We start from the raw sequence: 72089 nt of genomic DNA, 5'->3' as shown, positions 1-72089 counted from the left end.
CCCCATGTCATAAACATAGTCGCGCCCAAGAAGTAAATTCTAATCTAAAGGTCCTGGCACTACCATCACGTTCAGATAAATTATTTTTCCTCCCAAAGTAATAGGTAACTAAGGGAGGATCCTTAATGGTTGACTGGTTCCTCTATTGAAACTCAACAGATGCTGGGTAATAGGCACAAGTGCCAGTGAACCAAAAGGATACTCATTGATGCACCTTCATTTATAATGGTGATAGATACAATCATAGTACAAACTTGTATTATGATCTAGAAAGGTACATAATAAGGAAGACAAAATCCAGCCAGTCGATTCCAATCAAAGGAAGTGACCATAATACATGGAGGGGGTACCATAAAAATGGGAGAATTAACCCCTTCAGTTACGAGAACGAGAGGATTTTCCTCCTATATTGACAGAACAGGAGGATTTCCCCCAAGCTTATTAGAATCTAAAGAAACAAAAGGAACTTGAGTGGTATCATATTCACTCTCTTCGGGAAAGGTACGATTTACTGAAGGTGAAATTGAGTCAGCTGTTACCTTAACCTGTTGATTTGGGTCGGGTATAGACTCACAAGATTCACTTTCAGAGAGAGTGGGTTTGATTGACGGTTGATTTTTGTCAATCAATTCATCAACTAGTGAAGGAATTAGGGAAAGTTTCCTGTAACCAGATGGAAGTCGTTGCAGTGAAGCAAGACAGTTATCCAACACTTTTTTGGCTTCATTTAGATAGGGACAAAGGTGAATTTTGTGATTCCCTTCACATAACCTACAGGGAAACTTAACTTTACCCTTATTTCCTTGAACTTTACAAGCACTAGTTGATGGTGTGTCACCAAAACGATCTTGAGAAGTTGATGACACAAGATGATGTCAATGCGAAGACCATTCTTCTAAGATCTCAGTAATATCAAGACAATTTCGAAGAAGATTGTCTGCTGCACAAAGTTTGCATGGATATCAAACTTTGTGAGGCTTAGCAGATGGTTTCTCATCAGCAGTTTCATTCAAAGCAATGGTCCAGCGGAGTCGCCAATTTGTTTTGGGAAGTTTTAGTGTCTACGGGTGAATGCTTAAACCCCTATACTAGTAGCTAAGTCTAGAACAACAGTGCAAAGCATTCTCTACCTCTTCTATAACCAATAGATTAAATAAGATAGTAAAGAAGCCTACTTGTAGCTTCCGCTTACTCCTTATCTCCCTTGACAAATTTAGTCACTCCTTTCCATACTTAATCCACTTGAAAAGTACCTGCACACAGAGAGAAGACACAAACTGATCAAAGCATATGATAATGATCTATTGATTAAACATAGAATGGAATCAAGTTCATAATACACATATGAAAGCATCAATGGACAATACAAACATATGGAAAAAGCTTTGAACACTTTATTAGTGAAAGGAAGAGTTACAACCGAATTTGCTTGATTCTGTATCACTCCTCCAGTTCAATCCCATCCTCTCCTCATAACAAGCAAGATATTTTGACATCATTAAAATACTTGAAACCAACTCAACTCTCATACTAACAACATCTCCCTATAATTCGATGATTTCTAGCCCTTGATCGCTTAGATGAGTGGTATTTTTATAGGTGAATGAAGGAAGTTATGCCATAAATGGTGATAATGAATGCCCTCCCAAACTTAGAATTTAGTTCCATGGAGGAAGTGATAAAGGGATTAATGTTCCTTAACTCCCTACCTCATCCAAATTCTAGCTCAAAGGAGTAGATAAACTTAGGAAGCTTCTAGATGCACCCAATGGATAAGAATATTCCCAAACACCAATGAAATTCACTCAAATTCGCCCAGCTTAGGCTAAAGAGGGCTCAAGTGCGTTGTATAGCACCAATACAGTGTACTAGACTGAACTGCAGTGCACCTTGATGGAGGCCTGCCTGTGCTGATCTTCTTAGAGGCAATTTTTGGATGATTTCAGTCATGGAATCTCTTGGGAAGGATGCATTCTGATGGATGACCTCATTTAGGGCATGTAACAACTGAATTATGGTTTGATGGGCACTAATAGTACTAATCTTTAAGTTGGGGTTGATGTGAACAAATGGATCTGTAACACAAAGCCTTAAATTGCCTGCTAATTTTCTTAAATATCTAATCCAGAAAAAGGTGTGCATTTTTAAGGTTTTCCTACCCTAGGGCCACAACTCTGCAAGCATGAATTAAGGGAATGGTAGCACCAAGACAATAGTGGTATTCCGCTTGTAACCTCAATGACTTTTTTGATGCAACTTCTTAAGCAACAGACTAATGCAGGATACAAATTCAATGCAATTGATAGTCAAATAATCAATATATTTGTCCTAATTAGAGGCTCAGACTCTATGATTAACTTAGCTAGTGATTATAAATAAAAGGAGCATAATTTAAGCATGGATCAGGGTACAACCCCTACATTATCTATCATAATCCTATTCTCCATGTTATCTTTTTCCTATAACCTCAACTATGTTATTGCCTTCCTCTGCAACTCCGTTGATTTTGATTCCAAATCTTCTACCAAACTTTTAAAAGTAATCCCCAAATTTTCAGTTTCAAGAGTACTTGATGTTGCAGCTATTTTTAATAATGGTGATATATGCTGCACACTCCTACTTTGCCCATGTTCTTCTAAATTTCTCGACTTCACAAATGTACATATCCACTTGGCCTGAAGTGCAGTCTCCTTTGCAGGGAAAACTGGAGGTGGGGATGAAATTGTTGCTAGCCTCTATAATTCTCCAGAAATATCATTGTTGTAGGAAGAAATATCATTCAAATCTAGAGAGAAGTCTAGGGAATTAACCTCATCAGCAAGATAAGAAGAAGACGAGCCCATGCTAACATCGCCACTACTAGTGGCAGAGGAAACATTTGATAGCATCATTGGAAAGGAACTTGAGTTCTCTAAGGCAAGAAAACCACTATTATTGTTCTTATATGTTTCCCCTTCTCCATAGAACCAGCCTTCTACTTGCAGATTATTGTCTATTGGGCCACTAAAAAACTTTGCTTTCCACTACTCTGGATTTACCTCCTCCCTCATCAAATCGGGAATAGAATTTTCTCATAGGTCTGGGCACAAGATCCAGTTAAGCAAAGACACCTATAATCTCTGGAACTTGTATTCATTCAAGTTTTCAGGTATGGATTCTCTTTTCCCTTTCTGTTGAAGTTGCTATATTATGAACTGCTTATTTTCATATTAAGATCAGTTTTCGTTTAAGTCCCAACAGAGACAAGAAGAAACCATGTAGATGCATTGAAATGGAGATTACAAATTCCAAGGGAAGAACTGGATGCCTTGGACCTTGATTCTCCATAATATTATAAGGTTAAAGGGTTGTAGCTACGTATTTTTTCCCTCTTAAGGAACCATTAATAAGCAGAGCTACCAAGGGAGGAATCACACTGGAAGCTCCTATTCTAACCTTGTTATCCTCTATGAGTGATAGACTCAAAAGGGTACAAGCTGCATTCTCTTTCACTGTTGATGTTCCTAACTTTAGTACATGTATGAGGGGTTTGATAGCTCCAGCTTCTATTATTTCAAACTTGTTGTTTTCATAAATAGACAAATTCAACAAAGTAGTGACTACATTTTCCTATGTTAGAGGATCCACAAAATGTAACAATGATACTAAAGTCTTTACAACCCCTACATTAGCTATCATAATCCTATTCTCCATGTTATTTTTTGCATATAACCTCAACTATGTTGTTGCCTCCCTCTGCAACTCTGTTGATCTTGATTCCAAATCTTCTACCAAACTTTTAAAAATAATCTCGAAATTTTCAGTTTCAAGAGTACCTGATGTTGTGAATATTTTTAATAATGGCGATACATGCCATGCGCTCCTACGTTGCCCATGTTCTTCTAAATGTCACAACTTCACAAATCTACCTATCCACTTGGCCTGAGATGCAAAAAACTGGAGGTGGGGATGAAATTGTTGCCAACCTCTGTAGTTCTCCAAAAATATCACTACTGTAGGAAGACAAATTACTGAAAGATAGAGAGAAGTCTAGGGAGTTAATGTCATCATCAAGATAATAAGAAGACGGGCTGAAGCTAACATCGCCACTACAAGTGGTAGAAGAAACATTTGATATCCTCATTGGAAAAAAACTTGAGTTCCCTAAGGCCAAAAAACCACTATTTTTGTTCTTATTTGTTTCCCCTTCTCCACTAAACCAACCTTCTTCTTGAAGATTCTTGTCTATTGGGCCACTAAAAGCTTTGCTTTCCACTCCTTTTTCTTTTCTTCCTCCCTCATCAAATCAGGAACAAAATGTTCTCATAGATCTAAGAACATGCCTCCTAAGGCAATCTAGATCACTCTGGATACCACTATTGTTCTTTCTCAAAACATTCGGACAACTATTTGACAAAGAATTGTTACAATCAAACTATGACTTATTGCACAGATAGTGCTTGGAATGGGGATCAACAGCCACAAATAATGGGTTTTATTAAGAACATTATTTCCAAAAGCCTTAAATTTCCTAGTAATTTTCTTAAATATCTAATCCAAAAAAAGTTGTTCATTTTTAAGTTTTTCCTACACTAGAGCCACAAATTTGCAAGCATGAAAGAAGGGCATGGGAGCACCAAGACAATAGTGGTATTCCACTTGTAATCCCGGTGGGGCAGAATAACATGCACAATGATTTTTTTGATGCAACTTCTTAAGCAACAGACGGATGTAGGATACATATTCAATCCAATGGATAGTCACATAATCAATATATTTATCATAATTAGAGGCCTAGACTCTATGATTGACTTAGCTGGTAATTGTAAATAAAAGGAGCACAATTTAAGCCTGGATCAGGGCCATTATAGTGGATCCAATATTGTCTCTGATACCAACCTTTTTTTTGTTTTTGATATTTAACTTTTATTTCGGATTTAAAAGAAAAGTCAGATATGGCGAGTGGAACCTATTCATTTAATGGAAATATATGAACTAAGAAATCCTTTATCCGAGAGGATAAATTGCCAGAGTCAACATTGATTATTACATATCAAGCTATTAAATCAAAGGGCGAAAGTGCATATCTGTTTACAACTCGTATCCATATGCTGGAAAAAGGAGGCTACAATAGGCAGAGAATGCTTTGCAGGCAACAAGCAGCATGTTACTGCACACATGATGTCATACCATGTCCTGGCCTTCTACCATTCCCTACCTGAAAATATTTCCTTGCCCAAACTTGTACCTGCAGTCTTTCCTCTTCGATGTTTGGCCTTCCCCTTCCGTATCAACACTGTTTAATAATAGTGGAGGTGTACCTCGAATTATATATTTTTTCTATTATTTTATGTAGTAATTTTTATTGTTTCCTTCCTCTTTTAAATGTTCTTTAACATGTTACTTATTTGTTGTTAAGCTATGTGGCATTTTGTACCTACCTCCTCCCTTATCAAATCGGGAATAGAAGGTTCTCATAGATTTGGGAACAGGACAAAGGCTATTTGAATCACTCTAGATACCACTATTTTTCTTTCTCAAAACATTCGGACAACTGTTGGACAAAGAATTGTTGCAATCAAATAGTGACTTATTATATGGATAGTTCTTGGAATGGGGATCAATGGCCACAAACAGTGGGTTTTATTGAGAACATTATTTCCCAAAGCCATAAATTGCCTGCTAATTTTCTTAAATACCCAATCCCAAAAACAATGTGCATTTTTAAGGTTTTCGTACCCTAGAGCCACAACTCTGCAAGCATGAAATAAGGGCATGGGAGCACCAAGACAATAGTGGTATTCCGCTTGTAACCTCGGTGGGGTAGAATAAGATGCCAATGATTTTTTTGATGCAACTTCTTAAGCAACAGATGGATGCAGGATAAAAATGCAATGCAATGGATAGTCAAATAATCGATATATTTGTCCTAATTAGAGGCTCACACTCTATGATTGACTTAGCTGGTGATTGTAAATAAAAGGAGCACGATTTAAGTGTGTATTACGGTACAACCCCTACATTAGCTATCATAATTCTATTCTCAATGTTATTTTTTGCATATAACCTCAACTGTGCTGCTGCCTTCCTCTGCAACTCTGTTGATGTTGATTCCAAATCTTCTACCAAACTTTTAAAAATAATCTCCAAATTTTCAGTCTCAAGAGTACCTGATATTGCAACTGTTTCTAATAATGGCAATACATGCCATGTGCTCCTACTATGCCCATTTTCTTCTAAATTTCTCGACTTCACAAATCTACCTATCCACTTGGCATGAGATGCAGTCTCCTTTGGAGGGAAAACTGGAGGTGGGGATGAAATTTTTGCCAGCCTCTGTAGTTCTCCAGAAATATCGCTACTGTAGGAAGAAAAATCATTGAAAGCTAGAGAGAAGTTGATGCAAGAGCATCCAACACTCCTAGTCAAAAGGAGGAATCCAAAGCGAAGAAGGAGGAGGTTGTGGATCATCGAGCTGAAAACTTTTTGTTTAGAACATAGCTTAAATGATGGAATGGATAAGTCTCTAGAAGACTTAATTAAATGTAATCTGCCATGTGTATATGTATAGCGAGTTTAAGGATTTATTGAGCAAATCAAGGAGAGGATTGATTAGATCCTTTCAGTGATCCGATCCAATATTCCTATAACGATGAACCTGCATGTTCTATAAATATATGTAATGAGATAGATAGAGTGATAGAGAGTGAATAGGTAGAAATTGTGTCAACAAAGTGTTGAAATGTAGTCAAGAGGAGAACCCGTGCTAAGGTTGAAATGCCTTAGATTTGTAGCTATGCTGTGTATAATAGAAAATGTGCATTTAGTGTTGAATTGTGCCTATGTGTTGTATTTCTTGAATAGTTTGAATGTTTTGTGTGCAGGTTTGGTCAACCATCGATCACTGTAGGATCAATGGTGACCCTATGATATCAATTAACTGCTATATATATGAATGTCACGTGTGAATTTGTGTATGGTAGAGAACTATGTTTGAACACAGAAATCCATTGACCCTTAGCTGAATTACAGTTACACTAAGAAATAGTAAAAACATAGTCTGATTCAGAAATCTGGACCTGAAAGTTTATAGATGGGACTCTGAACCTTATCAGGTCCGAAAGGACTGTTTGGATCGATGTTTTGAAGTGGTATGGGGTCCGACCATAGAGGGGAGTGAACAACGATAAGGCAATGGATCCTATACCATCGGATCAAGAGTCCAGACCGATAGTGTAGATGTGATCAGCGATCACATGTCAGAGAGGTCAAAGAGCAGGGAGGAGAAATGGCCAATACGTTGAGGAGAGAAATGGCGATATCGCTGATAAACTAATCGGTGACTGGGTATCAAGATCGAAGCAGTGTTGTGGAGCAATTAATGGTGTGAACCCATTGACAGTTATAGTTGCGGCTTATAAATATTTGAGGTTTGGTTGTTAGGATCGGAGCAGAGTTTCCCTTTGTCAATCCCTTGACTGTGTTTTTTCCGATATATGTATTGTATCATGGCTTTAATGATTAAATACATTATTTAAAGCTTCTGATGGTGTAACAGACCTGACAATGGAATGGTCCATGATTTTAAAGGCTTAAAGCCTAAAGAAATGCTTCTGATAGGCTTTGTGGGCCATAACCCACAGGCCTCAAGATCGATATTTTTTTAAGGGAGAGGGATTTTGGTTAACCCAAGATCCTCTTCCCATCATTTGGTATCAGAGCAAGGGAAAGAGTTTGCTTGCAAGAAGGAAGAAGGAGTGTGGCTTCAAATGGCTATAATGCGACTATTACATGGAAATACACCATCGGTGAAATTTTATTCCAAAGGAAGCATTGATACACAAATACACTATCGTCGGAGTCTTTATTCCATAAGATTGGAATAACTATCGGTGGTTCCAAGGAATAAGACATAATACAACGGCCCTTCCGATGCGATAGCACGTGGGGCTATTGCAAATTCGCAATCAGTGATTCCATAGTCCCTCACCAAGCACTTCCATTGGAGACTTGCGATCCGACAAGCCCACAGACCCGACAGGTTATTAAATCCTTCCTATTATGGTTTCGGATCTGAAACTCCACTTCAGACTTCGACGGTTCGAAAGGCTAGTCCCTTCCTACTCCAACACTACGATGCAATATGGGTGCGGACCCGATATAGGTATCAGCCAATCTTTAATAGGATTTCAAGTCCGAAACTCAATTCCGGCCAAGTTTTCATAGTTTTACAGTGTAAACCTGAGTTTCTGCCTGTGGAACTCAACGATGCTTATAAGGAAAACAAGACATGCTGATATGCAGGAAAACATTCAAAATTGATATGAAAGGGGAATTGGCCTTACCCCAAAATCTCATTTCATCATTTGGTATCAGAGCAAGGGAAAGAGTTTTCCTGCGAGAAGGAAGAAGGAGTGCAAGCAGAAGGAGAGGATGTAGAGTTGTTGAAGCTGGAGAGTTATGGTCTTACTATCATTCAGAGAATGACAATGGAAGGTGAGAAGACTTGCAACAACATAGAGCAAGGAGTGCTCAATTGGTTCCAGAGGAGAGAACCTGAAGGATGCCAAAAGACTGAGTGAAGAGAACTTGGTGAGGTATCATGTAGTGGAAGGAGACTGTTACTACAGAGGTTTGTTGCTGCTCACAAAAATCATAAAAGCAGTTCCACTAAAGAAGTGCAATGGGAAGAATTGATGAGGACAAGGGGAAGCATATGACTAGGAGGTCATAAATTTTTGCGGCTCGGGAGTCTGATGCAGGAGCATCTAGCACTCCTAGTCAAAACGAGGAACCCAAAGCGAAGAAGGAGGAGGACATGGACCATCGAGCTAAACAAGGGGACTTTCTATTTAAAATAGAGCTTAAATGATGGAATGGATAAGTATCTATAAGACTTAATTAAATGTAATCTACCATGTGTATACATATAATGAGTTTAAGGGTCTTTTGAGCAAATCAAGGAGAGGATTGATTGGATCCTTTCAGTGATCCGATCCAATATTCTTGTAATGATGAACCTGCTTGTTCTATAAATATATGTAATGAGAGAGATAGAGAGTGAATAGGTAGAAATTGTGTCAACAGAGTGTTGAAATGTAGTCGAGAGGAGAACCTGTGCTAAGGCTGAAATGCCTTAGATTTGTAGCTATGCTGTGTATAATAGAAAATGTGCATTTAGTGTTGAATGGTGTCTGTGTGTTGTATTTCTTGAATAGTCTGAATGTTCTGTGTGCAGGTTTGGTCAACCATCGATCACTGTAGGATCGATGGTGACCCTATGATATCAATTAACTATTATATATATGAATGTTGCGTGTGAATTGGTGTATGGCAGAGAACTATGTTTTAACACAGAAATCCATCGATCCTTAGCTGAATTCCAGTTACACTAAGAAATAGTAAAAACATAGTTTGATTTAGAAATCTGGACCTGAAAGTTTATAGACGGGACTTTGAACCTTATCGGGCCTGTAAGGGCTGATTGGATTGATGTTTTGAAGTGGTATAGGGTCCAACCATAGAGGGGAGTGAACAGCGATAAGGCGATGGATCCTGGACCATCAGATCAAGAGTCCAGATCAACGGTGCAGATGAGATTGACAATCGCATGTTGGAGAGGTCAAAGAGCAGGGAGGAGTGATGGCTGAGACACCGATGAGCGATATGGCGATATCACTGATAAACCGATCGATGATCGGGTATCAGGATTAGAGCAGTGTTGTGGAACAATTAATGGTGTGGACCCGCTGACAATTATAGTTGTGGCTTATAAAGATTTGAGGTCCAACTGTTAGGATTGGAGCAGGGTTTCCCTTTGTAAATCCCTTGACCATGTTTTTTATGATATATATATTGTATCAGGGCTTTAAGGCTTATATGTATAATTTAAAGCTTCCGATGGTGTAAAAGACCTGATAGTGGAATGGTCCATGATTTTAAAGGCTTGGAGCCTAAAGAAACGCTTTCGATAGGTTTTGTGGGCGATAACCCACAGGCCTCAAGATCGATTTTTTTTATGGGAAAGAGATTTTGGTTAACCCTAAGATCCTCTTCCAATTAGAAGTCTAGGGAATTAACCTCATCGGTAAGATAATAAGAAGACGGGCCTAAGCTAACATCACCACTAGTAGTGTTAGAGGAAACATTTGATAGCCTCATTCGAAAAGAACTTAAGTTCTCTAAGGCCAAAAGACCACTATGGTTGTTCTTATACGTTTCCCCTTCTCCACTAAATCAGGCTTTTGCTTGCAGATTCTTGTTTATTGGGCCACTAAAGAACTCTTCTTTCCACTACTCTAGCTTTACCTCCTCCCTCATCAAATCGGGTATAGAAGGTTCTCATAGATCTGGGAACAGTCCTCCCAAGGCTATTTCAATCACTCTGGCTACCACTATTGTTGCTTCTCAACACATTCGGACAATTGTTGGACAGAGAATTCTTGCAATCAAACTTTGAATTCTTATATAGATAGTGCCTGGAATGGGGATCAACGGTCATAGATAGTGGGTTTTATTGAGAACATTATTTCCCAAAGCCTTAAATTGCCCGGTAATTTTCTGAAATATAAAATACAAAAAAAAGTGTGCATTTTTAAGGTTTTCCTACCCTAGAGCCACAACTCTACAAGCATGAAAGAAGGGCATGGGAGCACCAAGACAATAGTGGTATTACTCTTGTAACCTCGGTGGGGTAGAATAACATGCGCAATGGTTTTTTTGATGCAACTTCTTAAGCAACAGGCGGATGCAGGATACAAATTCAATGCAATGGATAGTCAAATAATCAATATACTTATCCTAATTAGAGGCTCAAACTCTGTTATGAAACCAACTCACAAAAATATAGAAAAGATAGATCAACACCTTATAATTTAGCCTCTTCAAGGGGGAAACCTCCTTTATATTAAACAAATGAACAATTCTTGGATGATTCAAATGACAAAACCTCCTTTCTATATGTAGGAGTCTAAGGGGTCACAATATAACCAAGCCAACCTAACAAAAATAATATAAAGCCACAAAAATAACAATAGAGGGATTCTATGGGGGAAAATAATAACAATATGGGGATAATAGGGGCACAACAATAATAATAAGGGATACAACGACAATAGTAATGGGGGAATCACTAGTATTATAGGGACCTAACATACCGCTCTCCTTCAAAAAAGTGTTGTCCTCAATGCTTGAGTAGTTGTAGATGCTTCTATATAAAATTCTCATCCTCCCATGTCAAATCTTCAATACATAAGTTCTTCCACTTGATGAGATACTTCGAAATTGATCGATTTCGTAGCTAGCAAGTTCTTGTCTCTGTGACTACTTTTGGTTCCAATATAATTTTTCCTTCCTCATCAAGTTCTGGCAATATTGTTTGAACTAGGAGATTGTCGCCTATAACCTTCTTTAAACATGAAACATGTCAGGTGCACTTGAGAAGCTGCATGAAGCTCCAATTTGTATGCCATAGTACCAATATTTTGCAACACCTTGTACAAACCATAATACTTTGGTGATAATTTATTATCCTTCTTAGCTTACTTGAGGGACATTTGTTTATATGGTTGTAGCCATAGGAATACCCAATCACCTACATCAAAACTTCTTTCGTTGCAATGTTGATCTGCCTGTTGTTTCATTCTATTCTGCGTCAACACAAGGTTATCCTTTAATAGTTGAAGAACTTGTTGTTGATGCTCGATGTGATGTTCCACTGCTTGAACCTTAGAATTTTCTCTTAAATATGATGTGGTGGATGGTGGTTGATATCCATAAATGCCATAAATGGGGTCATTTTTGTTGCAGTATGGAAGGAAGTGTTATACTACCATTTAGCCAAAGGCAACCATTTGACCCATTTTTTATGTTTATCAAATACAAAGAAACGAAGATATCCTTCCAAACATTTGTTTACTATCTCAATTTGCCCACCAGATTGAGGATGATAAGATGAGCTATGAGCTAACTGAGTACTAAGACAATAAAATAATTCTGTCCAAGAATTTCCAGTGAAAATGGGATCTCTGTCACTTACAATAATCTTTGGGTTTCCATGTAGCTTTTTAATTGTTTCCATAAATGTAGTAGAAATTGTACTGGCTTTAAATGGATGTGATAATGCACAAAAGTGTGCATACTTGGTAAGTCTGTCAACTACCACCACCATGACACTCTTTCCTTCAGACTTGGTTAAACTTGTGATAAAATCCATTGAAACCTCCTCCCAACATTGGCTTGGAATGGATAAAGGTTGTAATAGACTTGGAGTCTTAATTGTTTCAAATTTATTTTGTTGGCAAACCAGACATTCTACCACAAACTTTTGAATATCTAATTTAAGGCCATCTGAAAAGAATTCCTTCTTAACCCTATGGTAAGTTTTTAAAAATCCTGAGTGCCCTCCTAAGGGAGAAGTGTGCAATTCCATAAGAATCTTTTGATTGAGTTGGGAATTCTTATGGAGGTATAAATGAACTTTATACCATAACGAATCACTTTTCCAGCTAAATGTATCAGATGTACTAGAATCTTGTTGTAACTTTCGAATAAGTGCCCACACGTCTTTGCCATTCTTCCATTCCTCCTTTGCTTCATTTATATAATTTGTTTGGATAATAGAAATGGCGTCTGCCGCAACATTTTGCTTTGCCTTTTTGTAAATTATTTCAGAGTCATAACCCAACGTCTTTGTGACCCATTTTTTTTGCTCTTAAGAGGATAATCTTTGTTCTAAAATGTATTTAAGGCTATCATGATCTGTTCTTACCTTGAAGTGTCTTCCCATTAGGTAGGGTCGCCATTTCTTAAGTGCATTTAGTATTGCCAACATTTCCTTCACATAAATAGCTTTTTGTAAATACTTTCCCTTGATTGGATGACTTTCAAAAGAAATCAGCCTTTCATCTTGCATTAAATCAACACCAATTCCATTTCCTAAAGCATCACATTCCACAATAAAGGTTTTTGTGAAGTCCGGTGTAGCTAAGACCGGTGCTTGGCACATTGCCTCTTTAAGATGTTCGAAGGCCTTCGTTGCTTTTGGAGTCCATGAAAATGTATCTTTCTTCAATAATGTTGTTAGAGGTGTTGCTATTCTCCCATAATTCTTAACAAACTTGTGATAATACCCTGTCAACCAAAGAAAACTTCGTAGATGCTTTATGGATGTGGGGATTTTCCATTCCTTAATGGCTTTAATTTTGATAGGGTCTACCTTAACACCTTCATGAGATACAATATGACCCAAATATTCCACCTCTTGGACTCTAAAGAAACATTTGGAGCTTTTTGCATATAATTGTTTCTCCTTGAATAGTTGTAGCACCCTGTCAACATGCTCAACATGATCCTTCCAAGACGTTGTAGATTAGTATATCATAAAAAAATACTAACACAAATTTTCTAAGGAAGGGTTTGAAAATGGAATTACTCAAACCTTGAAATGTAGAAGGTGCATTAGTAAGTTCAAAAGGCATGACCGAAAATTCATAATGACCCTCATGAGTTCTAAATGTTATTTTCAAAATGTCTTCAGTCTTCATTCTAATTTGATGATATCCTGAATGAAGATCCAACTTGGTGAAGTAAATTGATCTGTGCAATTCATCCAATAATTTATCAATGACAGGAATGGGAAATTTATCTTTAATAGTGAGCTTGTTGAGCTCCCTATAATATGGACACATGCACCATGATCCATCCTTCTTGTGCACCAATACTACTGGAGCAGAGAAAGAACTTTGACTAGGTTGAATTATACTAGCCTCTAGCATTTCTGGTACCATATGTTCAATTTTACTCTTTTGGGCATAGGGATATCTGTACGGCCTGATGTTTGGAGGAACACTTCCTGGAATGAAATGAATAGCATGATCGTGATCACGAATAGGTGGGAGACCTTTGGGAGTCTCAAATACCTTGGAATGATTGTCTAAGAAGTTTTGGAGATATGGAAAAATAGATGATTTCAATGTGGAAACATCTAGTGAACATAATTGTACAATTACTCCTCGTTGTTTGTTTTTTAGAAGATTTTTCATACCATTAGAGCTGATTATCTTTCCCAGTTTCCCTGCATTACCCCTTAATTCAGCTTCTTCTCCTTCTGCAAAAAATTTCATGAAAAGTTCTTGAAAATTAAAAGCTATTGTACCCAAGGATTGTAGCCATTGGACTCCTAGTACAACATCAGCACCTCCCATTGGAATGAAAACCATTGGGCTATTCAATACATATTCTCCCATGGATAGGTTGATATTATGGCACTTTCCAGAGCAATTTATGGTTCCTCCACTTGCAACCATCACTTGACACTCTGGTGCTGGATATAGGAAGCAATTCAATTCTTTTGCTATCTTACAATGAATAAAATTTGGGGTACTTCTTGAATCAATCAACACTATTACGTTTTTCTTCTTGATATATCCTTCTATCTTGATAGTTTGAGGAGTGGTAATTCCAACCATTACATTTCAAGATATGGTTGGATTCATTTCTTCTTTATGTAGGGTTTGTTCCTGGAGTATATCCTCTTCTTTTGACATTTCTTGTTCCTTTTCTTCCTCCTCTTCACAATTTCTTCTCAACACACTTATGACCTTTACTGTATTTTCTATGACAATTGTAACAAAGCCCTTTTGCCCTTTCTTTTTCCAATTGTTGTGGTGTCAACCTTATAGGTTGTGGAAGGCTAGGGGAAGCAACACTTCGATCTTTATAGTTGTGAGTGGTAGGCTTCCTCCTTGCCATAATTTTGCTTTCCGTTTCTCTTGCTAACTTGAATGCCTTCTCCAATGAATTAGGTTCCCAAAGGAGAACCTCATTTTGGATATTATCCTTTAGAGTCCCTATGAACACATCAATCCTACGCTCCTCTATAATATCTTTCACCCTTATGTTCAATTTTTAGAAGTCTTCAATGTGCTCCATCATTGAACCCTTTTGTTTCAGACTTATCAATTGGCTAAAAAAGGTGTTGCTTTTTATATCCTCATAATGTGCTATCATTTCTTCTGTAAAAATTGCCCAAGTGACAATTTGTTTATGAGAGCAAAGCCATCGATACCATACAAACTGATTTGGTTCCAAATATAAAGTTGCATACGTACCTTTTGTGTGTTTTGCACATTATGGAAATCGAAAAATTGCTCCATTTGTAGTATCCATATTATAGGATCCTTGCCATTAAACTTCCTCATATCGATTTTTGGAATATGGTGGGTCTTCAATCAAACATTAGAGTCTATGAAATCATTATTAACATTTCTTTTGTTCTCATCATGAGTTTCCTTTACTACCCTTTCACCATTAGTGACCATTTCTTCTAGCAACTTATTAAAATTTATCTTCAATTCTTCCATCTTATCGTCCATGCCATTCATCTTAGCTTCCATGCCATCCATCTTAGCTTCCACGTCATTCATATAAACTTGCATTCCCTTCATATTATCTTCCACACCATTCATCTTAGCTTCATTTACCTTTAGTAGAGTGAAATTTGTTGTACTTGGTCTTGTAATTTTGATATATCATGTTGCATTTCTTCCTCTTCTCTGCAAGTCCTGCTAGAGCTTTCAGGTTGCTTGCTAGGTGTTTCCATTTTCTTTCTTCAAGGCATTAATTAATGCTAATAATTCTTCATTATTTCCTTTGAATTCCTTCAGACTAATTTTTCAAACCAAGCTTATGCAAAAATTTAAAAAAATCTACACACCTTTTTTTCACTTTGTAGGAGCTTGATATTGCATCTGATGTATCTCTGTAATTTTTGATCTTCCAGTTTTGAAATTGTGACCTGTAGTAGCCCTCTTCATCCTCTTTCCAATGCCACTAGTCTGATTGAATTTAGATTCTCCAAGAAAGAGTTATGCACAATTTCCCAAGATTACCTGATTATATAGCTTTTCAGAAGAGAGAAATTGTATGAAGTGCCACATGTCACTGTTTTGACCTTAGTATCTGAAAAATATACACAGAAAACTACAATCCGTCCTCTTTCTATAACTTCTTACGAAATTTCAATCTAATGATCAAAACAAAAGTTATGATGATTTTCCCCAGGTGACATGTTTGGAATGTAATTCGGGAGGTTGTAAAAAGGCCAACTTCCTCATATCATATCTCCACAAAGATAGCGGGAAAAGCTCTGAAATTCGGACCCGAGATTTAGAACGATTTCAACAGAAATGGATTTTTTTTTTAGCATCTGAAATGTCGCATAACAAAATTTATAGCACAAATGCCACGATGACCTTTTTGGAGCAACGAAACCCTAGAATCCAAAGCTCTGATACCAAATGTTATGAAACCAACTCACAAAAAGATAGAAAAGATAGATCAATGCCTTAGAATTCAACCTCTTCGAGGGGGAAACCTCCTTTACATTACACAAATGATAATTTTTTGGATGATTCAAATGACGAAACCTCCTTTCTATATATAGGAGTCGAAGGGGTCACAATATAACCAAGCTGACCTAACAATAATAATATAAAGCCACAAAAATAACAATAGACAGATTCTATGGGGCACAATAATAACAATATGGGGACAATAGGGGCACAACAACAATAATAAGGGATACAAGGACAATAGTAATGGGGGAATCACTAGTATTATAGGGACCTAACAGACTCTATGATTGATTTAGCTGGTGATTGTAAATAAAAGGAGCACAATTTAAGCCTGGATCAGGGCCATTGTAGTGGATCCAATATTGTCTCTGATACTAAAGTTTTCTGTTTTGGTTTTTGAGATTTGTCTTTTATTTCAAATTTGAGAGAAAAGTTAAATATGGCGAGTGGAACCTATTCATTTAATGGAAATATATGAACTAAGCAATCCTTTATCTGCGAGGATACATTGCGCGACTCAACATTGATTATTACATATCAGGTTATCAAATCAGAGGGTGAAAGTGCATATCTATTTACAACTCGTATATGCTGGAGAAAGGAGGCTACAACAGGGAGAGGATACTTTCCAGGCAACAGATAGTGTGTTACTGCACACATGATTTCATACCATGTCCTGGCCTTCTACCATTCCCTACCTGAATATATTTCCTTGCCCAAGCTTGTACCTGCAGTCTTTCCTCTTCCATATTTAGCATTCCCCTTCTGTATTAACACTATTTAATAATAGTGGAGGCATACCTGAATTATCTATTTTTTGTATTATATTATATAATAATTTTTATTGTTTCCTTCCCCTTTTAAATGTTCTTTAGCATGTCTCTTATTCACTGTTAAGCTATGTGATATTCTGTACCTCGTGTGGACATTACTAATTTTACAGGAAATACTTCATCGGTACATTGTGTACTTACCCTACCAATCTATGCCTCCATATTTCATTTGTCTACTAGATAATGGAGATGTTTGATTTTACGCGTAAATCAAATTGTGTCTAGGACGTGCAAGCATAGTAGTTATAAATTGTTGAATAGAAAAGTAAAGCAATCTCTTCCGACTTCTTTGCCGAGCAGTTTTAAATATTACTTATTTTTATGGATCTTTTGAAGGTTAATTATGTTTAAATCAAACCTAGCTAATGTTTGATCCTCCCCTTAGAAATTTTGATTTTTTTTATTCATATGTTCACTTCTCAATCCACACGATTTGATTGGTCAAGCATTTACAAGAATCCAACCTTAGCTCACATCGCTGGACAATTTTAAATGAAATCTATATTTTGAAAGGTCAGTATACATAAAATATGCCCAATTTTTCTTGCATGGTCTGCATTTTTGTACTTTAGTGCTACTGTTTCTGTTTTTCTGAACATGATCACCATGAAAATAGAAAAAGTGCTACTCGACTGGCTTGTTCTTAGTGCGAGTTATGTTCATGTTGTCAATTCTTTGCTTTCATGTCCATACAGATTACTGTTTTCAATGTATATAACATACATAGCTAAATTTTGGTCATTTCTTCCAAATTTTGTTCTTATTGAGTTGATTATTGTCTATATGCTTATGGTTTTTGGGATTCCACACACCAAGAGGACTATTTATTAAACTTGGTGATAAAGAGGGTGTACCATGCATATTTGGTGTTTTCTGGGTCTACGAGTCGGATTTTTATTTAAACAATTCAAAAGTTACCATTAAAAACAAAACACACTTCTCTTTCAAATTAATATCTATTTAAACAATTCAAGGTTTACAATTAAAAAATGTATCATTTCTCATGAGAATTTTGCATTTACTATCATGAGAAGCAACTATGGATAGCAACCATAATGCAATAATTCCTCCCAAGACAGAAGCATAATCAAGCTCTGAGAATGGTTTCCCTCCCTCTTCTTTTGCATTCCATTACATAAGGTGTTCTTTACTACTACATTCACTGCTTTCATCAAATTTGACAAACGTAGAACCACTAATGTCTATACCTTGCTTTACCAAATCAACAAGAGAGTGAATAAGATCAACAAAGAATCCTGATGCATTAAGATTCAGGACTAGATATCAAACATGAACAACGCAACCTTTCTAAAAGGAAGCACGCACCCTTTCAAGATGAAATATTCTAGAAGTTATTAGTGATCTAACTGTAATGGAAAATAAAAAGTATTACTAAATTAAATTGAATATTAGGAGATCCCTTGATAACAGGATTCATGAATAGCCATCAAAAATTTTAAATGCATTCCGTAATACATGATAGTTAAAACATACCATTAGTGGTTTCTGGTTCCAAGATTCTTGCCCTTCCGTGAAAAGTATACGGAATATAATGCAATGATAATTAATACAAAACAACAAAGACACATTTGGTAGAGTACCTAGACAACAAATAAAATTAATTTTCAAAAAGTTGAACCTAAATAAAATGGAAGGAACTTACATTTCGTGAATTGTCTCCCTCGCTACCTTCACTTTAACCTTCACTAGCTCTGCCTCCACTGCAATCAACAATTACTTGGATAAATAATAGGCAACCATAGTAAAGGATATCAATAGGACTCCAACTCAAAGTCCAAAATCCATTTTCACTTTAACATAAGTTAAGCTAAGATTCATTCCAGGGAATTAACTTGGTGATTCCTTTGTCTCGAAGTTCAAAATAAATTACTTTCATTGTAACATTTCAAAAAAACATTTGGATGGTCTCAAAGTTTGAAATAAACTTCTTTCATTATAACATTTAAAAAAAAAGCATTTGCTCGGCATCATTCAATGCCATACATATGATATTCAAGGATTTTATATTCTGGTTTTTCTTTTCACAGATAATGCTCTTGATTCATGCCAATGCAGACTCCATAATATAGGTAAACATTGTAGACTCCATATACTTTGATTGGTACACACAATTTTGCAGAAGCTATATATTATTTGTGGTTAGTGCCAATCATAGGCAGTGACCGAATTCTGAAAATGATTGGAATTATGGCATTCCATTAATTTTATTATGTGTAATATGAATCATAAAACCATATTGGTATTATGGCATTCCATTATTTTTCTTATTTGTAATATGAATCGTAAAAACATGTATGAAATCATCTGTACTTGTTCAAATGGTAAGTGGAGTATTAAGCTTCGTTCAGGTTTTCTCCATTAAATTTCAGATGGAAGTTGTGAAACACATTCGTGTTGGAAGGGAGAGTCAGCCAGTTGTAATTTCATTTATCGTTGATTTATAATGAAATGAACTTGTTAGTAAATTAAACAGAGTTTTGAATGTGATTTAAGATTTGGAAACTTTGGATGGTCATCTATAAAGGATATGGACATTGTTACAGATGATTTAGAATTTCAATCAAGTTGCCAGCCCTTTTGGGCTCTTGTCTATTTTTCTACATAATCTTTTAACATTCTTCATTTTCTTTACTAATTCATCCTTATTTGCATTCTCATTTTCACTAAACCATTCACCTTCCTCCTTGAGAACAGCTTGGATGTTTTAAACAATCTTTCTTCTCCATCACTCCCCTTCGTTTTTCCTTATTCAATCTTCTGCTAATGTTGTAGATGTGTTGATCCATTGCATTCCTCAATCCCATTGTTTCCTTGTAGACTTCAATGAAGATCTGCACCAGATAATCAATTCCTAATTTATATGGGCAAAGAATGTTGATAGAATTCAAGTTGTTGTAAACTCATAATACTGGAGGCAGAATTCATGTTGTGGGTGGGTTGTGGGGCATCCCTATGTTAATTATATATTTTCAAAATATCGATAAGTATATATTTCCAAAATATCCTGAAATTTGATTGTCTCAAGAGATCAATTCCAAGAAATTAATTGTTTGTAATGGTTCCCATCGAAATATTAAAAAAAACATTTACACAGAGTGAAACATGTAAAAACAATTTTTTTTTTATTCATATGACAACTTTAATTTTGAGGGTGTTCCTAAGGATTCATAATGCTCTTAATTGTTTCTTGTTCGAGCTTTTAATACAAGTTTTGTGGCACTTATTAAAGTCCGCTTTGGAGTTGTGTTTATGTTGGCGGTTTTTCCCGGTTATCAAATTCCGAGAGCGTTTGTCTATTCACTGTACCTTTTTCATTATTGCTCCATCCACCTGGCACCTGGAGCATGTACCCTGCCTGCGTTTTCTATAACCACTACTATAGATTTTAATTATGCTTACATTATGTTAGCACTGGCTTCAGCCTCCAGCTGGCTCTGCTGATGTGTGAAGTTAATTTGCTTTGGTACCTACCTCTGCTCTGCTTGTACGTGGCATGAGCAGCCCGCTATTACAGCTTCCCTCCTGGATTTCTTTGCCACTTCAATAGTGGAGATTGGACTCCTCAAATCAACGATCAATGTTGTTTTAGGTAAGGTAATATTGCTTGAGAGTTTCTTGCAGCATTCGAACCCTCTCGAGTTTATTCTAAGGATTGTTTTCAGCTCCTACAGGTCTCTGGTGACTCTGCTCCTCCATGGCTCACGGTTTCCCCCAACAGGTTAGTTCCCTAGCTGGGTCAATGGCTCTGCCTACCGATAGAGGTCATGGTAAGCCCACGCTCCATTTTGCTTTGTTATTTTGTTGTACAGTAATAACAAATGTCATTGCTATTCTTGTTCCTACATGATTAATGAATATCTCTTCTGCCACAGGTGCTATGCCATGGCAACGTGACCAGCAACGGGATGGGAAACCTGTCCAGGCTCCATCGCCCGAGGCGCCTTCCAGGTAAGAGCAACCTTCTACAATAGAATTAAGGGTAGAAAGGATGAGTTTGGAGAAATGGCCGAGCTAGGTTTCCTTCTTGGCAAGCTTTTGCCTAAGTTCTGTTCTAAATATAGAGATTTACTAGTTGAAATAATTCCTGTATGAGGCCACAAGCCAACTCTTTGGTTTTCTAGGATGTAATTATTTTGTTCAGAGCAGTTCTGGCAGTAGAACCCTAGCTGGGTCGCACTGGTTATCATATCCTCTATATATGTATTTTTGTTATAGAACCGAGAGTTGAACCCTTCTGTGGGTTGTTCGCGGGGGGGTACTTGTTTAATGTTGCAATTCCATGACTGTTAATTACTCCTCCATTGATGTTTTTAAACAATGAATCCATACAGGTGAGGATAGTTTTAGGTAGAGGAGGAATGACCTGTTGTAGAGTTTTATGAACCAATGTTTTGGACTACCAAGTGACTCCATCATCAGGGGAGGATGTGTCATTAAGATCTTAAGAATATCTATTGACGCATCCTCCCCTGATGATGGACTCACATGGTAGTCTGAAACATTGGTTCATAAAACTCTACAACAGGTCATTCCTCCTCTACTTAGTACTCCTCCATTGTCGGGTTAATAAATTGTATATTTCACAGTAAAGTTTATCAATATAATAAGGTGAAGGTAGTCTTGATTGTACAGTCATCGCTTGTTTATTGGAGCTCCTCTAGTTTAGCTGAAAGAATGATTAAATGTTTTACCAGCTTTGAATGCTATGTTACAGGGTTTCAATACTTGGTACTGTTTCAGGGATTGTTCTCTGTTTATTTTTTTTTTATGTATATAAGCTGTCGGCTTTAAGTTGGAAACCCTCCATGGTTAAACCCTACCCTACTCATATGATTTTACGGCCTTTCGTCTACAGTCTTGCTTTCACTAGGGTTCCAAACGATTGTTACAGTTCTTATAGACTGAGTTATCTTTTCTGCGTGGACTGTAGTCTTTGCTAGCAATGTTGAACCTGAGTTTTGTTCCATTTACGTCGTTGCTTTTTCTGTGGCTACACCAGTAAAGAAACAAACTATACCGGCAGTCACTTACGAGTTATAACCCTACAAATGCATCCATTTACTTTACTCTTGACGTTTTATTTTGTTTCTAATCCGCAGAGACTATAAAGTATATATCGATTTCAGTATTGGTTCCAGAAAGATGTTATATATATAAGACCATGTTTATTTAACTCCTGCCTATATTTGCAAAGATTTATTCTGGCAAACTATGAGCCTGATTTTTAATTCTTATCTCTGTTTTCTGGAGACTACACAAAGGAATTTAATCTTGTATGGTTATAAATTTAAACTTGTAGCATTATTTGCTACCTTTATTGTTTCAGAGTTCTTCTATGTTCAAGATGCAATTCACTGTTTTCCATAGACAATAAAATTTAACAAATGTATCAGTGTAAAACAAATCTGTTAAACTCATCAGTTTATTTATGTACCTGAACTGAGGGCAAAACCACCTTAATCCTACGCTTGTCAACCTCTCGACCTTAGGAGGGTCCTCCTCGACCCTTCCACCCCCAAGCACTCCTGTAAGACCTCTGTCTTCTGCAATATTTTTGGCACTTTCAGGCCTGTGCTATCTAGTCATTACCAGACTTAGTGTCTTCTGCAAGGATACGGCTCACTGAGCCTCGCTATCTGGTCATTACCAGACTTAGTGTTTCTAGCAAGATTCTGGCTCACAGCCCCCCACTATCTGGTCCTTACCAGATGTATTGTTCCCTTCTTTTCCTTTCCCTACGAGAGCCTCAACCATTTCAAAAAGTAGTTAGGTTTTCTTTTTCCACTTTTGACAACTGTCATACTTAATTTTAATCCTCCTTTCATGAGGAGACACTGCAGCCATTCTCAAACTGTTTTCTTTTAAATAGCAATTAGGAGCAACAAAACAGTAATTAACAACACAGTTAAATTAAACAGTAATAACAATAATAATTACTCAGTTACACCAAACGTAACAATAGTCAAACAGTTAAATTTACTGCTGTTAATTTAAAATACTATCGCTTTACTAGGGGCATTACATCTCCCCCTCCTGAAGTTCAACATCGTCCCGATGTTGTTCACCCATAAACAGTTCGGGATAAGCTTCCTTCATGCTCTGCTCATCCTCCCAGGTGGCCTCATCTGGCCCGAAGTGCTGCCATTGCACTTTAACCTGGGTGATGGCTCGTTTCCGCAGCACGACCCTTCTCTGATCTAGTATGCTCACTGGCTCGACCAGAAATTCTCCTTTCGGCTCCACTTGAATCTCCTGCCAACTAATTATGTGCTTAGGGTCATAGACATATTTCTTTAATACTGACACATGGAAGACATTATGGACCCGGATATGGCTAGGCAGGGCTAGCTGATAAGCCACCGACCCAACCCTTGCTAAAATTTGGAAGGGTCCACAAAAACGGGGTGCCAATTTGGCGCAACCGTTCCATTGTAAGGTACTTTTCCTTGCCCGAATCCTTACATACACATGCTCTCCTACCTGATATTCTTTAAAATTTCTTTTTCGGTCTGCAAAGCTTTTTTTTCTATCTTGAGCTACCTTTAAGTTGGCCCGCACCCTTTTAACCATTTCTTCCATCTCTTTTAACATCTCAGGACCCAACATGAGTCTGTCTTCCAGTCCACCCCAACTAGATGGTGTACGACATTTTCGTCCGTAAAGTACTTCGAATGGGCTCATCTGTAAAGATGCATGATAACCATTATTATATGCAAACTCCACCAGATGCAAATATTCTTCCCACCGGGACGGTTGCTGCATCACATATGACCTCAGCATATCTTCTACCACTTGGTTCACCCGCTCAGTCTGTCCGTCGGTCTGCGGATGATATGCGGTGCTAAAATTTAGTTGAGTTCCCAAACCCTCAAACAAGGTTCTCCAGAAGGCTGATGTGAACTTAACATCGTGGTCAGATATTATAGTTTTGGGTAAACCGTGGAGCTTAAATATGTTCTACATAAAGATATTTGCAATTTGTGCTGCACGGTAAGTAGACTGTACCGGTATGAAGTGGGCTGATTTGCTGAGTTTGTCCACCACGACCATGATGGAATCATTATTCCTCTTGGATTTAGGTAATCCCGTGATAAAGTCCATAGTAATGATCTCCCACTTCCATTCTGGTATGGGTAATGGCTGTAACAGCCCCGCAGGGTGTTGATGTTCTATCTTAACCTGTTGACATTCTATGCATCGTGCCAGATATTCTGTTACATCCCTCTTCATGCCTGGCCAGTAATATTCCTTCCGAAGCGATGTGATGAGATTTTGGTATCCCGGGTGTCCTGCATAAGGAATTTTATGATATTCATCTAAAATCATTTTCTTGATGCCATCTTGGTTGGGTACATATATTCTTTTTCTGTAGTACAACATGCCTGCTGCATTCAGCTCATAACCTTGTTGCATTATGTGACTGGTCAAGTTCTGCACTTGCTGTTTTTTTTGCTGATAAATTTGATCTTGCTCAGCTGCCCCTTTAATTTCTGTGTTGAGGGTAGACCGTCCTTCACTAAAGGCAATTTCATAGAGGCAATGCACCTTTCGACTTAGAGCATCAGCCACCTAATTTTCTTTTCCTTTCAGTTGTTTGATCTAGAAATCGAATTCGCTCAAGAAGTCCACCCACCGAGCTTGCCTAGCGTTTAAAGTCAGTTGGTTAAAATAACTAGTTAGGCTGTGGTGGTCTATCATCAATAAGAATTTCCTCCCTAATAGATAATGGCGCCACATTTTTAATGCATGCACAACAGCGGTCAGTTCCAGATCATAAGCAGAATACTTCTGCTCATGCTCTTTCAATTTTCTGGACTCGTAGGCGATCACTTTTCCTTCCTGCATCAACACTCCCCCTACGCCTTCTTTACTTGCATCTGTGCAGACCACGTAATCCTTTTCCGGGTCTGCTATGCTCAACACTGGTGCAGTTGTGAGTAGATGTTTGAGCTGTTCAAAGCTCCGTTGACATTCTGCAGTCCATTTAAATATTTTTCCCTTTTTTTGTAAAGAAGTGATAGGGTAAGCAACCCTTGAAAACCCTTCCACAAACCGCCTGTAGTATCCTGCCAGCCCCATGAAAGATCTTATATCCACCACATCTTTCGGTATTGGCCATTCCATTATGGTCCTTATCTTTTCGGGGTCCACCGCAATGCCCTCTTTGGTGATGATATGTCCCAGATACTGGATCTGCTCCTTATAGAAATCGCATTTGCTATACTTGGCGTACAACTGATGCTCCCGTAGCGTTTGTAACACGAGCCTGAGATGCTCCTCATGCTCTTTAACATTCCGGGAATATATTAGTATATCATCAATAAAAATTAACACAAACTTATCCAAGTACCGATGAAATATATTATTCATCAAGCACATAAATGTCGCAGGTGCATTGGTCAGCCCGAAAGGCAGTACCACAAACTCATAGTGTCCATAACGAGTTCGAAAAGCGGTTTTGGCTATGTCCTCCTCCTTAATTCTGATTTGGTGGTACCTGGATCGCAAATCGATTTTTGAAAATATCGTCACCCCTTTCACCTAATCAAAAAGTTCATCGATACGGGGTAGTGGGTATTTATTTTTAACTGTCAATTTATTCAGCTGTCGATAGTCTATGCACATACGAAGAGTTCCATCCTTCTTCCTGACGAACAGTACAGGAGCTCCCCAGGGTGATACGCTGGGGCGGATGTACTTCTTGTCCAATAGCTCTTGCAGTTGCATTTTTAATTCTGTCAATTCTGACACACTCATCCGGTATGGTGCTTGGGACATCGGGGCTGCACCAGGTATCAGCTCTATGGTAAAGTCCAAATCTCTTTTAGGTGGCAGCCCTGGTATTTCTTTGAGAAACACATCTGCAAATTCTTGCACCACTGGTATGCTTTCCAAAGTATCAGTTTTATCTTTTGAATTGGCATAACCCACTTGAATTGCATATACTTGACACTTTTTCCTGATGCATTTAGCCAATTGTGAGGCGGTGATTGGCCGAATCTGCACCGGCTTCAGAATACCTTGAATTTCTTGTTTGTTCCCCAGTTCGTCCTGGTAAGAAATTGTCTTTGTTTTACAATTTATTATGGACCACCATTTTTCCAGCCAGTCCATCCCGATCAGCACATCATACGATCTGAGAGGAAGTACATTCAATTCTGCCGTCACTGTCTGACCTGCTATCTTCAGTGGGCAGTTGCTGACCTTGGCCAGCACTCGCCTTTTTGCCCCTGTAGTGAGCTGAACTAGCCATGGATTTTTAAACTTAACAGATTGCAAATTACAGTTTTCCACAACCTTGGGACTAACATAACTTAATGTAGCTCCTGGGTCAACTAAAACAGAAACAGTTCGATCAAAAATCTTACCTTCGAACTCTACCATCGTCGGCTGGTAATCAGCTTGACGGTCCTCGAGGGCAGCGTTTATTCTTGGTATGGACCGAGCCACGTCTCCCACTGTAGATGCTTCATAAACCTGGGACACTTGATCATTACCCTTTTGATGAGGGCAGTTCTTAATATAGTGTGGCCCGCCACACCCCCAACACTGTACTGGTGGCCTAGCTGTCCCTTCGTTATCAGCTCTGCCCGATTGCTCGCTATATCTGGATTCGTTGGGTGGCTTTAATCTGAGCTGATTTTTGGGCTGGTTCCTATTGTTTGGCCCCTTGGAAAATCCCTTACTGAAACTGCCACGAGCTCCCTTGGCACCCATAGTCGTTCTGCTGCCCTTTTTATCTGTCCATCGCTTTCCAAAATTTTCTCCCTTCTGTTTATTCTGCTGATAGCAAATCCTAGCTTTCCATATCGCTTCATCCATGGTCTTCGGGTTGTCAAATTCGATTCTTTCCCTCATTGCCTGGGGTAGACTGCTAACAAACCACTGTACTTTTGCCTTTTCCTCCCGAATATATGGTACATAGCGGAGCAGAGATGTAAATTTAGTGATAAATTCATCCATGGTCTGCTGCCCAAGCCGCAGATCATGAAATTCCCTTGCCTTTTCATCATAGAAACGTTCAGTCAAATATTTTTCTTTAAAGTATCTTTGAAAAGTTTCCCAAGTTATATCCTGCTCACTCACTCCCTGTACTATCTTGACCTCCTCCCACCATAAGGTAGCTTTACCTTGCAGCTGGAAAATAGCCAGCCGCGCCTTGAGATTGTGATCATACTCATAAACTTGGAAATATTTGTTCATATTAATTAACCAAGCCTCCGCTGCCTCCTCCGACTCCCCATCAAAATATGGCGGCTTGATCTTCCGAAACTCCCCCTGCAACTCTATCTGCTGTCTCTTTGAGGTTCGATGTTCAGAGGCATTATCAAATTTCTCTCCTTGAACCTCCTCCCTTCCTTCTGTCTCCTCCTGATCAGTATGATAACCCCATTCTTTCGACACACGTGTTTGCTCTGGACTGGGATTCGACTGATGCTAGTTTTGTTTATCCGACAAACTTTTCAGGATCCTCTCCTGTTCCATGGTTAACCTGGCGTTGTCCTCACGCAGATGGGCCATCTCGTTCTTCAACTCCTGGACTGTCTCCAATATAGTCAAATTGGTGTTGCGAGCCTCCTCCCCCAGTTGCACCCATATTTCAGGATTACCCTGAGGGTGGGTGATGGTTTCTGGCCTGTCCACATTCCTGTGAGGGGTGTTGCTCGTTCTCCTCATAATCTGTTGTCGCCTGAGTTCCCTGAGTTCAGCAGATTAGTACTTCAACAGATAAGATATTCAATAACATTGTCTGGTAGCCTTTGCTTATTCATTAATTTATTTATTTATTTATTTATTTTTCACCATTAATTTCACTATTGCGGTTAACCAGAGGTCACAGTGTTGTAGCCTGGCTCTGATACCACTTGTAATGCTTCCCATCGAAATATAAAAAAAAAACATTTACACGGAGTGAAACATATAAAAACAAAAAGAAAATTTATTCACATGACAACTTTAATTTCGAGGGCGTTCCTAAGGATTCGTAATGCTATTAATTGTTTCTTGTTTGAGATTTTAATACAAGTTATCAAATTTTGAGAGTATTTGTCTGTTCATTGTACCTTTTTCATTATTGCTCTATCCACCTGGCACCTGGAGCATGTACCCTGCTGGCATTTTCTGTAACTAGTACTCTAGATTTTACCTATCCTTACATTATGTTAGCACTGGCTTCACCCTCCAGCTGGCTCTACTGATGTGTGAAGTTAATTTGCTTTGGTACCTACCTCTGCTATGCCTGTACGCGACACGAGCAACCCGCTATTACAACTTCCCTCCTGGATTTCTTTGCCACTTCAACGGTGGGGATTGGACTCCCCAGATCAACGATCAATGTTGTTTCAGGTATGGTAATACTGCTTGAGAGTTTCTATGCAGCATTCGAACCCTCTCGATTTTATTCTAAGGATTTTTTTTGGCTCCTACAGGTCTCTTGTGACTCTACTCCTCCATGGCTCACGGTTTCCCCCAACAGGCTAGTTCCCTACCTAGGTCAATGGCTCTGCTTACTGATAGAAATCATGGTAAGCTTGCGCACCATTTTACTTTGGTATTTTGCCGTACAGTGATAACAGATGTCATTGTCACCATTTTGCTTTGGTATTTTGTTGTACAATGATAACAAATTTCATTTTTATTCTTGTTCCTACTTAATTAATGGATGTCTCCTCTACCACAGGTGCTATGCCACGTTATCGTGACCAGCAACCGGATGGGCAACCTGGCCAGGCTCCATCACCAGCGGCGCCTTCAGGGTAAGAGGAACCTTCTACAGTAGAATTAAGCGTAGAAAGGATGAGTCCGGAAAAATGGTCGAGCTGGGTTTCCTTCTTGGCAAGTTTTTGCCTGAGTTCTGTTCTAAATATAGAGATTTACTAGTTGAAATAATTCCTGTATGAGGTCACAGGCCAACTCTTTGGTTTTCTAGCATGTAATTAATTTTGTTTAGAGCAGTTCTGGCAGCAGAACCCTAGCTGGGTTTCACTGGTTATCATATCCTCTATATATGTATTTTTGTTATAGAACCGAGAGTTGAACCCTTGTGTGGGTCATTCCCAGGGTGGGTACTTGTTTGATGTTGCAATTCCATGACTGTTAATTACTCCTCCATTGTCGAGTTAATAAATTGTATGTTTCACAATAAAGTTTATCGATATAATGAGGTGAAGGTAGTCTTTCTTGTACATTCGTCGCTTGTTTATTGGAGCTCCACTAGTTTATCTGAAAGAATGATTAAATGTATTACCAACTTCGAATGCTACCTTACAGGGTTTCAATAATTGGTACTGTTTCAGGGATTGTTCTCTGTTTATTTTTTTTTATGTAATAAGCTGCCGGCTTTAAGTTGGAAACCCTCCATGGTTAAACCCTACCCTACTCATATGATTTTATGCCCTTTCTGCTACAGTCTTGCTTTCACTAGGGTTCCAAACGATTGTTACAGTTCTTATAGACTGAGTTATCTTTTCTGCGTGGACTCTAGTCTTTGCTAGCAACGTTGAACCTGAGTTTTGTTCCATTTACGTCGTTTCTTTTTCTGTGGCTACACCAGTAAAGAAAGAAACTCTACAGGTAGTCACTCAGGAGTTATAACCCTACAAATGCATGCATTTACTTTACTCTTGATGTTTTATTTTGTTTCTAATCCGCAGAGACTATAAAGTATATATCGATTTCAGTCTTGGTTCCAGAAAGCTGTTCAATATATAAGACCATGTTTATTTAACTCCTGTCTATATTTGCGAAGATTTATTCTGGCAAACTATGAGCCTGATTTTTAATTCTTATCTCTGTTTTCCGGAGACTACACAAAGGAATTTAATCTTGTATGGTTATGAATTTGAACTTGTAGGGTTATTTGTTGCCTTTATTGTTTCAGAGTTATTCTATGTTCAAGATGCAATTCACTGTTTTCCATAGACAATAAAATTTAACAAATGTATCAGTGCAAAACAAATATGTTAAACTCATCAATTTATTTTTGTACCTGAACAGAGGGCAAAACCACCTTAATTGCGCACTTGTCAACCTCCCGACCTTAGGAGGGTCCTCCTCGAGCCTTCCACCCCCAAGCATTCTTGCAAGACCTCTGTCTTCTACAAGATTTTTGGCACTTTTAGGCCTGCGCTATTTGGTCATTACCAGACTTAGCGTTTCCAGAGAGATTTCTGCTTCCCAAACCTGCGCTATCTAGTCATTACCAGACTTAGCATCTTCTGCAAGGATACGGCTCAATGAGCCTCGCTATTTGGTCATTACCAAACTTAGCGTTTCCAGTCAGATTCTGGCTCACAGCCCCCCACTATCTGGTCCTTACCAAACATAGTGTTCCCTTCTTTTCCTCTCCCTGCAGGAGCCTTTTCTTTTTCCACTTTTGACAACTGTCATACTTAATTTTAATCCTTCTTTCCTGAGGAGACACTTCAGCCATTCTCAAACTATTTTCTTTTAAATAGCAATTAGGAGCAACAAAATAGTAATTAAGAACACAGTTAAATTAAACAGTAATAACAATAATAATTACTCAGTTACACCAAACGTAACAATAGCCAAATAGTTAAATTTACTGCTGTTACTTTAAAATACTATCGCTTTACTAAGGGTATTACATTCTTTAATCTAAATAAGAAATTCAGGAAGTTAGTTGTGGGTGGACTATCTCCTTTGCCAAAATATATACCCTCTTTATTTTTCATTGATAAGATCTTTATGCATTGATAAGATCACCCTTGTTATTTTCCCATTTTGGATGATTCACAACACTTCTCAAACATTCACTAAACAACATTTCTAAAACATCCAATTTTGGGTGATTCACAACACTTCTCAAACATTCACGAAACAACATTTCTAAAACATCCAAAAACAGATGTGGGAAAGGTTAAATATCAATAATAATGTTGTTAAAAAATCATTTTAAGTTTTTCGAGGACCTCTGGTGCCTGTTATCAAGTTTTTCGAGGACCTCTGGTCCCTGTTATGGCTGTAACCATAAATGTGTCTGTAAGGGTTTTTCATAAATTATGTATTAGTAGAAACACTTTGATGGTGAGGTTGTTAGTTTTTCTATCATGTGAAATTTTAGTAAATTCAATTAAAAGACTCAATTGATCTCTTTTAAAATCACATCATAAAATCACAATAAGATTTTAGATATCTTTTCTCAAAATTTTCCAGAAGTAGGAAACTATCAATGTCACACCTCTATTTTATGTTAAGTTGACTTCATATATATATATAAAGCTATATGTTGATGTTGATATATTTTATTTGTGATTGATATTAGATTATTTTCTTAAATACTAAGCTCTAATTTTATATTGAATACAAAAACTGTTTTTTTAAAATCAACTCATAAGAATCTGTTTTTTCATGAGTCATAGGGATCTGTTTTGTCAAAATCAACTCAGAATCACCTGAGTAACACCAACACAAGTAGCAAGAAGTAGTAAATAAAAAAGTAGGCAATTATCAATGTCCCACCTCTATATTATGATACACATGTCATGTCATTAGACTATAAATTAATATAAAAGGAGTTTGTACAATATAAAAGGAGTTGTACAAATTGTAAACATGTTATTTTTACATATATTTTCAAATTTATATTTTTTTAATTATTTTTTTAATTAAAAAATAAAACCCTGTCTCTTGCGCATGTTAGAAAGTATATATAATACGTGACAGGACTATGGGCAAAATTACAGGGCTCCTGTCAGTAAGACGCTATAGAACTTGACAGGCCTATCGCCAAAATTACAGTGCTCCTGTCAATAAGAAGCTATAATACGTGACACGACTATTCCCAAAATCACCGACCAGCCTATCAGTTTGCTCAATAGAGAAAATGCTTGCTCGTTGGCGATAGGTAATTTAATATTGTTAGCGGATAATCAGCATAGATTTATTTAAGCAAGAATATTTTAAACAAGAATTTAACATTAATGGATAAGATCAAATTTTGATCCGGAGTACACATAATTTATTTAAATAATATGTTAAAATATATTTTGAAAAATATAATATTTAAATAAATAAATATATATCTATATATATATATATTTAATTATTTTACATAAAATTACATATTAAGTTATATGAATAATTAATTGAATAAATATATATATAATATATTGTTTAATTTTTTAGTATAATAAAAATTAATTTTCTATTTAAAAAATGTTTATATATATATATATATATATATATATATATATATATATATCAACTCCAAATTAAAAATAAACATACTTATATATCACCTTTACAATAAAGAATCAAAATCAAAATGTAACATGAAAACATGGAACTGGATTTGCCGTCGATTTTGAACCCTATGCTCAATCTCAATATCGAAAATGTTTGCAGGTCAGAAATCGAGAAAGATAATGTAATATTGTTATCTGATTGTGAAACATATATGGCATGCAGGCACGGAAGTATATTTACTATCCATTATCACCACCCATGTTTATGTCTATCTCCACAAAATCCATAAGATCAACATATAAAATGGCGATTGACAGTTCAAATTATCGGTTGGCATTTGTTTGAACTAAACTAAATCATAAGTATCTATTCAAGTACATATATAGCATGTGAACGGTTCACAGATTATTATTTTCTCATCAAGGATGACAACCTTGCTTTAATAATATCTCTTTTCTTATGTTTCGTTGTCGGGTAAAAAACTACTGTATTATTTGAATCATATTCTTTTATTTATTTTCTATTTGAATCATGCTCTTCTATGTTTTTTATTAAGAATATTCTGGTTTCTGGTATTCCGTTGATTGGAATGAAGCTATCATATTTTTAATGCTTTTAATACTTAAAAGTATACTATTAATCTTGTGTATAACTTGGTCAGAACTTTAGAGTTTAAAAATCTTTTTGGTAGTGTAAATTTCATACGTCTAGTGTTATATAGCTATCATTTTTTTTTTAAGTCTTTTATTACGCGAAGTACATTATTAATTTTTAGGCCGATAGGCCTTCCTATGAATCAATTCAATCGTCTACCTTTTCAGCCTACGCGTGACATCTGTACACCCTTACGCTGACATTTAATGTTTCGACATACCGTGACTTCTGTAGCTCGTCAACCCGCCAAGTGACAATATAAAATTATGGTTAGTAGGCCGATAGGCCTTCCTATGAATCAATTCAATCGTCTACCTTTTCAACCTACGCGTGACATCTGTACACCCTTACGCTGACATCTAATGTTTCGACATACCGTGAATTCTGTAGCTCGTCAACCCGCCAAGTGATTCTGGTAGGCTCTGCAGCGGGGAGCAGCCGTCCAAGTCGAGAGTTTCGAGGCTCGTCAACCCGCCAAGTGATTCTGGTAGGCTCTGCAGGTGCACGTGGGAGCAGTACGACAACTCGAGAGTTTCTAGGCTCGTCAACCCGCCAAGTGATTCTGGGTAGGCTCCGCAGCTGGGAGCAGCCGGACAAGTCGAGAGTTTGGAGGTTCTTTAAATTGCCAAAGGAAGCTGGCAGCGACTTAATATCTGAACAACACCGTAACTTCAAGTAATTCAAGGACTGCAGACGACAAAATTCATCTGGCAAGATATTCAGACCAACTGGTTCATTGTTGTTGTGCAAGAAAATTTTTTCGAGATAATTCAACCTCTCAATGGACTCTGGATATTGAGAACGCGACCATCAATTTCCAACTCCCTAATCCGCACAGGTGCCTGCAATTTCATATTTTAAATTGGGCTTGACACTGGATGGCACAATTTCTGTAAGTTGTGCTAGAGCAAGTAAATTGAAAAATGCAAAACTGTAGACAAGAAAACAAAATCACATAATTACCTGGCATTCATCTGCCCAGATTGTTTCAAACTCCTTCTCCTTTATTTGTAAAACTCTTAAATTTTTCATTAAAATCCATGAAGGCAGGGAGGAGTACGGACAGTTAATCCAGCGGAGCCATATTAGTTCTGGTGGCTGAGCAACATTCAATATGCTTTCCACACAATCACCTTCTGCCGCAAGAAGCTGCAACCTGCCCGTGAGTTCCACAAGGCTTTTGAAATGTTGTGGAGACCATTCCGGGCCATCACTCGGAACAACGCTAACTCCACGCACCTAAAACACGATTGATCGATATTTATGCAAATTAGATGAAAAACTCAAAATTTACAGACAATTCACACCATAACGGCATTTCAAAATTTGATATCAGAACATTATTTTCAGTGTCACTCTAAAGCTTCAAAATACGTACAGGTGAGTGCTGATAAAGAAGGTTGTCAGTTGGACGCCAAATACGACGCCAACAGTCTGGAGGCTCTTTCTCCGCCAGGTCTCTCCCCATATCCCTGAGGTGGTCGTGCATTCTTATTTGATTTTTTTCGTCTACCTCCACAAGACACCTGTTTTGTAGATTCCGAAAACCCAGCTCTCCTTCCCAGCCAGATCCGTCCCATATTCTTATCGCTGTATCTCTGTCTTTGTGTAGAAAGAAACAAGCAATGTCTAAGAATATGTTCTTCTCCTGTTGGTCCAGACCGTCATAGCTAATCTTGAGCCTGCTTTGGATATCCGTGGGAAGTACTTTGGAGATTTTGCGCAATTCGGCTTCCCAGTACTTCAACTGTGTTTGACCATGCATATGCGCCCCAAGCACCATGAGAGATAACGGCAATCCATCGCAGGTTTTCAAAAACAAACTAACTACTTCTTCAAAACCTACATGTGGATGAGATTGGTGAAAGGCGTGGCAGCAGAAGAGCTCTTTCGACTGTTGCGGATCCAGTCCTGTGAGCTTGTATATGCACGACTCTACAATTCCCCATCTTATAAGAACATCCATATTACGAGAGGTAACTAAAATCAAGCTACCGGATGGAAGGACATCCTTAGCTGGTGAAAGTAATGCATTCATTTGCTTAATATCATCTACATCATCTAAAATGATGATAGCTTTAGAAGCTGCGAGATACCTTCTGAGCATCTCTATACCTTCATCGATGCTGTTTATCTGCCCATTCCATTGAGCCAAGTCCTTTCTTTCAATAATTTTTTGTTTGAAAATATATAACGAAATTTGCATTATATATGAAAGGTTATGAACCTCAAATCAAATTATTTTTAAACAAACCTAAAAAAACACTTACTCCCTCAAATTTACAACATTAATTTAAGAAGAAGCGCCACTAAAATGAAGAAGGAATTTTCATTTTTAATTTATGGAAACTTATGATTCGCTATGTTAATAAATCCAAAACATTCTTAATGTAAATACACGTTTAGATGAAAAAGATTTATATTAAGAATGTTTTGGATTTATTAATATAGCGAATCATAAGTTTCCATAAATTAAAAATGAAAATTCCTTCTTCATTTTAGTGGCCCTTCTTCTTAAGTTGATGTTGTAAATTTGAGGGAGTTAGTGTTTTTTAAAGGTTTGTTTAAAAATAATTTGATTTGAGGTTGATAACCTTTCATATATAATGCAAATTTCATTATATATTTTCAAACAAAAAATTATATTATGTCAATTTGTAAGAGGCATATGTTTTTAAATAAAAAAACCACATTAACATGAACAAAACAATTATGATAATTAACAATATTACACATGTAAGACATTTATACAAAGAACAAAACAACCATGATAATTAACAATCTTACACATGTAGGATATCTATACAACTAGTGTTCACCAATTCTAGTAAGTGATGATACTTACCATGATATTACACCATGTAAATGATCTCATAAATGTCCAAATGATCATTGCCAATTGTAATAGGGTGTATTGCAAATCATTAAATAATCATCGTCAGTTGTATTATGGTATATTGCAACTCGTTTTAATTTATGAGTAAAGTGCTTAATCCTTATTACAAAATGGGACTAGATTTATGTCATTAAACTTAGAAATCCCTCTCATCTATATTTTAGTAATTCACAAAACTAAAAAATTCCTTCTCATCTATATTTAAGTAATTCATCGTTTTCCACAAACCAATTAAGCCTTTCAACCTTTTCAGCTTATTTTCTTATATCAAACATTTGTGCAAGGTTTCAACCAATTAACATTTCATTGAGTATATATCTACAGATCAGTGATTTTGGGATCAAATCCCACAAAGCAATTCTATACCTGCTCTTCAAATTCCTTCAAGCTTTTGAAAGTAAAACCAATAAATTATCAATATAATTTTACAATAATTAAAAGCAATCATCCGTTAGACTTGAACCAACATCTCTTCTAGAGAAATTCAACAATTCTAATTTAATAATCCTATCGGCCTCTCTTTGTACCTTTTGGGACAATTGCTAGTTTATATAACTTGGTGAAAAATTTAGTATCGGTTCCAAGTATTATATAGCAAGTAGATATAACATGTTATTATTATTTTTCATCAAGGATAACAACCTTGCTTTAATAATATCAGAAATCTTATATTTCGTTGTCTGGTAAGAAACTACTGTATTATTTGAATCATATTCTTTTATTTATTTTCTATTTGAAGCATGATCTTCTATGTTTTTTATTATTTTAATTAAGCACATTCTGGTTTATTGTATTCGTTGATGGAATGAAGCTATCATATTTTTTAATGTTTTTATTAATTAAAAGCACACTTATCAAATTCCAATTTGAATTTGAATTTGTTATGCAAAAATATTAACTACTTAAAATTCAATACGAATAAAATTTGGCAATATAAATTTTATAAATTTTAATTATTTAAAAAAGATATTTATATTATTATTTTTTATCTTTTTCAACTAATTATTTATAAACTAAAATAATTAGAAGTACTATAAATATATTTAATATTATATAATTTTATTAAAAAAACTATAAACTTATATTATTTTCTGAAAAGAGTAACTATTTCAAATCATAAATTTTGATATTTAAAATAATTTCATTATTAATCATTAATTAAAATCTAAATTCCCGCTCATAAGTTTAGTATTTCCAAGTGGATCTTGTTTAAAGCACATTTTCAAAATTTGATTTTGTTCTTCTAGTTAAATGCTGCATATTCTACTCCTTACTCATTCTAAGCCGGGGAAGCACACCCAAACCTTAATTCATGGTCTTCGATTTTGCTACTTGTACAAAACATATTTACCAAATTTGAAAAAAAATGTGTTACACGGCATACAAGACATAATTACCAAAATTGAAAAAAAAAATATGTACAAAACTCATTATGGAAATGATTTCAAATTATATATCTTACAAATATTTATAAATAGGAATTTATTGATCTTTGTTACATAAAGTTATTATTTAAGTATAAACTTACTATTTTCTACCATATTTAAGTATGAAACTAATTGTTTTTCACAAATGCAAATTTTCTAATATGCAATTTACTATTTATATACTTTAATATAGAAACTTGAGCTTTATATAAAAATTATATATCTTACAAATATTCATAAATAAGAATTTATTATTTTACTAACTATAAACTTATTATTTTCTACCATATTCTAATATGAAACTAATTATTTTTCACAAATACAAATTTTCTAATATACAATTTATTATTTATATATATTTTTAATATAAAAATTTCAAATTTTTAAATATTAAACTTAAAAAAAAAACTTCCCAAAATTATATCACAACTATAATTTTTTCATATAGATTTTTTTTATTATTTATTATATTAAATTTTATATTCACAAAATTCTTTATCAACTTCCATAATTTTCTGATATACCATTTTCAAGTTATTATAACTTTTTTAAATATACAAAATTTTGTTTTTTATTTTTATTTTACAAGTATTAAATTTATTATTGCCCGAACTTGGTAACAATGCTTAAAAGTATATTACTAATCATCAGAATTTTAGAATTTAAAAAAAAAATTGGAAGTATAAATTTCAAAACTATGGTGTTATAGCTATCATATTTTTTAATTCTTTTATTATGTGAAGTACATTATTAATTCTGTATATAATTCCGTGAGAAGTTTAAAATTGAAAACGCGTTTTGGAAATGCAAATTTTAGAAGATTTTTTTTTTGAGATGTTGAATCAATATAAGCCATTTGGCTATATAATTTTAGTCATTTAAACATATAATTTAGTTAACAATTACATATATTTAAAAGATAAAAAAAATAAAAATATTCAAAATATAAACTTATATTTTATTTAAACTACATATATTTAAAAGATAAAAAAAATAAAAATATTCAAAATATAAACTTATATTTTATTTGGAAATTTAAATTTGAAATAAAAATCTTTTTGATTCCGAAAGACAATATAAGTTATTATTGATGAGAGAATTTAAATTTGAAATAACAATCCTCTTTGGTTTAGAGAGACAATTTTAGTTATTATTCAGAGAAAATACAAGTTATTATTGATATTATTGATTTGAGTATCATTTATACTTAGGATTAGGATTTGAATATCATAAAAAAATTTGAAAAAATAAAGGATAATATTAAAATTGTATTATTTAAAAATAAAATGGTTTTTTTTTATAATCTACACCTATATGTGTGAGAGGTTAATTTTAAATAAGTAATAATTTTTGGTTTAAAAATAAATTGTATAATTAAATAATTAGTTTACAATAAAATTATCTTTTGTTTTTTAATTATACGCTTAACAAATTTATAGTAAAATTATGTTTTGTGTTTTAATTATACTCATAACATTTATAGTTTGAAGGAAATGTGTTGGAAGAGTAAAATTATGTTTTGTGTTTTAATTATACTCATAACATTTATAGTTTGAAGGAAATGTGTTGGAAGGGGCCGTAGAGGGGTTGGTTGAGAGAATGTTTTCCTATTTTGTTTTCTAGGGAACTTTTATTAGGGAACATTTTTTTATTATGATAGAATTTTCATTATGTCTTCTTACTAAAGGTGCCAATAATATTTATAAGGCTATCTTATTTATTGAGTTCTATTTTTTAATATTCAAGCTTAATTTAATCACTATTAAATAGAGGATTGTAAACATGGATTCTATATTTCTTATTTTGTCTATAGTTTCAGGTTCTTTGTGCCCTTGATTCTCTAGTGTAGTTGCCAACAAAGGTTTGGCCATTTACTAAAATTATATGTCCCTAAATATGTTATTGTTTATGAATTTGAAAAACCCTATGTTTATGATCATCATCACCTTAAATCATCCTTCTTCTCTCTTCTTTGGATTGGTTTACACAGGTGTAAAGTTGGCTCACGAAAAATTGGTCGAGGTCCAAAATTGCAGGGTCCAAATTCACATGTGTGGAGTAGGGTTCTGGTCTATAACAATAGGGTTGGAATACGAATATCAGAGTGATAGTTGCATGCACACATGGTGTACCTTGCAGCTAGGGTGTTGCAATTGCATAAATTGTCACTAGATTCATGTGGCTGAGACCTACGGTATTTTTGATAGTTGACTGTAGGCTTTGATAGCTGACTACAGGCTTGGAAATTTTGTTCTGGTAATATCTATATATTGGGTTGTTTGTTTGGTTGGCTTTGCCGGATAATATTGCGATTGGTGAATTGTATTATTGCAATATCTCTTTGTTGATCATTTTATAAAAATCTAATAAGAAGAAAAATGAAATAGTTTTCCCCCCTTGCAGTGTTTTTCCCTAGTCGCTGACTAAATCATGGTGTCTGTATTTGTGCATGTGTTTGTACTGATGTTCCTTTTGTTATTTCACTACATAGTTGATGTTATTATTCTTTCTACACAATTGCTACTATTGTTATGATGATATGGGGTGAATTCCATGTAAAATGGTGAAAATTTTGTTAATGAAATTTTATAAAGGGAATAACAATACTTCCCTAAGAAAAATAAACATGGTGTCTGAGCTGGGTTGAAGAAAAGCCATTGAAGATCACCCATGTGAGGACACTATTGATGGAAGCAAGAGGAGATGGCGAAGACCTAAAAGAATGATAGAGATTGAAGGAAGCCCTAGGCAATTTGGTTATTAGGGTGTGATGGATAACATGAGGTTAGGTTTTGGAAGAAATGTTGAAGTATGATAAGGGCTTGAGTTATGTAGTCTTGAAATTCTAACATGATAAGTGAGAAGTTGTTCCAGTAGTTGTGACAGATTTAGTGTAACCCTAGATGGGCTTGTCTAAATTAGGCCTGGTTGTTGATGAATATGATTAGAACTTTTGAAGGAAACATTGTTATATGGATAATGGACCATAATAACTCTTGAAGGTTGGTTCAATAGGGAGTTGATCAAATCTCTTTAAAGATATTTACCTTTTAGATATATTTCTTCACGACATTATTCTTTCTTATATTTGTTGTTTTGATCCTTTCTTCCGAAATATTTGAGTATTTGAAAACTCCTAACCTTCATATGAGATGTGATAAGAAGATCCTTCTTGAGGATCACCCAATATGAAGAAAAAGAGAACTAGTGTAGGAAGAGAAGAGGTAGTACTGGAAAAGGAAGAGGTACCTCATGAAAGTTTATGCAAAGTTGAAAAAGTAGGATAAAATAAAAAAATTACAATATGAAAGTGTTACAGTTGCTAAGGTGTGCTACAATTTGATAAGGTATTTGAATATTACAAGGTATGTATTATATATTGTTTCAGTATTATGATTTAGCTGCAATATTGGATGGAAAGTTTACCCTCTAGGTATGATGAGAATATCACCTTTATAAATGAGTTATGCATGCTAGTCACATATATATGAGCATGCTTGATTTTCGATACATGTGATATATTGGTGCAGTCAATATTTAGAAAGTATGTTACATTTCATTAGACATGTTGTATTTGTTGAAATTATAAAGCAGGCTAGAAACATTGATTTTGATATATGGTGACTTGATACAGTTTCTAATGCTTGTAATAAGCATGGCAACCCTTATAATAATAAGGTTGCAACAATACTGATACTTATTACTTTTTGACTATCTTCATATTGATATTGATAAGATTTTGATAAGTTGGAATTCCCATGATAACTTAGGAACGTAGTAAATTTGATAATGTGACAAAAATGGATGCCTTGACTTGATGATTGTGAAGAAAAATGGTTGAGTAATGTGATAAGGAAGTGATGTTGTGATTATGATTCTCAAAGTGTGATGATACACTTCTTCTCTACCCTAATTATCTGACTCTAACCTTTGATAAATGTTTGTTGACATTTTCATATGTGACAATGAAGCAGTTAACGACAAATTGTCATGACTATGATGTATATGTACCTGAAAACCTTATAAACTTTGACTCCATGATCTGATACTTTTCTTGATGCATGACAATGTTATAGGCAGGTTAATATCTTAATTGATGATGATTGGAAATTCTTCTCATTTAGAGGGAGTGACTCTCCATCAGACCCCAAAATCTATTATTATTTGCAATGCATGATTAGAAATCGCTTGATTGAAGAATGAAGCAATAATTATGGGCATGGGTACATGATCATATAGTGTTGAAGGTATGTCATTATAAAGTAATTTTATATGCTACAAACTCACTGATGGCCCTATGGACCCCTTGGATCTTACTCCAAGTGATCCTCATGTAAGGAAGAGACCATAGTGACTTCATGATACATCTCAAGATGCTGAGAAATATTTTCTGACCAAAAAGGTCCTTTAGAGAAGGATAGAAGCCATGCCAATACCTGAGAGATGGTGTAAAAATAAGCTCCATCATTCTCACCAACCCTTCTACCTTTGAGTAATGTGTGACAAAATAAGTTTTGAAGGATGTGATAGTTGAAGAATATGAATCAGTTGTGACTAATGATGTATGAGATGTGTTGGTATCCTAAAATGCCCTATTTTCTACCCCATTTCCATCAAAATCAATCTCTGTTTTATCTCAATAAAAGACACTTCCTTCCTACACTAGTACAAGATAGTTACCTATTCCTACACATGCTCATATTTTATATTAAGATTTATTTTAGCACTTAATTAATCATTTTATATGGATTTCATGGCTATTTACATATCTCTTGTAACTCATATTAATTTCCTAGAGTAATCATGGAAATCAGTATTAATTATGAATGAGTATGGCTAGTGTAGGTAGATTCTTGCACTGCCACGAGGACTATCTGAGATTTTCGAGAAGCCAAATCTTCCACTAGGATGGGTTTGGATCCTTAACTCCAAGTTTATTTGTTGATGAACTGAAGCAGGATAATAGGTGGCACGCAGTCAGGGAATATTTTCCAAAGTTAGGTTACGACAAAGCAAGATTCATGTGTATTATAACTGTTAGCCAAGTTTGTAATTTCGGTTTCTAAGTCTATTTGACTGAAAGGCCTGAACAAGAAATGTCTATAATTAGTGAAAATGGCTAGAGCCAAAAGGATATATATAATATAGATATAGGTAGGAGGAGGCTGGTAGAGAACCATTGATTTTAATTTTTTTGATGTAATCCAATTATCTCCTTAGCTCTGGAGCTGGACTCCTTTGTCATGTATATTTCCTTAATCAAGTAATACAAGAGACTTACCATGATTTGCATACACAATGTCTAGTTTATCTTTGATGTATCTTATGAAGTGCTAAGTTTTTTTGTTCCTTAGAATGGGAACGAGCTGGTTGGCTAGGGCCCAACCAACCTAGCTCGTTTATGCCTCTCACTTTTATTATTCAGAAAGAAGGTGTGGATATTTCATTTGCAGTTGTGTGATGTTATAATTTTTATTTTTATCTTTCAAGTTTTAATTTAAAATATCTTTTGTAGTTAACATGTGAAACAGATCCATGGTTTGAGAATCAACTTTGTTTACTTTGTTTATGAGATATCTTCCTTGCATTTCTTTTATTCTCAATATTTTTTTTAACTTATTTTTTATTAGATCGTGCAAAGAACCCTTTAATGCATGAGTGCATGGTGTTGCCTGCACTTTGGTTTAATCATTCTTTTGCAGTGAATAGTGAATCACTTCTATGCATATTATTTCTAGTTATTACACAAGTAAATGAATCATTAATTTAGTAACTATCTTCAATATTAAAAGTACATATTTAAGACGACCTGGAAGTAGTTTCATAAAATCATCATAAACATATTGTACTTGAAAAGAACATAAGCATGTTTGAATGGGTTAATAAAGTTAGATAACACATGAAAACCAATTAGACTACTATTTCATTCTTTTGAAGTGCTTTTATTTCATGAAGTTTATTTCCTTTGCAAGGTTTAATGAATTGAAGCATTTCCTTTTTCACAGATAATTAACTTCATAATTGTGTTTACAGTTGCAATTATTTTCCAGCATATTTGAGTATTTTCAAAAGTAATTTGGAAACTAGGTGAAGGAAGCTCTGCGTTGGTGTGAGAGCTGGTCTCTTGTCACAGAAATAGAGTGCTCTAAGACCTTAGGCTTAGAGCACCTTCACTAAGACATAAGTCTTCAGTAAGGGAGGTCACATATACTTTTGCACATAGATACTGTAGCTGCACTAGTGGAAGTAGATTGTAATAGTGCAAGGATAGGTTGTTTGTGTGGAAGGAAGATCATAAGGAAGATAGAATTTTGCAAGGGTCCACTTGTCAAACTATTAGTCATCCATCTGAAGATGAACATAGCATTTCATTTTAGAATTTAAGGTTATTTCCTTTGTGTGGAATTTCTTTACTTGATTTACATGCAAATTATCTTTTACATTCTAGCACTAGAGTTTCTTTGGTGTTAATTACTTTTCCGATTGTTTTCTGTCTAATTCTGCAAAGCATTTCCTTTAAGAAGTAGGATTAGAGATAGGAAAAACTCATACCATTTATGGCATTTCCTGTGCTTCATCTCTAAGTTTAAAAAACCCTCGGGTTGACTATTAAGTTTTGAGGATTTTGCTCAAGTGAAATTCCTACACCCAACATTTTGGTGCCGTTGCTGGGGAAACAATTTGAATTGGTAAGAGTTTTCCATTTTTTTACAATAGGGGTAAGTGTGCTATTATTTTCTCTATAGTTTGCTTCTATTGTTTTAAGGAATTTATAGTTACCAATTTATTTTTTGAAGCTTGCAGTTTTTATTTCAATTTTGTTTTGTCATTTTTTGAAATGAATGCCTAAAAGAGGTAGGGGTCCAAAGCCCACTAGGGACCAAAGAAACACTGACAAATCTGAAACCAAAAATCACATTAGTCCTTCTTTTGCAGGCATAAAGTCCAAGCAAACTCAGACTCATCATGCAGGAATAGTCCACCTAGGCCCTGGTAGTAGTGGTTCAGGGGTGACACAACCCACAAAGGGGAAGAAGGGGACTGTTGGAATCCATAGTCAGCCTTCTCAACCTGTTAAGAGTAGTTCGGGTGGAAGAATAAAAATTACAGATATGGAAGACCATGCAGAAGGAAGTGGTGAAAATCATGTAAATGAGGAACTGCCACATTTGGATTCCCGCTTGTGGATCCTGATACACAAGTACAAATGAAAAACATTTCACCATCATCTCTTCCTCATTTTTATGGTAAGGTACATGAAGACCCATACTCTTTCTCATTTGAGTTTGATATTTTGTGTATGAGTTATCATTATTCATATGATGCCGATAAGTTAAAGTTGTTTCCTGCAACCCTCAAGGATGCAGCACTCCACTGGTTCATGGGACTAGTAGGAAACACTATATCTTCGAGGGAGCAAATGAAGAGAGTGTTGTTGTCAAAATATCAGGAATATTGTACAACTAGAGGTATTCAAGATGAAATCTTTACTATTGTGCACAATGATGATGAGACATTAGAGGACAACTTGGAGAGATTCATGTATATCCTTCAAAGGTCAAAGCAAAAATTTGATCTAAGTACCAATAGAACCTTGTTCTTACGTGGTTTCAATGATGGTGCTAAAAATAATTTAAATCTGTTAGGATAAGGGGATATTTCTCAAAAGACTTTTGATTAGATTTGTGACTTGTGCAGGGGATTCTCGAGCAATCAATATAGATCTAGTAAAGGAATTCGGAATAAAAATAGAAAAAACGAATCTACTAATTCTACGATTATTGGATTAGAAAACAAAATGGACAATATGAAAATTGAAATAATGAATATTGTTAGTAAACAAATAGACTCTTTGAAGTTTCATCAAAAACTTGTAGAAGAGCAAGAGATATTGTCTATTTTCTGTCCTAAATGTAGAAGAAAGCATCCTTTAAGAGAATGTCCTCTAGACATTAAAGAAACTAATAAATGTGTAATTTGTGCAGATAACCATGCTATGGATAAATGTCCCTCTATACCTGGGCTGAAAGTTGTATTGGACGAGGGACAACTTGAAGCCGAGTCATTGCATGCTATGGGAACAAGAAGGAATTGGTGTCTGGTAAGTGTATGTATGGTTCCTGAATCTCCGCCACATTTTTTTGGTTATAATGCACATTCATATTCCTATCCTAACATTGGTCACTCTCAACATTGGAAGCAAGGGAATCAGTATCTATATGGACAACCCTCCCAATACTGGAAACAAGGATGGAGAGGGCCAAACCATTCACATAATTCCTGTCATGCACCTATGAAATCATACCCTCCTACATATGCACCTTAACCAATGCCTCAACCATCATTTCGTCAGTTGAGTCAACCTATGCCACCATTACCGTTACCTCCACCGTTTTGACCTTCTTAGCTGCTGGCTCAACCTTTACCCAACCCAAATAATAAAGAGATACAAATGATACATTCTATGACCTCGCTTTCTTCATCCAAATTTTAGACTATGCTAGTTTGAGTCAATGATCTCTAATTGAGATCAGGGAAGGTAGTAACCTCAGAGAATCAAAAGCAACCCATGGTGATTATCGATGAGAAAGGAGAGGAGGAAACTCCTCACCATTTCGAAAAAGATGACACCATTCAGCCTATCCCTGTACATTCTAAGCCCTTTTCATCTTCTTCCAACCAACCTCCCTATCCAGAGAGGTTAGCAGTGGAGAAGAAAGACCCCATTCCTGAGTCTAGCTTGGCTTCCAAGATTAGGAACCTTTTCATAAGGGTACCTTTGCTCCAAGCTATCAAAGAGATCCCCATTTGTACAAAAATAATTAGGGAACTCTTTCTCAAGAAGCCAGGAAGGATAAGATTAAACCCCGAATCATTCAATTTGTTGGTAGAGTAGAAGAGTTAATGACAGGATGTATGCACATGGAAAAATATATCGACCCCAGAAACCTTGTTGTCTCTATTTAGATAGGTGATGTTCTTGTCTCCAATGTACTTATAGACCTAGGGGTAGCCATTAATGTTATGACTAGGAAAACCATGGATCAACTTGGACTGGTCCATATTCATCCTACTCTCACTATGCTTGAACTAACAAATAGATCTAAAATCAAGTCGGAAGGAGTATTGGATGATATTGTCATGTCCTTAGATTCTTGGGAATATCCCACAGATTTCATTGTGCTTCAGCCAAAGAACCCTGTGGGAGGGCATCCCTTGATCTTGGGATGACCATGGCTTGCTACAGTCAATGCTTATATCAGATGTGGTTTGGTGATATGTTTATTTCCCATGGAGATTCCAGAAATAAATTAACCCTATATCCACCCGATAGATCTATTCAAGAGCTCCAAGACACTTTATGGTTAGACTAAAATAGTGATGAGGAGACTCAGTCTGTCTCCTTGACACATTAGAATCCTAAGTCCTCACATGAGGCAGAGATTCAAGACTTCCTAAACAATCTAGACACCATGCCTAATTTCGAGTCATTGAGACAGATTTTTAGTCTAGATTTTAAGGAAGGATATGACTCTCTACCCCCATCATCACCATCTATACTGACACCCTTATGTACTGTTGCACCTGATACTACTTTTGTCAAGATTATTCCAGGTAAATCCTTGTATATCAGTTCGGACTTGGATCATTCTCAGCGAGATCAACGTGTGAATTTGTTGCGAAACCTTCTTGATGCCTTTGCATGGGGTTATGAAGATATGAAAGACATCCCTCTTGAAACTGTACACACCATATCTATATTTAGGATGGAGCCCAACTTGTCCAACAACCCCAAAGGTGAATGAACCCAGCTCTAAGAAACTTTGTAAAAGAAGAATTGTGAAAACTCTTAGATGTCGATTTTATCTATCCCATTTCTGATAGCCAATGGGTCTCTCCATTAGTATTAGTCCCAAATAAATATGGGAGATCACTCATCTGTATTGACTACAGGGAATTGAATAAAGACACTCTCAAAGATTACTTCCCACTTCCTTTCATTGATCAAGTACTCGATACCCTTACTGGTAAGAAGTATTTTTCTTTTCTAGATGGCTTTAGCGGATATAACAAGATACAGACATCACCCGAAGATCAAGAAAAAACCACGTTTACGTGTCCATGGGGTACATTTTCTTATCTAGTGCTTCCCTTTGGGCTATGTAATGCCCCAACTACCTTTCAAAGGGCAGTCTTAGCTATTTTAGCTGACCTTAAATGTGTAGAATTCTATATGGATGATTTCTGGGTGTTTGGTGATTCATTTCAGGAAGCCCTCAAGAATCTAGAAAAAGTGATTCTTCGCTGCCAAGAATATCATCTCGCCTTGAGTGACAAGAAATGTAGATTGATGTGCAAGGCAGGAGTGGTTCTTGAACATATTGTTTTTGACAAAGGTATCCAGGTTGACCCTGCAAAAATAGAAGTCATTTCAAGTCTTCCTATACCCAAAACTCAAAGGGAAGTGAGATATTTTCTAGGAAATGTAGGCTACTATAGGAGATTCATTGAGAATTTCTCAAGGGTAGATACCACCATTTTCCGACTTTTGGGTAAAGATATTGAGTTTTCTTGGTCCACAACTTGCCAATAGTCCTTTGAGATATTGAAGGAAAAATTAGTTCAGGCACTAGTGTTGAGAGGACCAAACTGGTCCCTGCCATTTCGTATTTCCTTTGGTTACTCAGATACTACTATAGGCGTAGCTTTAGGATAGGAAGAACACAAACAATCTTATGCTATTTATTTCATTAGTAAAAACTTAACACCCACTGAACTCAATTATACGGTTACTGAGAAAGAGTTTTTAGCTGTAATTTTTTCCATTAATAAATTCAGACATTATATTACAAGATATAAAGTTTTTGTACATAATGACCATTCTTCTATAAGATATTTGATGAATAAACCATTAACTAGCGGTAGAGTGACTAGGTGGTTGCTATTATTACAGGAATTTAATATTACCATTATTGATAGAGTAGAAAAGTCAAATGTAGTTGTAGATTATCTTTCAAGATTAAATAATCCTGGTGAAGCAATTCCTGTTGATGATTCCTTTCCTGACGAACATCTTTTCGTTGTGTCAACAAAATCTCCATGGTTTGCTAACATAGCTAACTATTTAGTCACCAGAAAATTACCACCTCACTTATCCGCTCGTGAAAAGGGGAATATCATTGAGAAAAGTGTTGCATATTCTTGGATCTAAGGAGACCTATTTTACACCGGAGCAGATCTCATTATCCATAAATGTGTAAGAGAGTAAGAGGTGTTTGATATCTTAAAATTTTCCCATGATGAAACTTGTGGAGGTCACTTCATTTATAACCGGAATGTGTACAAAGTATTACGAGCTGACTATTTTTGGCCTTCCTTGTTCAAGGATGCCAAACAATATGTTAAGCGGTGTGATATTTGTCAGTGAATTCGCCAACCTAATCAAACCAATGAAATTCCTTTATGTCCTCAGGTTATTATTGAGCCTTTTGAAAAATGGGCCATTGATTTCGTGGGACCAATAAATCCTACATCATCAAATAAGAAGCATATTTTGGTTTGTGTTAAACACACACATGGGAAAGACAAATAGGAAAGATAAAACATGAGAGTACAATTTTATTAACAAATCATATACGTTTATAGGACATGGTTTGACCTATGGGTTTCACATCCCAAGGTCTCTTGGACTTCCTTTTGTCTATTCGACTTCCACACTAACCATTGAGGATTAGGTGTCCAACATTTCCCCCCTTAATCCAAAGGGTTATGTATGAGTCCAAGAAGAGAGTTGTAATACAAAATGTGCAAAACTTCATGGCAGCACTAGGCTGAATGTGCTTTCTGAAATGTTGGTATAAAGGGCAGTGGTTTAAGGAGTACCACCAACACTGGAATGCTTAGTGCAGTTCCCGGAACTCTTCCAATACTGGCAAGAAGCTAAAGTCTTTTGCTAGAGGAAGTGCTCCTATTGTTTTGAAGAGGGAAACCTTCAACCATGAAAGGGAGGTCTCACCTGCATAAAAGGGAGAACTTCAACCTGAAAAGGGAAGTCTCAACCTGTGATGGTTTAAGGATGACCAATGACATTGGAATGCTTAATCAAATTCCTGGAAATCTTCCAAAAACTGGCAAGAAGTTGGAGTCTTCTGCTAGAGGAAGTGTCCCTAATTGTGTTTCTGGAATTCTTCTGAAACTGGCAAGAAGCTCAAGTCTTCTGCTAGAGGAAGTGTCCCAGATTCTTTGAAGAGGCATTACCAAATGAAGGCATGCTCAGGGACATCTTTGTCTCTGGCTACAACTTTGAAACTGGTGTGGCAGGTTGTGGCTCAGGCTCGCTTGATGTGGCTTTAAATCTTGTAGGTGACCATCATTTGCCCCCCTGTCAGATACAAGGTAAGATGATGCAGAAAACTCAACTACAAGACTATTCAATACTATGGAACAAGTTCTGACATGTGATTGGAATATTTTCTTGGTTGTTGATGCCCATTGCCAAGAAGCGATCCATCCAAGATGAATCTTTGTTCTTGCAGGACGTTTGTTTCTGAAGCATTTGTGTGAAGAATGGGTGGTTTTATGACAATGCTTACATGGATGAAGATCAAAACAGTGATCTTTCAAATGGCCAACTCGGTCACAGTGTTGGCATTTCACAATCTATTGTTGTTGTTGTGGATGTGGAAGAGAACTAGAATATAAAACAGTTGAAGGTGAACTGTCATGAAGAACAGGTGAAGATGAATCATCCTTAAGAAATCCAGTAGTTTGAAATTGAATAAGCTTGGAGTAGTCTAGAATATGAAAGGACAAGTCCTTCTCATATCCAAGACCAGTTCTGTGCTTGTTATGGACAAGCTCTTCCCAAGGTTTGATGATGGGCTTGGGAAGTGCAAGCTAAACTTCTGCATCTGCGTGTAAGCTTGCTGCTTTATGGGAGTTTGTTTCAATCTTCTGAATAGAAACAGGTTCAGAATGACTCCTCTGTTTTAATTCTTCTTTCTATAGTTGAGATTCAAGCTGCAAAAAATAAATTTTCTCTTGTGCATTTTGTAGACAGACCTGAATGTCTGTGAGAGAAACTTTGTTGATTTTTAATGTATCATGAGTAGACAATATTAGAGTTTTGAGGAACTCTAATACTTCATTGATTCTAGCCATTTTTTTTTAATGTCATAATTACACCTTAAAGACTGATCACAACTACTACTCAATGCAGAAAAGTAATACCCACTCATAGTACACAACAATATCCTTTATAAATGTGTATCAAATGATCAGTGTGCAACCAACAAGCACCAATTACAATCCATTACATAAAAATAAGATTTTACTCATGACTAGCACTATGTCCTGACAATACAACCGACTAAACTTTTCTCCACAAAAGATTACTTTTATTTGTCAAAACAATAATTGCCTTTATACAACCCACCAAACTATTATGCAGCAGTTGACTCAAGGAATCAATGCATATATATGTAGACAAAAAATTATAATGAGTTTTAAATACAATGCCACACTGGGGCAGCAGCAACTGTAAACTTGCTTGGATCCTTCAAATACTCCTTCAATTTCTCAGCTAGTGGAAAAGAATAGTCAAGTTCAATAGCGACTGCTAATACATTCTTGTAACCATTAATGATAGCATGTGGAACAACTACAATTGTGGTATTACAGATCACCAGAGAAAGCGTTGTACATAATCTCATAAACTGCAAATTGCTTGTTGTGGTCTGCCAAAGCTCAACAGCATATATATGTCAAAACAATAGTTATGAAAACAACGTATCTATATATATATATATATATATATATATATATATATATATATATATATATATATATATATATATTAAAACAACAATTATCAAAACATTACATAAATTTATGCCTTTGGCCTTGACATCTGTTGGGGTCGAAGATAGACACAATCACCAACTATGAAAGTTGTATGGATTCATGAAGTGATTTGACAGCTTCCATGGGATCTTTCTCTCCTGCAGACTTTATACAAATCTTCAATAATTTCTTCTGAGAAATTCAGGAGCCCATGCAATCTTTTTTTATTAGAAAGTCGATTCGTATGATTACTTCCTCAGCAGATATGTTGCCTCAGGCCATGCTCATTCCCTCAATAGACAAGCTCGAGCAGAATCCCTCAAAGCGGTCATAGTAATGGAGGACTGGCTCAACTATATTAGTTGAAGTAGGCCCTCACCTTTCATTTACTACTGCATGGTCAGCAAATGTTGTATCAATATGCAAGGCCTGTACATTGACCGAAGTCACTCGCATAGAAAGATCAAGGCGGTATTTGTTATGTCTAAAAATAAATGCCACTACACTGCAACAAAGCCAGCTAGATGACTTCGTGGCAATGGTCCATGCTAAAATGACAGAATGTATTTACCCCTTAAAGCTATTATCTTTTAAGACAAATTTCGTGTCGGAACCTGTCGTTCAAGTGCCATTACTCGATAAACGAAAGGAAGCTTTGGAGAATAACAAACAAATGGGACTTGTTTTTGATGATTTTAACTTGGAGTATTACATGAGGCTTTTTTTTAGATGATATCAAGCGTAACTGCAATTGCTCTACCAAATGCACCCATGAACTAAGACTTATAGTCTGCAGTAGGCAGACCAACACCGAAAAAAATTGTTGTTTGACAGATCAGATGTAGAACACAGTTCGAGTTCTGCAACAAATTGTTTAAGCCATGACATAGCCTTTTCTTCTTCACTTTGGAAAGCATCCATGACTCAATTTTCGCTCGTAGATCTTCGTTGAACTTGATATGAAACCCATCAACCATCTAATATGCTCAACTTCACACATGAAACCAGGCCATAAGTTCTCACGTGCTTCTCACGTAGTGTATATTTCATGTTTCAATGATACAAATATATGGTACAATTATGAAGATAGACTTGTATTTTTTAACTAACCACAAATGCTTATTTCATTGATCTTCCTAGATGCTTGTTAAAGTAAGCACACGTTATTATAGATCTATGCCACATCAGGCGAACTATGTATGGGAGTCGATTATGTATGGAGGTTGAATATGTATGGAGGGGGGGAGATAGCGTGCAGAGGGCTATTAATAAGCTCAATGGCTATGGCTATGACAACCTCATTATCGGAGTCGAATGGGCGACTCCTAGACAGACATAGACAAATGAATAAGCCTAAATCCTAAACACAAATCTGCTTTGCATGAATACCAGACTTGATTAATGTAATCAGACAACATTAAAGATAATAGGTGTGGTAATGGTGGAAAGGAATGATGCCTCCAAATGTTGCTCCCTCCCGGCAGATGCACCACCAAAAATACAATGAATCACTTCGACCGTAATCGAAGTAACTTGAGAAAAAATGTAAACGTAGACAAAAATATTTCAACACATGAGAGTGCATTCTCATGAGTGATATACTTGTTTACAAAGTTATGTATTCAATCCCAAAGCCAAATCGAAACTCGCTCAACTGGAGAAGGTGTAGATTCCTCCTTGTCAATTATCAATGGATTTTGCTACTCCCAAACCCCAAACTGATATAAGGAGTTACAACTAATTTTAGGAATGCTAAAAATAGGGCTGCAGAAATGACAGAGGTTGCAGCTAGAATTTAGCTGAGTAAATATTCATGAAATGCATAAGTGATGGAAGAAAGGACCTGCACATAAATGCCATAAAACAAATGACTCAATGTAATTATTCAGGGCAGGAATACGCCTGCTCCGATACCATGTTAAACACACACATGGCAAAGACAAATAGGAAAGATAAAACATGAGAGTACAATTTTATTAACAAATCATATACATTTATAGTACATGGTTTAACCATTAGGTTTCACATCCCAAAGTCTCTTGGACTTCCTTTTGTCTATTTGGATTCCACACCAACCCATTGAGGATTAGGTGTCCAATAGTTTGTACAGATTTTGTTACAAAATGGGTAGAAGTTGAAGCTATTTCTTTTGCTACCGAAAGAGTTGTTGTTGATTTTCTTTTTACTGAAATCTTTACTAGATTTGCTGTGCCGAGAGAAATTGTTTCTGACAATGGATCGTAGTTTATTTCTAATTTGGTACAGGGTGTGATGGAGCAGTACAAAATATGGTGCAGGAAATCTACACCGTATCATCGGCAAGAAAATGGTCAGGTGGAGACCACGAATAAGGTGATTGAGTCCATCCTCACAAACATGGTAAACATGCACAGAAAGGATTGGGCTAAAAAATTATTGGAAGCATTATGGGCCTACCGAACCACTTGGAGAAACAACACAAGATGCACACCATATGAGCTGGTGTACAGGAAACAAGTCCTTTTGCTTATAGAATTCCAGATGAAGACTTTTAGGACTGTAGTCCAATTGGGACTAGATCTCTCTGAAGCACAACAACAACACCTTCTCCAATCAAATGAGTTAGATGAAATCCAAAGGGATATTGTTCAGCAAAACATCTTGGTTCAATAGCACCACAAGTGGCATGACAAGTCCATTCCGAAGAAGAAATGCCAACTAGGTGATTGAGTACTCCTTTACGATTCAAGATTCAAACATTTTAAAGGAAAATTCCATACACGCTAGATGGGACCCTATTGGGTGGTTAAAGTGTTCGAAAATGGAGTGGTAGAAATTAAAAATAGTGATGGATGGAATTTTGTTTTCTTGGTAAACTGGCATAGACTGAAGGTATACTTTCAGCCCCTTATTAAAGGAGATTTTATGCAGCAAGTCCAACAACCATTTGAAAAGGAGTTGGTAGGTGGTAACACCAATTTGTTGAAGAATTGGTTCCTTCTTGTACTTATTAAAAAAAAAAAAAATCAAAGAAAATAAAAAGAAAAAAATGACAAAAATAAAAAGTATGAAAAGAAAAAAATTCCTGTAATTATGAAAATGAGTTCACTGACATGATTGCAGAAAGATCGACTTGAAAACCAGGATGCTAGTAGGAAGATTGAAATTCTAATAAAAATGGAATGTTACTTGATTTTTAGATATACTGGTTGCCACCAAGAAGAACCAAGTTCACGAAACCGAGCACTTACCCAAGTTTGGGGTAACTAGCATGGACATTTTTATCCAAGTAAACTCTTACTTCCTGTTGCAGTGATTTTTCCCGCAAAAGTGCAGGCAGATTTCAAGGTAAAAAGATTGCCTTTCTTATATTTCCCATTTCGAAATTTCCCACTATTTCTTTTCTAAATTTCGCAATGAATTACCTTCCTCTTTCTTCCAAGAAACTACCCTTACCTGATTTCGTAAAATCCCTATTTTCCCTTGAATTTTTTCCACATCCTATTTTGTTTATCCCTCTTAGCGATATTGTTTCTGAAATCCCTACTATAATATTCCTTCTCATTCTAATTTTTTTTTACCCCTTTCCCACTTCTTTATTTCCTCATAAATTGATTGCAGAATTTGATGCAGTCAATCGAGATGGTATGTTCAAGAAACAGCAAAGGATGGCGAATAATTTTTTCTTGTATAATGAGGCAATTTTTTTTAAGTCCATCTACAGAATTATGTCCTATCAGATTCTCTATTTGGTAAAATTCTCTAGTGCAAGCACATCGCAATGCGAGCATAGTGTCGTGCAAGCACATCGCAGCGCAAGCAGGTTTGGTGCAGAAACACAGTTGACTGTGAAAGCAATTTACACAATCCTGGAGTGGTTTATCAGGGAAATTTATGGACCTGTGCTTCCCTGCACATGTGTTAATATGTTATCTCATTCCATGTTTTAATTGATGCTTTGTTTCATTATTTACTAGTCTAGGAACAAGTATTTAAAGTACAAAGTGTGTAAGGTTTTGAATCTAATCTTTTTAATAAATGTTGAAGTATGTCTGATTGAATTATGACGCTGACTGTGGGATGGTACTATTGTCCACTAACTTGCACACCCTCCTTGAAATGATTCCACACTGCCTAGCCATTCTTAGCTTACCCTTAATCTGATCATTATAGCCGTTGCGCCACCACTGCCTATACCTCCATTACATCCAATCATCATGATTCACCAATAGCGGGCTGACACGAAGAAATACCTAATGTGGGGGGTTTGTTCCATCATAGCTGGGTGAGTGGGTCTGAAATGGCGGAGGGTGATGAACCTCCAGCATAAAACCCTAGGTGAACATTTGAGTTGCTCAGAAATTCCTTCGAGGGTGTGAACAGAGCAAAGTGGAGTGTGGTTTGAAATGGTGCCTATGAGGAATGAACTGTTGTCTTTGTAGGAAATTGAACAAACGACCGAGTACATGAACAGTCTTGCATTATTACAAGAATCTGGGTTCCGACAATTCTTGCAGAAGTTTGATGGGTTCGACATGGCAGTGGCATTAGAGTTTGCAAGAACATTCAAAGAATGTGGAGTCAGGGTTTGGTCCTTAGAATTCAAAATTACAGAGGAGTTCATTGCACAAGCCACAGGCTTGCCACTTATAGGGGAGTGCTGGTCTAAAAAAGGCGGCTCGCGAAGAAGCGTTGGCACTGGTTTTTGGTCAATAATAAAATTAAGGTTTATTGGAGAAAGGGACTTCCGCGGACTGCCATGGTTGAGAAGTGGTGAGATTTACTATTTATATTGCGAAAGTTTGTAACTGGAGAAGGACGCTATACCTTGGCATTTGTATACCACCTTCGATTGCTGTTTCATTTCGAGGTAGGAAAATTGATTAATTTTCCTCACTTCATGCTCAGAAGCCTTAATAAGATGGAAAAAAACGTGCAGCGTAGCAGTGTAAGATGGGTTGCAAACAAGCTCTACCATCATGAGCTTATTACAATTCTGGTCAAGAAAAAGTTAGAAGAAAAGGGGATAACAAGGGGAGCGTTTCTGAAAGAATTCTGAGCAAGAGTTGCAGAAGAGTCTGCTAACACTAGTACAGGTAAGTAGAGAAGAGGGTTGTTGAGAACACTCCACCTGCAGCAAAGAAGAGGAAGACTAGAGCCTTGGTGAGGAGAAAAACTGTCACCCAAGGGATGAACCAGTCGAGTTATCCAATCGTAATCGATGAAACACCCCAAAGTTCCTCCACAATTCATAATCTCTCGATGCTTGCAGATGCAGTGGCACACACTGTGGAAGATGAGGAAAATGCAGAAGACAACGTCTTATTGTCAACATTTGTTAGCAAGCTAAAGAGATGAAAGAGGACGTCGACACCGCATATTGGTGAAGTGCAAGAAGAAGAGAACAAAGAGGAACAACATGCAAAGGGTTTTGATAATTTCAATGAACTAGACATAGAAACCCTTAATGATTTCAAGGGTTAGGGTACTAAAAACGATGCGATTTTAGAAGGTAGGGTACTGAAGATTCTCTGATTTTTGAAGTCCAGCATATTGAAGACCCTGCGTTGTTCGAAGGATAGGGTACTAAAGTCCCTGTAGTTGTAGAAGAGCGAGGAACCAAAACTCCTACTAATTTGGAAAGGCAAGGTGTTGAATCCCTTAAGAAACTAGGAGAACAAGGTGTTAAGAGCCTCAAGGAATTGAGTTCACAAGGCACAAAAATTGGTAAGGGCATCAAAACCCTCAATAATGAGAAAACCTTGAGTATAGAAACCCTCGGTGATGTCATAAAGTAGGCTTTCGACAGCCTTGACCTTGATGATGATGGGACTTGTTTAGAGTCTGTGGTATAAAATACATTCACACCCAAAGATCTTAGCACATCACCCTTAACTCTTTTCATCAATAGCAGAATAGTAGATTTGAAGCAACAATTCCATGACCTGGAGGCTTTGAACCAGGTCATGAAAGAGGAGAGTTGGCAGAAACAGAGCGAGGTGGAGTTACTTGCAGAAGTAAAGTGGAAAAAGCAACAAGTAAAGGTATGGAATTATTGGGCTTCCAAATTCTATAGATGCCTCAAGAAGCTGACTAACCAGCTACGAAAACCCCGAGACAAGAAGCCAAAAATAGTAATGATAGGAATAAACATTGAAGTTCAGGATTGAGGAGTTGGCCATTCATTTTTGAAGGTATTTTACAGAGGTAAATGTTGTGTGAGGACACACAATAGCTTAGGGATGGGAAGATGTTGGTATCCTAAAATGCCCTATTTTCTACCCTATTTCCATCAAAATCAACCTCTGTTTTATCTCAATAAAAGAATCTTCCTTCCTACACTAGCACAAGATAGTTACCCATTCATGCACATGCTCATATTTTATATTAAGATTTATTTCAGCACTTTATTAATCATTTTGTATGGATTTCATGCCTACTTACATATCTCTTGTAACTCATATTAATTTCCTAGAGTAATCATTGAACTCAGTATTAATTATGAATGAGTATGACTAGTGCAAGTAGATTCCTCCACCGCCAGGAAGATTCTCTGAGATTTCCAAGAAGCTAAATATTCCATGAGGATGGGTCTCGATCCTTGACTCTTAGTTTAATTGTTGATGAACTGAAGCAGGATAACAGGTGGTGCGCAATGAGGGAATGTTTTCCAAAGTTAGGCTACGACTAAGTGAGATTCATGTGTATTATAACTGCTGGCCAAGTTTGTAATTTCAATTTCTAAGTCTGTTCGACTGAAAGGCCTGAACAAGAAATGTCTATAATTAGTGAAAACGGCTAGAGCCAAAAGGATATATATAATATAGATATAGGTAGGAGGAGGCTGGTAGAGAACCATTGATTGTAATTTTGTTTATGTAATCTGGTTATTGCCTCAGCTCTAGGACTGGACTGCTCTGTCATATATATTTACCGAATCAAGTAATACAAGAGAATTTCCATGATTTGCATACACAATGTCTAGTTTATCTTTGATGTATCTTGAGAAGTACTGAGATTTTTCATTCCTTAGAAGGGGAATGAGCTGGTTGGCTAGGGCCCAGCTGACCTAGCTCATTTATAGCTCTCACTTTCATTATTCAGAAAGAAGGTTTGGATATTTTGTTTGTAGTTGTGTGATGTTATAGTATTAATCCTTATCTTTCATGTTTTGATTTAAAATACCGTTTGTAGCTAACATGTGAAACTGATCCATGGTTTGAGAGTTAGTTTTACTTACTTTGTTTATGAGATATCTTTCCTGCAATTATTTTATTCTCAATCTCTATTTTAACTCGTTTTGATCAGATCCTGCAGAGAACTCTTTCCTACACCAATGCATGATGTTGCACTTTGGTTTAAACATTCTATTGTAGTGAATAGTGAAACACTTCTCTGCATATTATTTCCAGTTATTATGCAAGTGAATGAATTGTTGATTTAGTAATTGTCTTCAGTATTAAAAGGTACATCTTTAAGAGGATCTAGAAGAAGTTGCATAAGATCATCATAAACATATTCTACTTGAAAAGAACATAAGCATACTTGAATGGATTAATAAAGTTAGATAACACATTCTAAACACTTAGACTATTGTTTGATTCTTTTGAAGTGCTTTTATTTCATGAAGTTTATTTCCTTTCCAAGGTTTAATGAGTTGAAGAATTTCCTTTTTCACATATAATTAAATTCAGAATTTCATTTAGAGTTGAAATTATTTTCAAGCACATCTTTGAGTCTTTTTGAAAGTAATTTGGAATCTAGGTGAAGGAAGCTTTGCTTTGGTGCAAGAGCTAGTCTCTTGTCATAGAAACAGAGTGCTTTAAGCCCTTAGGCTTAGAGCACCTTCACTAAGACATAAGGGAGGTCACATATACTTTTACACAAAGATACTATACTTGCACTAGTGCAAGTAGATTGTAACAATGCAAGGACACGTTGTTTGTGTGGAAGCAAGATCAGAAGGAAGACAGAATTCTGTAAGGGCCCACTTGTCAGACTATTAGCCATCCATCTGAAGGTGAACATAGCATTTCATTTCATCATTTAAGGTTATTTCCATTGTGTGGAATTTCTTTACATGATTTACATGCAAATTTTCTTTTACATTCCAGCACTAGAGTTGCTTTGGTGTTAATTACCTTTCTGATTGTTTTCTGTCTGATTCTACAAAGCATTTCCTTTAAGAAGTAGGATTAGGGATAGGAAAACTTCATGCCATTTCTGGCATTTCCTGTGATATTTCTCTAAGTTTATGAAACCCTTGGGTTGACAATTAAGTGTTGAGGAGTTTGCTTAAGGACAATTCCTGCACCCAGCAATATGTTGTTCCAAGACACAAGGAAAAGTCTTTCGTAACTTCAAAATATGACTATTCAAAGTCAAGCATGGAGCTAACAGAAGTATTGTGAAGTATAAAGAAAGATTTGTGGCCTGAGGTTCCTCATAGAAAGAGGGAGAATTCTATGATGACATATTTTCTCTCGTTGCGACTATACTATTATTAGATCAATTATTTCCCTTGTTTCTAGTCAAGGATGGACTGTTCACTAGATGGATGTAAAGATGACATTCCTTCATGGAATACTACATCAAGAATTAGATGTTGAAAAAACTCAAGGATTTGAAGCATAGGGCAAGAAGATTCACATTTACAAGTAGAATAAAGAATTATGTAGTTTGAAGAAAGCTCCCCAAACTTGGTATGCCTATATTAATAGATACCTGGTGAAGCTTGGATTTATAAATAGAATTGTTCACTTCAAGCCCTACTTCAAGGTGGTCTAAGGTATGCCTTTGATTTTCATTTTATATGTTAACACTGTGTCCTTCATAGGTAGAGAGCCTCTAATGATTAAGTGTAAGAGGGTGTTTGCATTTGACTTTGTGATGAAGATGCATTACTTTCTAGGATAAGAAGTTTGGCAAAGACCTAGAGATGTCTTCCTTTCTCAAGGAAAGTAGATTGTAAAGTTATTGGAAGGATTTGGAATGACAAAATTCAAATCTGTATCCACTTTGGTGGAGATGAATTTCAAGAAGTTATGAAGAGATGCTACTAGACTCATCTTGACTAACCCTTCTAAGTATCTGTAATTAATTTTGGCACATATATATGCTTTGCACTGAACACATAGTCAATTTATGACTAAGCCCCTTCATGCATGTCGGGTTGCTACCAAGCACATTTTGAGATACTTTTATCAAATGATCAATCTTGGTTTGAGATATACTTCAGGAGATGTGAGACTACATGGATAAACCAATAATGACTGGTTTGGAAATATTATTGACAACAAGAGCACATCAGGGTGCCACTTTAGCTTAGGATGTCCCATGATATCTTGGATGAGCAGGAAATAGAAGTCCATAGCTTTAAGCATGGTCAAGGTAGAGTACACTGTTGTTGGCATGGCTAGTTATGAGGTAATTCCATTAAGGAAGCACTTTGGACAACTTCTTGAGCACATTCTTGATAGAACATTGATATATTGAGACAAGATTATTGGGATGAAATTCAACGAGAATCTCATTTATATATAGGACAAATATATCTTCACTAAGAAAATGTTGTCATATGAGACAAGATTAGGCTTGTGGTTGTTGCCTCTATGAGAGGAGGAAACAACGAATAAGGTATCCTTTTTACGATATGTATTTTCCCTAATATAATATTTAATTGATGTCCCATGTGAACTGGAAAACAAATGAGTGCTACTCGAAAGTATTTCATAAAGCAATCTGATCGAACTCTTCTATGAATTGCTTAAGCTAGTACGGGGTACAAGCACTTTGATATGTTTCTAATATTAAAAGAGAAGCATGGATTGATGGATGTGAACCTCTTGGGTAATGTTCTGGGATGATGAAGGAAACTTAGCTACGCTCCTCCACCCTCTTTGAGTTGCTAGGGTGAGTAATTGAGTCTTAGGGCTCCCAGGTTTGAGGGACCTCTAGTTTTGATACAGTATATCTGAGTTGGCATCTATATTTCCCACCCATCTGGCCAATGGTTGTTGGATTCTTGAGTTAGCTGAAATACTTACCATTCATCATAAGTGGCATCTCACTAAAGCTAGAGATGCACATGTTCTACCACTTGAGTATTTAGGGTCATGTTTGGAAGATCAATAGATAATAGTATAGGCATGATCCTTACCATTTATCGTAAGTGGTATCCCTCCTAATATCACCAATAAATAGGATGGGCGTGACCGTTCCCTCATAAAGTAAGTGGCATTCATCCTATTGTCTGTGGGTTCCCGGGTAATAACATTAGCTCTCTGCTGGCAGTTTTATTGGGTTGTAGTGTCAACTCACCCCAGGTTGTAGCATTGGCACCGCGTTGAACGTTTTCTTAGGTAGTAACATTAACTCCCCGTTGGAAATTTTCTTGGGTAGTACCATTCGCTCCTTGCTGGAAGTTTTCCTAGGTAGTAGGATTGGCCACTCACGGGTGATTTTGAGTAGTAGCATAGGCTCCCCAATGATGACTAGTCTACGTGGTAGCATATGATTCTCGATGAATAGAGGGTGGTATCTTGAGCTCCCCTACAATGTAAAATTTTTCTTTTAGATTTAAGAGTTTCAACATATGAGAAAATATGAGAAAATATGACATTTGATTTGATCTTTGAGATGGAACACATGTCACAGTTGATAATTTTTCCTAGCTGAGAGGGAGTATTATTCTAGCAGCTCGGGGACAAATTCCCTCCTTTGGAAAATATTTCTCATCAATAAAGACACATCCTAGCCCTTGGACGACTTTAATTTGGTTAAGGAAAAATGTATTTTTAATATGGAAACCCACATGTGCACAAAAGTACAGGTTGATTTTAAAGAGAAATTGGCCACCCTTGGATTCTTATAGATCAAGTGAACCTCATTTGATCATGATCACCATAAATAATTCTTCTTCTCCCTTTTTTGGATTTTCTCACACAGGGTTCAATTTGGTTCGTGGAAAATTGGTTCATATAGGTTCGAAATTCCAAGGCCTAACCTCACACATGTGAGGTAAAGTTTTGGTCTGTATCCACAGGGTTAGAATAGGGAAATCTCAATTGTAGCCACATGCTTATAGTGTGTTCCCTCTTGTTGAAGTGTTGTAGTTGAATGCATGGCAACTAGCTCTATGTGGCTGGAACTTAGGGTATTTTTGATAGTTGAATGAGGACTTTGACTGTTGACCACATTCTTGGAAATTATGTTCTCATTCATATATCTATATTTGGCTCTTTGTTTCATTGTTTTTGTTGGATAATATTGTGATTAGTGAATTATATTGTTGTACTATCTCTCAGTTGAACATTTTATGAAAATCTAATAAGAAGAAGAATTTGAAAGGGTTTTCCCGCTTGTGGAGTTTTCCCCTGGTCTCTGACCAACTCTTGGTGTATGTATTTGTGCATGATTTTCTTATGATTCTCCCTTTTTTATTCCACTACAAAGCTGATGTTATTTTTCCTTCTACATAGTTGTTACTATTGTTATGATTAGATGGGGTGAACCTAATATAAAATGGTGAAAAGTTTGTTAATGCAATTATCTAAAGCAAAGAATAATAATACCTTAAGAAACATTAACAATCAACTCTCCAAATCGTTTCACAAGGCCTTTACTACTGCATATTCCTCCTTGCCACATGTAAGAGGCTACTAATGCACCAAGACACTTGGCAAGTAACACATTTGATAATAATGATATACAATGTAGGTACAAGGCTATATCTTTGAAGTACTAAGCTACAACAATTACTCCAAAAGCCCATGGTTGAAATAAGTGCTCTCTTCAATACATCCTACACAAAGTGTAACAACCTTGGGTTAAAAATCCATGTAATAAATTTAATAAAGGAAAAATAATAGCAAGCTCATGGGACATGTATTCCAAGTTGATGTTTGGGCAAAAGATCCTAGCACGTGATCATTTAGTTTGTTATGGCTAAGGGGAAATTGAGAAAATCAACGACAAATAATTTAAAAAGGTAAGTGGCATTAGTTGGCATTTTGTTTATGAAAATAAAGGAAATTAGGAGAAAATGAAGGTGAAAGGTAATAGGTTTCATGTGTATATGAAAATGAAGGCAAATAATGGAAGTTGAAGAAAATAGAGGGCTCATTGACAAAAATTCTTCTGAGGATCAGTTCATAACCACTCGTCTGTGTGATAAAATTTTGTTAGTTTTAGCTTCGAGCTCTGTTTATTCTCTCTACTCTCCCATACTCTTGCACACTTAAATAATTCTTGAAGCACTCTAAAATCGGAGAAAAATAAAGGGAAAGGAAGGACAAGGAACGCAAAGGAAGGAAATGATCACACAAGGAAGAGTTGGATTAAGTGGATACAATGAGATTACCTATAGGTATGGAGTTGCATGTATGATGCACCTGCTAGTTTTTCCATGCATGGTACATGCATGTGTGTATTTGGTTCTTTTGTTATCACTGGCATGGGTTTTTCTAGGTGCAACAATGGTTTTCATCCTTGCCTTTCCATTTATGGATAGCCATGTTCTGATGGGGTTTCTCTTACATGGTTGAGCTAGATTTCTGGATTGTTTCAAAATTGAGTGAGGTTATTTAAGGAAAAATTACAAGGCCCAGGAATCATTGGATTGGTAAAGGTGGGATTGATGTAAGGGTGGAGATAGACAAATTCCTCATCGTTTAGGTGAAGAAAGCTGGAGTCATCCATGCTTCTATAGTCCTAGTGATCTCTAGGTTGGTATGTGGTGGTATTACAATAAATCCTCCTAGTGTACGTTTCTTGTTTGGACATAGGAATCCCTTGACGTGATATATGGTAAAGAATAATTGTATAGATGAGAGATAGGGAGAGAATCTCCATCAGATCCCAAAATCTATTATTATTTGCATTGCATGATTAGAAGTCCTTGATTGAAGAATGAAGAAATGATTATGGACATGAGTACATGATCATCTAGTGTTGAAGGTATGTCCTTATAAAGTAATTTTATATGCTAGAAGCTCATTGATGACCCTATGGACCCCTTCGATCTTACTTCAAGTGATCCTCCTATTAGGAAGAGAACATAGTGACATCATGATACATTACAAGATGTCGAGACATATTTTCCTACCAAAAAGGTTCTTTAGAGAAGGAAAGAAGCCATGTCAATACCTGAGATACAATGTAGAAATAAGCTCCATGATTCTCACCAACCCTTCTACCTTTCAGTAACATGTGACAAAATAAGTTTTGAAGGATGTGATGGTTGAAGAATATGAATCAGTTGTGAGGAATGATGTATGAGTTGTTGGTCCAAGAGATAAGGTAAAGTCTTTTGTAACTTCAAAAAATGACTATTCAAAGTCAAGCACAAAGCTGATAGAAGTTTTGTGAAGTATAAAGCGAGATTTCTGGCATGTAGTTCCTCATAGAAGGAGCGAGATGTCTATGATGACATATTTTCTCTCGTTGCGACTATACTACTATTAGATCCACTGTTTCCCTTGTTTCTAGTCAAAGATCGACTCTTCACTAGATGGATGTAAAGACGACATTCCTTCATGGATTATTACATGAGGAATTAGATGTTGAATAACCTCAGGGATTTGAAGCATAGGACAAGAAGATTCACATTTATAGGTAGAGTAAATAATTATATAGTTTGTAGAAAGCTCCTCAAACCTAGTATGCCTATATTGATAGTTACCTGGTGAAACTTGGATTTATAAGAAGCAATGGTGACTCCAACACCTACTTCTAGGTGGTCTAAGGTATGCATTTGATTTTCATTTTATATGTTAATGCTATGTTCTTGATAGGTAGAGAGCCTCTAATGATTGAGAGTAAGAGGGTGTTGGCATTTGACTTTGAGATGATGATGCATTACTTTCTAGGATAACAAGTTTGGCAGAGACCTCAAGATATTTTCCATTCTCAAGGAAAGTATATTGTAAAGTTATTGTAGGGATTTGGAATGACATAATGCAAATTTGTTGCCACTTTGATGGAGATGAATTTCAAGAACTTATGAAGAGGTGCTACGAGACTCATCTTGACTAACCCTTCTAAGTATCAATAATTAATTTGGGCACATATATATGCTTCGCAGTGAACACTTAGTCAATTTATGACTAAGTCCCTTCATGCACATTAGGTTGCTACCAAGTGCATTCTAGGATATTTGCATGAGATGATCAATCTTGGTTTGAGATATACTTCGAGAGATGTGAGAATACATGGATAAAACAATGATGACTGGGTTGGAAAAATTATTGACAAAAAGAGCACATCAAGGTGCTACTTTAGCTTAGTATCTCCCATGATATCTTCGATAAGCAGGAAATAGAAGTCCATAGGTTTAAGCGTGGTCGAGGTACAGTACACTTTTGCTGGCATGGCTAGCTATGAGGAAATTTTGTTAAAGAAGCACTTTGGACAACTTCTTAAGTGGGTTCTTGATAGAACATTGGTATATTGAGACAAAAATATTGGGATGCAATTGGACGAGAATCTCATTTATAGCTAGGACAAAGATATCTTTGTTAAGACAACGTTGTCATATGAGACAAGCTTAGGCTTGTGGTTTTTGCCTCTATGAGATGAGGAAACGATGAATAAGGTATCCTTTTTATCATATGTATTTTCTTTAACATAGTATTTGATTGATGTCCCATGTGAATTGGAAAACAAATGAGTGCTACTCGAAATTATTTCATAAAGCAATCTGATTGAACTCTTATGTGAATTCTTTGAGCCAGTACCAGATACAAGCACTTCGACATGTTTCTAATATTCAAAGAGAAGCATGGATTGATGGATGTGACCCTCTTGGGTAATGTTCGGGGATGATCAAGGAAAGTTATCTACATTCTTCCCCCCTCTTTGAGCTCCTAGGGTGAGTAATTGATCCTTAGAGCTCCCGGGGTTTAGGGACCTCTAGTTTTCACAGAGTATATCTGAGTTGGCATATGTATTTACCACCCATCTGGCCAATGGGTGTTGGATTCTTTAGTTAGGTGCAATCCTTACCATTCATGATAAGTGGAATCTAAATCAAGCTACAGATGCACATGTTCTACCTCTTGACCATTTAGGGCCATGTTTGGAAGATCAATAGAAAATAGGATAGGCGCGATCCTTACCATTTATCATAAGTGGTATCCCTCCTATTATCACCATGAAATAGGATGGGTGTGATCCTTCCATCATAAGGTAAGTGGCATCCATCCTATTATCTATGGGTTCCCGGGTAATAACATTAGCTCTCCGTTGGCAGTTTTATTGCGTTGTAGCATCAACTCACCCCTGGTTGTAGCATTGGCAGCACACTAAAAGTTTTCTTAGGTAGTAGCATTGGCTCCCTGTTCAAAATTTTCTTGGGTAGTATTTTCTCCTTGCTAGAAGTTTTCCTAGGTAGTAGGATTGGCTCCCCAAGGGTGATTTTGTGTAGTAGCATAGGCTCCCAGATGACGATGAATCTACGTGGTAGCATAGGATTCTTGATGAATAGAGGGTGGTATCTTGAGCTCCCCTACAATGTAAAATTCTTCATTTAGATTCAAGAGTTACAACATATGAAAAAATATGAGAAAATATGACATTTGATTTGATATTTGAGATGGAAAACATGTTGTAGTCAGTAATTTATCCCTAGCTGAGAGGGAGTATTAGTCTAGCAGCTCGGGGACAAATTATCTCCTTCGAAAAACCTTCCCCATCAAGAAAGACACGCCAAAGCCCTTCGAAGACTTTAATTCGGTTAAGGAAAAATGTATTTTTAATATGGAAACCCACATGTGCACAAAAGTACATGTTGATTTTAAAGATAAATTTGTCACCCTTGGATTCTTATAAATACAATTCAAGTGAACCTCATTTGATCGTGATCACCGTAAATAATTCTAATTCTCCCTTCTTTGGATTTGCTCGCAAAGGCTTCAAGTTGTTTCGTGGAAAATTGGTTCATATAGCTCCAAAATTCCAAGGCCTAAGCTCACACATGTGAGGTAAGGTTTTGGTCTGTATCCACACGGTTGGAACAAGGAAATCTCGGTTGTAGCCACATGCATATAGTGTGTTCCCTGTCACTAAAGTGTTGTAGATGAATGTAGGGTAACTAGCTTTGCGCGGCTGGAACTTAGGGTATTTTGGATAGTTGAATGCAGACTTTGACTGCTGACCACATGCTTGGAAATTATGTTCTCATTCATATATCTATATTGGGCTCTTTGTTTCATTGTTTTTGTTGGATAATATTGTGATTAGTGAATTATATTTTTGTACTATCTCTTAGCTGAACATTTTATGACAATATAATAAGAAGAAGAATTTGAAAGGGTTTTCCCCCTTGTGGAGTTTTTCCTTAGTCTCTCACCAACTCTTGGTGTATGTATTTGTGCATGCTTTTCTTCTAATGCTCCTTTTATTATTCCACTACACAGCTGATGTTATTTTTCTTTCTACATAGTTGTTACTATTGTTATGATTATATGGGGTGAATCCAATATAAAATTGTGAAAAGTTTGTTAATGCAATTATCTAAAGCAAAGAATAATACTACCTGTTATCACTCAGAATTTTTCCTTAGAAATTATTAGAAGAAGGAAAATACTGAGGTAACCACAAACCAATCTTTTAAGTATAGGCTCTAGCCAACCTATGAGCCAGAGAGGGCTCTCTCTATGTATGTCAGCTTTGTTTGCTGAGGTTTTAGGCTAGTTATTAAAGTTCAGGTGGTTATGGATTTGTATTGGAAGTTGGATGGTGGAATACTTAAACAGATCGATAGAATGATGTCTCTGGCTATTGGGCTATGGAGTCAAAGAAGGGCAGTAGGACTAGGATTAAATCATTAGAGGTTGTGTTCAATGGGCAAGCTAGTAGAGTGAAGCACATGTTTTAGGTCGAATGGGTGAAATGATCTTAACCAGGGTGAGAGAGCAGTTCAGAATCCTCAAACCGGGATTAAAAGGAGGAATAGAGGATGATCATGAGAAAAGGGTAGTTAAGAATCCTCTACTATAGATCAGAGGGAAACTACCTAAAATAAGGAGCAATCAAGAATTCCTTAACTTAGATAATTGAGCAAAAAACATAAAAAATGCATAATAGTCAAAATAGAGTGTAGTGAATCAAGCTCTAAGATATCATTCCATATTATAGCATTTAGATTTTAGATACATTTAAGATTATGGAAAAACTTTTAAAGAAAAGTGACAACACAAAAGAAGATACTTGTCTGTATTTCGCACTACACATGAATCCAGTGAAATGTCTTTGCTTTATTCAATAATCTAGCTTGTTGGTCCAACAGTGATACAATAGCTTACAGTCTTTGATCAAGAAAACTATAGAAATGTCTAAGAATCCACCCTACATACTTCGAATTGTGAAGTATTTATACAAAAAATCATTACAAAATATCTCAAAACAACTTGAGATTTAATCTAGGAAATACAAATATCTTCTTGCAAGAAGATAGAGACAGCTAATGAACTGTTTCATGTTGTCCCTTTTATTATGGTTGTGTTGGCCTTTATTGTTGAATTGTAGCCCTTTATGCCAACTCACAGTTGTGGAGTTTCACGCTAGAGTATTCTTTACTTTCATCTTTCGACTGATACTCTTTAACTATGATACTCTTTGACATTACTGCCCTGTTTTCACTTGTTTTACCTGGCTGCCTTCATTTTTACCATGCAAAAACTTTCTGCTGTAAATTTATCACAGTAAATCTATCATTTTCTCCCACCATCCTGCATCTGGTAATTTCACATTCACCTTTCTCTTGTAGATTTCATCATCTTCAGTATACTTTGCAAAATTGGGCTTGGTGAGGAACGAATGTTTTACCTCATGCTTAAGGAAGAACAAGTTCTCAAATCTATCATATAACACTTTTTATGTTGGCAGGGATTTTATGGATGAAGAACTGGCTTGTTCCTTAGCCAATTTTCTGAGTCTATCACCATATTCCAATTGTGTCATGAGATTTTCATTGATAACCATAGGATTGGGCAGACCTTTCTCCCTCAAAATCTGGAATTTAGCCATGAACCTATCAATGGCTACTTGCATATTGTGGCATTTTTCTTCCAAATTAAACATAAGGTTCCATTTCGAAAGGACCTTCACTATTTCTAAAATGGTAGCAATCCTGTCTTCTATATTTAACTCTTGGAGCTCATATCTATTCTTTTTTTCGAGGAAGTGGATGAGTTTATTTGCATCCTCTGGCTTATCTCCCAAATCCTCCTTCACTTTCTGGATAGCTTCTGTGGCTATCTTTACTAGCTTTGTTTGTTCAAAAATAACTTGCATTGATGGCCAAATATCATTGACAGAGTTAATGATATTGGCCCACAACATTTCCTTGGTTTGTCCAAGTGGTTTGTCCAGTGTTAAATCCTTCTCTAGGATTTTTATTCTCTCACCCATTCTATGGGCCTTTTGTGCTTCTTCTTTCTGCTTCAGTTGGGCAATTTTGCAGTCTATTTCCAAACTTGCAACCTTTTCTCTTAACATGTTCATTTCAGTAGCGTGGATAGACATCTCTTCCATGGCTTTGACTAGTTCTGCTGCTTTCTCTCCTAATGCAACTGCTGCCGATGTAGACTCTATTGTTGCTAGCAAGGTTGTTGCAAGTTGAGCTGTAGGTGCCAAAGGTGCTGCTAGTGTGGATGACACTGCTGTGGAGACTGTGGGGATAACATTCTTGGAAATTGTGGCAACATCTGCTTGTTTTAATTGGATCAAAGCATCCAATTCCTTTTCAGTCTCTTTTAGTTGATCGTTCAATTTCAAGACCAAGTCCATTAGTTCTTCATTCCCCTGATGGGCTTCTAGGACTTCTAATGTTTATGGATGTTGTAGCTGAGGTATTTTTAGTTGTTTCCTCAATGCAACTATGTCATCATTTTTCTTCCTAATAAGTTGTTCTATAGCTTTTATATCCTTGGGATCGTGTCCCAATTCAATCACTAAGTTCTCTAAGGACTTGATCTTGGTATCCTTGGCCTGTGAGGAGGCCTTCTCTAATTGGAATTAAGCTGAGATGTTGTTCAGAGAGTTCTGTAGCTGATGGGCAGCTATGGCTTTACCTGTCAGGGTGGATTATATCATCTCTCCAGCCTGTTTATGTAGTTCAATCTGGTCTATGGGATGAATATCCCTTGCCAACATTTCAAAATATACCCTTTTGAAATCTGATGCTCTCTTTGGATGTTGGGTTGTAGGCTTCACAAAGGTCATCTGCAATTTCCCCTCTTTAATGTCAAAGGCTGACATTGGCCTTGCTTGATTGGTGGGAGTCAGCTTCAGGTACTGAGCATATGTTTGGGCCTGAAGCCTCTTATTTCTAGCCTGATTTCTTTATATCTTTCCTTGATATATTAATCTTTGTCAGCAAGCATTCTAAATGAAGATACTTCAACACTGAGCTATCTTTCCAACATCTGATTTTTTGATGTGGAAGGCTCTTGCATGCCTCCAGATGGAGTGGTAGGCCTACTTCTTTCTGCTCTTGTATTTGTGACCTCAGCTAAGTCTTCAGTATATTCTTGCTTAGAGGCTGGATTGAGCCTTTGCCTCTTGTTTGATTCCTATTGTAAAGCAGAGGTGGCTATTCCTGAAGCGGAAGCCCCTTCTCTGTTTCTTTTTAGGATATTCTCCTCATTATGAGGAGTCTGCATGACTATGTTGGCATTATGATTCTGGTTTGGACCTATGGTACAGGTGTTATACTTGATGGCAACTCACTCAAGTGGCAAAACTCTGTTCAGGCTCTCAAAATGATGAAAATTACAAGGTTCGCAGGTGAATGGTTCAAAAGGTGCGGACCCACAGGTTCGTCGTTCATGAAGTGCGGTCATACTCGCAGGTTACCCGTTCAGAAAGTGCGGTCCCAGAGTTCACTCACTTCAAGGCAGAGAAGTGCACTCACGTGGGGTTTCTTATGTTTGGCCCATGGTATTTAGCCCGTCGTTCATGATCCTATGGTTTTGGCCTGTGGTATAGGATCTAATTTAACCCCGGTTTGGATCCCTTGTATTGGTTATTGATGGTTTTGTCCCATGGTGTGAATAAGGGCTTGACTATAAATAGGGAAGGAGATCACTTGGCTGAGATATCTTTGAAAGTTGAAGATCCTAAGATCTGAATTTTGGGTTATCAGTTTTAAAAGCTAGATCTAAATCAAGGTAAAATTTAAAGGCGAATCTATTGCTAAGTTGTGATCTCTCGGGCACATGATCAGATCTGTGGATCTGACTGTCTGTGGTAATTTGGAGGACTGTTAATTTGGACCTAATCAGAGGTTCGCAGGCGATCTACAGCGTGAGTGCGGGGGTACGCACTACAGAAGAAGGCGCAGTGCGGGTATACGCAGCGCAGCTGAAGGTGCAGTGCGGGGTACACAGTACAGAGGAAGGCACAGTGCGGGTATACGCAGCATAGTTGAAGGCACAGTGCGGGGTACGCAGTACAGAAGAAGACCAAGTGTGGGTATACGCAGCACAGCTGAAGGTAAAGTGCAGGTATCCCCAAGCTTATATTGGTGAAGTTGCGGACTTGTTTTGAAATATTTGTTGGCTACCGGTTTTCCATTTGTTGTTGTGTTTTGGGTTTAGGTTACTGGTGTTGGTTTTCTGTTTACAGCATTCTGAGAAGTTTGGGTGGCTCATTGGTTTGATTTTATAAGGAGATTGGTTAATTCACATGTACTTGATGTTTATTTGATGTTCTTGGATCCAGTCTGAAAATTAATGAAAAGTGGTCCTTGAAAGAAAAGAAGTAAGGGGTTGTAGCTCCCTTCCAGGAGAGACTGGAAAACGAGAGAGAGTTGTAGCTCTCTGCAGGTTGCAACCTACATACTGGTAAAGGACTGCACCAGTACAAAATCATTGTAAAAGGAGTTTCTAAT

The 72089-nt window shown here is 36.5% G+C and overlaps 1 protein-coding gene across 1 annotated transcript; it reads right to left on the bottom strand.

The window, feature by feature from the left end:
- Positions 1-27625: 27625 nt before the first annotated feature.
- LOC149224475 (disease resistance protein RPV1-like) lies at positions 27626-69985 on the bottom strand. The gene is made up of 6 exons (XM_089388190.1): positions 69680-69985; positions 34431-35186; positions 34016-34291; positions 33828-33894; positions 33429-33705; positions 27626-27887 (listed from the first exon to the last, which is right to left on the bottom strand). Exons 1-6 carry the CDS (start codon positions 69983-69985, stop codon positions 27626-27628), a joined length of 1944 nt encoding a protein of 647 aa, XP_089244316.1.
- Positions 69986-72089: the final 2104 nt, after the last annotated feature.

Source organism: Pinus tabuliformis, chromosome Q, assembly GCF_031772625.1.
Source record: "Pinus tabuliformis cultivar Carrire ecotype Pingquan chromosome Q, CPIR1, whole genome shotgun sequence".
NCBI classification, from domain to species: domain Eukaryota; kingdom Viridiplantae; phylum Streptophyta; class Pinopsida; order Pinales; family Pinaceae; genus Pinus; species Pinus tabuliformis.
This window is presented reverse-complemented; position numbering and strand designations above follow the sequence as displayed.

Excerpts from the sequence above, each read along its gene's own strand:
- LOC149224475 (XM_089388190.1), bottom strand. The coding sequence starts at position 69,985 with ATGGACTTGGTCTTGAAATTGAACGATCAACTAAAAGAGACTGAAAAG. Across the intron at positions 33,895-34,015 it reads TCTGGGCAGATGAATGCCAG|GCACCTGTGCGGATTAGGGA; the intron begins GTAATTATGTGA and ends ATGAAATTGCAG. Across the intron at positions 33,706-33,827 it reads TATCCAGAGTCCATTGAGAG|ATATTAAGTCGCTGCCAGCT; the intron begins GTTGAATTATCT and ends GGTGTTGTTCAG.